A 72,089-nucleotide genomic window follows, 5' to 3' on the forward strand; every position below is an offset into this window, starting at 1 on the left:
TCATCTCGTGGGACCGTTTTTACCAGCGGGACCCAGTTTGGCAAAACAGGGTTTGAAACATTTTGGGAGTATTTTGAGGCATCAAATGATATTTTTTGGGGGTAAAACTTTGTTTCATGAATGCAACACAATTTCATGTTGTTCTACACATAGATATCTTTCCAACGGCGCAAGAAGCGCGTCAATTGGAGTCTATATGCAAAATTTATTCCACTCATAAGTTGACCTTCATGTTTTCACACCTATAATTCGTGAGGATGTCGCGCTAGCCCCCATTATTCATGGAAAATGGGCTTGCCACATGTCTGTGATGTAAAATAATCTATAAGAGTCTACATTGTAACTCTAGTTAAGAGTTGATGTAATCAAAATTAACCACTAGTAGGCTAACGAGTTGTGTTATAACCGGGCCACTAGGAGGAAGAGGCATTCCATTCTTTCAAGAGCATTTTGTTCCGTAGCTGAGAAAAGATAGATAGGAGAGGTAGGAGGTAGAGCACATAGAGAGGATTTGTGCACTATAGCATCCCACGGGCCATAGGCATTACTTCTTTGTACCTGCAGCCATATTTTCCAGATAGAGAAAGAGAGTGAAGCTGCCTCACCTTCTAGTTGGGTTTTATCCCGAAAGGGTTTGCTAGAGCATATTTTGTGTCTTATGTGTGCATGTGTGAACTTATTTTGTTGTTCTCTACTTTTGTACAAAGTTTCCATTTGCATGTATGCATTAATTACAGTAAAATATACAGATCTAGAAATTAAATAAAAATGTAATTGTGTAGAACTTCGTATTTTTAATATAATATTGTCAGATCTGTTGTGACGAACTATCCAGTGGAATATCCATGGCAGTTTACATATCAATATTTGGGGCAGATGGTGAGAGGAAAATACATTGTGACATAGAGGAAGAATTGGTAGGTTACTTTCAAGGTATTCTTACGGAACATTCTACTCCTCTGCAGTCAGCTATTCACTCTATTATCTCACCTATCCCAAAATTGGTCAACGGGGACCATAATAGGGCTCTTATCAAGCCTATCTATTTTCAGGAGGTACAAATGGTAATTTTCAACCTGTCGACAAATAAGGCCCTAGGCCCAGATGGTTTTATTTTTTTAACGCTGCCTGAAATTTCGTTGGTACGGAGATTTATGAAGTGGTGGAAGAATCTCGTCAAACTCAATCAATTCTCCCTACTCTAAATGTAATTTTTCTCACCTTAATCCCAAAAGAGGGACACTTTGATGAACCCAGTGGTTTTCTTCCAAAATCATTGTGCAATGTTATATATAAAATAATCTCCACAATCATTGTGCGTCGATTGAAACCATTACTTCCATGTTTAAAATCACAGGAACAAACAGGTTTTTTTGAAGGGTGTCTCATCACAGATGGTATCATCATCGTGGAGGAAATTATTCACTCCTTACAAAAACATAAGAGAAACTATCTTTTCCTCCCCATGGAATATGGAGAGTTGGCAAGTTGATGACTCATAAGCTTTTATTCTATACGCGCTTAATGTGAATCCTTCAATGGTGACGTCCATCTTATCCACCGTGCACATACTAGTGCATCCTATTGCTATAACATACACATCGCCTTTGTTGAGCTTTATTCAACTTAGTTTTAATGGTGCTTCAAAAGGAAACCCAGGAAACGTTGGGTACAAAGGAATTTTCCGAGCTGAGCACTCTAATCCATTTTGTCGATTTGCATGGTGAGGTGGTGTCACTATTAATAACTTATCAAAATTATCAGTAGTGGAGAAGGGTTTAAAAGAAGACATATGAAGTTTTAGACTGCTCCATATCCATGGAGACTCTCAATTAGTAATCCACTACATTCAAAAACTACTCAACGGTCTACCACCACATATAACGGTGAGTTGGCATTTGTAGGATGTAGTATCTAGTATGAAAGCTATCCTTGCTCGATTCCACTACATTATTCTTCATCATACCCGCAAGGTAGGGAATTTGATGGTAGATGAATTGGTGAATTAGGGGTGTAGGGAGCGCTAATTGACTCTAGATACCACGTGGTCATAGATATCAGCAAGCGACGACATATATGCAATTAAAGTTTTGATACAAAACAATGGGGCCATGTTTTCAATAGTCCACGATGGGGGTGCTACCACTAAGCCACAACCTAACAACAAGCATGATTAACATGTCGAAGAGAAGAATGGCGCAAGGCTTGGTGAAATTTAATATCGCTACAAAACTTGCCACATGTTTGATGGGAATCACTGCGTGGCTCCCACTGGATCCCACGCCTCCGAGCTACCTCACCAGTCATGTCACTATAAATGCGAGAGTTGGGTAGGTGTTACGCGGAAATGCGACAGTATAAGGATTCACACTCTCTTTCCGGGAGGAGTTATGGCAACCTTAATACCTTATTGATTGGAGCAATCTACTCGGATCTCTAACATCACATTCTTCACACTTATTCATGAGAGCATGATGTCTGAATGATTGAAATGAGTTGAAGAGTGTGTCGAGCTTGCCAAATGTTTATTGGTGACCCAGCATTCACCACAGGCATTCCTCTCATGCTCATCACTATATTCTTTTCTAACCTTTATAATTGCATGGACACCTGTCCTCGGTGGAAAATTAGTTACGACAATTCGGTTAGTGAAGCTCGTCTCACAAACTCAAGCAACCTTGGGTACTTCTGGTATACTTATCTTTCTTCAATCACTTGCCACCAATTTTATGATTACTCTTTGGTTATGGTTGATGATGTTTCAATTACATTAACCGTTGTCTGGAAATCTCTTGTTAGTATTGTCATATCGTCGCTAGGTCAATGTTCTTTGTCTTGTTCCTTCATAACACCAGCACGGGGTCGTCCTTCGAATTGGTAGCAACATTGTCACCCTCGTCGCTCCAGAGCTTTGAACCCGCTGGTGTATCCTTCCACTGCCCTATCTTGTTATGTGGGGTTTGGTATTTGGGCTCCTTCTCCATCTGGTTCTAAAAGTGTGAGTTGGGTGTGGTCTTCGGTTGTTTCACCTTTTCATGTCATTTGCCTTATGGTTAAGTGGTTTACTCTCGTGTCACTTTCTACCCAGGGTTTTTGGTTTGGGGCTCAGGTTCTCCTGGTCATCTACTCAATCTATATAACAGTGCTGCTACTCACACTTCCTCATTTCCTATCATGTCTAGGGTGAAACATTTTCTCCTTTTTCTCTAGCTCTCTCACCCTTTCTCACAAGTATTTGCAGTCAATGCTTGTTTTATGATTTTGGTCACTCAATTATTGTGGTTCCGTGGGGCATCTCTAGTTTCATGGCTCCACGACAATGTCAACTTAGTCAGAGGGGCGGACGGTCAAGCTCCTCTTCATCAACATGCAGGCTCTTCGGATGGGATTTAGTGGTGAACTTCTTTGACTCTATCCCTCTAGAAGTCAGAAGAGAAATCCTACTATTAGAGTCAAAAGAGTTTGGAGGGAGATCTTATTTCTCATATTCTAAAGTCTCTGGACATAGATGCAATTGGGTTTCGGACCCAGGGCAGTTTAGGAAATGTCGCCTCCATTTTCTTCACTGCATAAGTCTACACCAACAACTTGACATCCTTCTACACATGGTTATAAGGGACAAACAAGTTGATAATTATCGATTGTTTGCAGGATAGGAAGACATCAAAAGGATCCTAAGGAATCTTCGCTTCAGCCTCGATGATATTGACACCAGGTTGGCTAGAGTGGAGAAATACGTAGTCTCTACTTTGGATATTGAATCAATGGAGGATCATACAGAGGAACATGAAGCTCCAACAACAATAAATGATGTGCCTTTGGTTGTGGCACCCCCTATTGCTCCCTCTCCTCAACAACTTCCAACACCTTCTTCATCGGTTCTCATCTCTAACTAGTCTCCTTGCACCGGTCTCATCCTACAAATGATATGATGGCGTAGTTATGGTTGGCTACCTCCTCTTGAACTCTTAGTGTTTTTTCTCCTCAGTCGTTATGGCACTCCTGGCTCTCTTTCTGGTTGCACTCCTAGCATGGTTTTCTAGTGTTTCCATGATCGCATTAATTTTGTAGTCCCTTATCTTTCTTTTATAGATTAGTCACCTGGAATGTAACTCTTTAGGGTATATATGGTGACTCTAGATTTTTTGTTCAATAGAAATAGGAAGTGTTTACATGGTTTTTTGTTGATAAGTATGGATATTGTAACTCTATTTTCTCTAATGTTCCTTCACCCGAATAACACAACTATGCCTCTGAGAAAGAAACATAAAACTACAATCTAGTTTTGTCTTTACGTTTGGACTTATTTCGTTTGGCAAACCAAACCTTTTATTATAATACATATTAATATAATCTCTTTTCAGTGTAATAGAAATCATTTACCAAAATTTGGAAAAAATAAAATAATAATAATAATAATAAATAAATAAAAATTCAGTTAACAGTGTAATTGAAAAGAGAAATACGATGATTGAAATGTAACAAAGGGTAGGGTAAATAGGATTTAAAGACTAGGGAGGCCATTAATCGTTAAGGCAAGGGAAAACCTTAATATAGAGAACAATATATGTCAAAACGAAACAATATTTCAAATCCTTACAATGAAAATAAAAGACTTGCTTTAATTATTTCGGTATTGCATTACGTTTCTTTAACAATATTGACAAAACAAATTGGTTTTAAACTTGATGTTTATAACTTTAAAATTTCAATTTAAAATATACTCTCTTCCCCATAAAAATAAAAGGTGGGTCAACGTAAATAATCCTTTCCCAAAAAGATCTTGATCATGGGAAAAATCTATCTACCATGATTAAAATAAACATCCAATAAACTTGGACTTCTAAGTTCAAGTATTGGGCAATGCAACTTGAGACATCAACCAACAGGGCTGCGGGGAAGCAAGTCCCTGCCACCATATTTTAGAAGGCGATGCAGCGATGAACGGTATTGCATTCATAATAGAAGTCGCTTCAAACTTGGGTATGAACACATGGCATCCTCGTGCCATTACCAGGGCCAATCTTGAAGAGATTTCCTAAAATGGGGGAGTGGAGATGTGAGCTACATACAACACACTCACACTCGTTCATACTATTATAGTTTTTATTACTAAATAATGTGTATTTGAAATTCAATTTGACTATAGTCTAATTTCGACGAGAAAGTTGAATATAAACCGTGAAAGGCTTTTTTAGTCCCTGCCCTCCAGGCATGGACTATAGTAATCGTTCCCGACGGATATAGCATTAGTTGACCTGCTCTTAGTCCCCGGTCATCAGCAATTAACCAAAGTTTTATTCCCGATCCTGATTTTACATCTTATTTGGCCTCTTTCCAAAAAACCGAAGCTAGACGTCAAAAACCAAAGCTAATAACTATATATTATCTTGCATTTTCACCGGTCTTTCTCATTCATCCTTCACAGCTGCATGAAGTAATGCTATCTTTGCGTTAGCATTAATTTGCAACATTTAATGTTAAGAAAACTTATGATGCGGATTACACTAATTTATAAGTAGCTGAAGTTGCCACTTGTTGCGATCGGTTACTGCATGTTGCATGCTTCGGTGTCTGCATGTTGATTCGGTGTCTGCATGTTCTGTTCATGTGTTGCTCGTAGTATTTACGCTAGCTTCTCTGGCTTCTTTATGCAAGTAGGTCTGGATTCTTTCTGCAACTCGCATCATCAATGAGTGAGGAACTAAGAGCAGCGTGCAATGAAGCGCTGCAAATTCTCAATACTATTGACCAGTGTGACTCCTCTGTTTATACTTCTTTGTTGTACGGATGTGTCAAGGAGAAAGCCCTTGCAGATGGTAAACGCGTCCATGCCCACATGGCTCAGACGGGATTTCAGGCAGACTTCTTTATAGAAAACACGCTGCTCAATTACAAACACAGAACAGTGGTCAGAGAAACCAACAAATATCAGTCAGGTGAATTTTTTTGTTCATCTCCCTGTTCTTCTGATTTTGTTAAATTTTTGATATAAGATGAATTCCATAGTGGTAACGAAATATAACTCACCTCGGTGAGTGTTAGCTGCTTGCTTTCCACCTTCTTGCTGTGCAAACAGCTGCTCAGCAGCTCCCCGAGCCTTATCTTGAGCTTCTAATTGCTTCACTGGGCTACAAATGCCTCTTTTGTTGCCTCTTTTGTCTACAAGTGTCTCAAAAGAGAGAATGGTACCTATAAGGGACTAGAAAATCTGTTAATTTCCAGCGTTATAATCTTGCAAATACCTGAGACAGCATAAACAGGAACGAAATTTCAATGTATGAATGGGATATGTAAGTCTGTTTTCATTGCATTAACAGAATTTTGGACAGATCATTAATCTTATTTAGGAGCAGATTTAATGTTCTGCAATAGGAACTTCATATTAGTGGAAAGACTGCAATTATGTATTTTAGCTTGAAATTAAATCTCTACTTGTTTTATGCATTCCATGTTTATAAGTAGAGCACCTAATAAGGGACTAGAAAATCTGTTAATTTCCAGCTTTATAATCTTGCAAATACCTGAGACAGCAAACAAAAAATTACAAACCAATTTTCCTATTTGTTTGCTCTCGTCGTATGTACAGCGTAGTATATTTATCCCTGCGATTTGTTTACAGTGATTGGAGAACAGATATTTTTCTCGTCTTGCTCCTCATGCCCTCTGTATTTTATATCTATCTTTATTCGATAAACAAGTATAAAATTCGATAGGGAAGCATTAAACAATTTCTTCCGAAACACTGCACTGCTCAACTCTTAATTAGAATTTAAAATATCAAATCCATACAGTTCTCTCAGACCTGAAGAATTCAAAGATATGAAATAACAGTAAAATCATGATAACCTAGGGGTGATTTAACAGAGAAAAATAAAGAAAGGAGAACTTTTAACGAATCAAGCCAGGAATAATTGCTTACAGAGCGCCGGAAAACAGAAAATTATGCAAGCCGAGGTTATTTGGTGTTTTCTGTTTTTCGGACAGTGAATCTTATAAATAAGGAAATATAATCTTTATCTTATCCGCTGAGAAAAAATAAAAAATAGAAAACTAGGAAAGAAACCTACATGCAGTTGGGTTTCTTGATCTCTACCTGCAGTTGGGCTGAACCAGGTTTCCTGGGCCGTCGTGGTATAGCTATAATCACTGATGTCAAGGGAGCAGCAGCAGAAATCCAGAATAGCTTGGGATTCCTCTTGCTCTGCCATACAACAAAAAATAATGAGAAACTGGATCATTTCAGCACTTGCATGTTGCCTGATTCAAATTCAAAGTTTAACAATGTTATTAACAAACGTTAGAAGACAACGGCATTCTTGATTTGCTTAGGGGAATGAGAAGACACGGGCAGAATAAGGGGCACAAAATCTGGGAAATTGAAATGGGCGACAGGACCTTTCAGGTAATACACTGTGGCGTCATAAGCACGGGTTGCCTGTTCAGCGGTTTTGTATGATCCCAACCATAACTTCGCTCAACATTTGCGCATCCAAATTTCAAAGAAAGTTGCAGTGATCTGAGCATGGTTCCGAGAAGCAGAGAGCTTCTAAGTTTTTTCGCTCTGCTATCCAACATGCACTTGTCACGGTTGTCCTGCGGTTCAGCCACGTTTCTATCATGCATTATGCGTTATGTTCAAACAGGGGATGACATGTTTATGCCACATAGCTTTCTCATGTCATCCAGGTCAGGTAGCTTTCTCCGCGTGTCGGCCTATGCATCATAGATAAGCGTCCACGTCATCCTGTTAGAACAAGGTCCACTAAGCACGATCTTGCATGCGCCCAGACTTCTGACAAAGGCGATCCCGATCAAACAATTCTTTAGAACGATTGACGTTTCCTCCGGCACCGTCAAAACATTGCAGAGGTTGGGTCGTGGGATTGTAAACAATTATTGTGCGGCCCGGGGGATGCGGGGGCGGAACGGGTTTCGGTTCCCTGTGATCCTCGAAGCACAAAGATCCATCACTGGAAGCCAGGTACAACAGCGCTGGGCTGTGGAAAGGAGGTATCCACCAGGACGTGCCACGTGTGTCATCGTGTAAGAAGAAAATGGAATTGCCGAGTGATCTGGTAGATGATTGACATGAGTCGCCAATCAGATGGGAATGAAGAAGAACTTGGTTGCAAGGGGCTCATAAATTTTAAACAGGTTTCCGTGGCCGTAGGTTTGTCTCTGGTGGTGGGGCCGCCTTCTCTTAATAAAAAAATTATTATGAAACATGAATATTTAAACTATATCCCTGCTGGCGAGATATTGGTTATAGCGTATAAAATTGGAATATAATTTGTTGGTTATGGAGAAATTATTTAATATTTTGTTCATGCATCACATTCTCTTTCTCAGTGCACTCTTCCTTTACTATTTCGATTTCGATTTAACTGAGATTTTGAGGCATATTAATACAACGTTATTCCAGTCAAAGCAGCGCATATGGTATGGTATGCACCATTGCCAAAGTTTTGATAGACCCTGCCTCTTTTATATACTGTGCACGTTATACACCCAGGTCACTCGAATGCCAAGGTATTTTCGATGCTTCGTTGACTTCGTTTCGATCCCTATGTGGATTCTCATTGACTTACACGAACTAGTAGCAATCCTCCATGTCATACCTCTCAATTTAACATGTTCTAATTTTTATCAACATAAAGTTGTGTGTTATGATTTCGTTCATAAATTACTATAATTAACCCCAACTTTATATTTTGTCTTTTTAACAGATAACATTGCTCCAACCATTGGAAGATATCATGATCACTCAGGCTCGGTGCTTCCATATTCGAATTGGTTGTTGGAGCCTGCCCTTAAAAAAGACCCTGTTTCACTAGCAAATCTAGTTGGAGCCTGGATCCCATTGAGGAACCGCCTTATCACCGAGGAGACACGTATTAAGATCAACTGCTGCTCGTTCTAGCTACCTTTGCATCTACTGCCTGTGATTCTGCCTAAGCTGCTTTCTCTCCTGCCTATGCTGGTTATGAAGAATCTAAACCGACTGTTGTGATCGGGTAAACCGCCTTTTTTTCCTATGTCCTAGTGGGCTGTAGTTCCAATAGTCATTGTCCGAGCATCCAATGTGTTTCCCTTTGCTTAAGAGCTATATATTATGGCCTTTCGTTCTCCTTTAACTAAGTAGCACACGGTATCTATAAGCTTGTGTCAGGAGATAGTTTGGAATAAGCGGAACGGAACCAAGAGCGAATGATCCAGCAGTGAGATGAGCCGAAAGTAATCAGAGACAGCGACATTTATGCATGCAGGCCAATCAATTTCCACCAATAATTATGAATGTACTCGGGCGATAAGTCATTAGCTTATGAATCAAACGTAACCGAATCTGCCGCTGGGTCTCAATGTTGATATCAAAATGGATCTTAAATGGGCTATGGATATAAAGCTAAATCTATCACTGGTTTTGGAATGGATCTAACCCTTGCCTTGCTTCTGCTAGCTCTTGAACGGGCTATGCTTTGCCCTTAATGGATTAATTGCCCAAACTGGTGCTTTTGCTTGGGCAACCACATATGCATCTGGGACAGAAAGAACTGTAGATGGTACTGGAGAAATAGCAACTGAGTCCACGGGATGTATAAAAGGGCTGTCCTACTTCATTTGGAACGAATGCATTTTGCTCTGCCCCTAATACAATTCTCTGTACCTTGTGAGATCTGGGACCTTCTTGCGCTGCGCCAAACGAACGGCCCGAAGCAAAGAATATTCAAGGGTATCTTGAACTACCTTGCTCAGGTTTATGCTAAATCAACAAAAGATGGTCGTTCATGGCTATGGCAGGGACTAGCTGCCTCGCAGCCATTCTTGTTTAAAAATATAAATTAACATCTTAAAAGTTATTTGTTGGTTCGTCAATAATAGACATGAGATTACAACAATTTGAACACAGAAAAAGCATAACCCTCCTCTCATTAAACACCGGCAACCCTTATCCCGATTGCAGGTTCTCATAACCTACCTACGTGGCTGTCTGGGACCACTTTTCAATCTCCGTTTATAGAGATTATCGGAATTGCTAGAAGCGATCATGTCTAGGTGTAATAGTTCTGACATTTGTCATTGTCCTGAGCTGTCTAATGAAAAAATCGAAGCATAAAATTCAATTCAAGGTACCGGCTACAGCGCCCCCGCACGAAAAACGCAATTTAATTTTATGTAAAGCCCCTAATTATGCATGATGAAGGCTAGGGGTGTCCATCATAGCTTTACTTTAATGTAAATGGTTTTACTTAATTATGCCTTTCACAATCTGACTCACCGTAAACCAATTAAGCTTTTCTATTTATTTTTAATGGTAGAAATTTTCTTTAAAATTTAAAGAATGATTTGTATTAATTCATCTACAAATTATGTTTAAAAATAAAAGTTAGCTTTACTCATAAAGATATAATTATAAGCATAAACAAATTAAGATTTTCTATTTATTTTTAATGATAGAAATTTTGTTTAAAGTTTAAAGAATGATTAGTCCATATAGGCTTTTGGTCCATAGTATTAATTCATCTAACAATTATGTTTAAAAATAAAAGTTAAATTTAAATATAAATATAAGTGTTATTTATAAATAAAAGTTAGTTTTACTAATAAAGATATAATTATAAGTGTTATTTATAGATTTAGTTATTATTAATATTGTAATTGTTGTTATTAAGTATTTTATTAATTTTTTTATTTTTTTTTATTTTTTATTTTTTAATTTTATTTTATTTAATTTTATTTTATTATATATATATATATATATATATATATATATATTCTGCGTAAATACTAATTCTATTAAAAAAGAGAAAATTATATACATGGAGGTCGAGACCTCAGAGGGGGCAGAGGCCAGCCCTCAGCCAGAGATTCTGAGACATACATATCATACTATCTGCCATTTCCAGATTACAGACTTCAAAAAAAAATTTGTTAGACAGTGACCCACTAAAATAATTATGTTCTGAGTCTAACATGACATAGCTAACACCTTCAGAGGCTTTACTAAGACGCATGCTATCATGCCCGTCATGAACAAAAGAGGCAAAACAGAACCCATCAAACCCAGAGTTGTTGCTGCAAACTGAGAACAGGTTGGCTAGCGCCAAAAGCTTAAATAAGAACTGAAACCAGACACAGGACCAGAGACCTAGAAACAAAGACACATAGCAAAAAACAAACAGAGCGAAGGCAAGAATGCCACCCGTCAGTGACGAGACAGCCTTAATCTGCATGTTGCGGAGAGTCGGGCATGTCCTTATCCACCTGGCTGGACGAAGCAACCCAGATGATGAAACCATTGTCTTCAATTCCTTCAATGCCACCTTCTGGAGGAGTTACCAGGTTGAGAATGCTGCCTGCACAATGAGTCGGTCCACAGGCAAGAATCTAGTGCTGTGTTGCATCGGCCGGATGCAGAGGCGCTTCAGAAACAGGGGTGTCATCCTGCATGTTGTCAGCATTAAACACCACCCCAGCCATCTCCCCCTGAGTATTTTATAAATTTTATTTAAATAATATTTGTATTTTAAAATTTTATAAAAATTATTAATTCAAAAAAGTAATATTATTTTTTTATAAATTTAGAATTTTTTTCCTTATTGTTTTAAAAATTATTGCTTTATCTAAAGTGCATTTTACAACTCATTGTGAAGGAGATTTGTAATTCTTTCCATTCCCATCATCAAGTTGGCACAAGTCTTTTTTAAAATAAAATTGACATGTCTATTTGGCTAGTTTAATTAAACACAATATAAATATCAATAACGTCACTCTCATTGTGTTCTATTGTTCACATCACAACTCACAAGAGGTAGTATAAATATTTTATTCTCACTCTAAACGTAAATAAAATATTTCCCTGTTCATGTGAAATAACATAAATTTATGTCAACTTTAAAAATATAAAGGAACTAAAAGTGAAAAAAGATATTATTGCAGCGAGAGGCACATTCTATAGTCCAATATGAGCAAGATGTGTATCTAGTTGACACACATCCATCTGAATGAAAAAATAATATATATATATATATATATATATATATATAATAAAAATCAAACAAATAAATAAATAAATTTAAAAAAATAATAATTAAAAAAAAAATAAAAAATTTAAAAAAATAATTAAAATTAAAATTAAAATTAAAAAAAAAATAAATAAATAAATAAATAAAATAAAGGCGGAATCACGACGATGGAGGCAGCTCGCAAGGGTTTGGGTTAGGGTTTCAGGTTTCTCTGCAGGTCACAGTAACCATGCTGAGCTACCGTTAACCTGCACCTCCGTCGTTAGTTATCGTGCCCGTTCGTCACCTTACACCCTTGCTTCGAGCTGGTTGACCTGCTGGGATATCGAGGGGGTTTCGCTGTGCCGCTATCTCCCAGTTGACAACCCGCAAACGGTTCGCTTTACCTGCTGCACTCGGTCCGTTCCCTAGGCACTATTTTCTCTCCGATTTTTCCTGTTATCCGAGGTGTTTGCCGTTCCAAGAAGCAGTTGGTGTCATGGAGGAACTTGAAGTCGTTGATTATTCTGAAGACCCGCTGGAGGGGGTCTCCATCTGGCGCTCCTCTTTCTCCACATCAGAAGGTATGTACAACTCTGGCCTCACCGAGCATTACCCCTCAGATTCCTTGGCGGAACCGTCGTGGTTACATCCTGTGGTCCTCCCGGATGACCCTCCTACCTGGCCATCGCTTTCTACCCCCCCCCTCTCCCCAGAAACCCTTGGTTTCGTTTCCGGCTATTTGAACCCTAACCCTGGTTTGGACCTCCCGGGATCTAGAGCATTTACCCGGCCGTTTCTCCCCCCTTCGATTCCCATTGTTTCGGTCGGTATTACCTCTCAAGTCTCCTTCACCCCCCCGTCTGGAAGCTTCACCGTTGTTCCTCCGCTCGCCGGTTCCCTCCCTGTCACTGTGGGTATCGCTTACCCATCCTCGTCTAACCCTAACCCTCCCCCCCCGGTTATATCAACCCCTCCCCCGAACCAGTCTCACTACCAGCCTCCCCCTCTAGGACCAAAGAAGAAGTACAAGTGTTTCAAATCCAAGGTGGACGACATCTTCTCAGATTAGAGGAGGACATTCAGTGGGGAGAGACCATGGACTTCGCTGACAGGGTACTAGTTGGACGCATCAGAGGTCGGAATTACACAGCCACTCGCTTGAAGACCTAGGCAACGGAGGTATGGGGTCACCATCTGGTGGACATCCCCTTTGTGCAAACTTTCATGAGGGGATGGTTCGCCTTGAGATTCGCTCGTGCCGACCACACCAATTGGGTATTGTCCTCCTACTGGCACTTTGAACATGCCCCGGTGCTCCTCAAGCGATGGACGCCCCTCTTTGATCCCGAGACTGAGCAGATTGGCATTGGACCTGTTTGGATTCGACTCCCCGGACTTCCCCTGCAATACTGGTCAGAAGACATCTTTCGGCGGATTGGCAATGCGATAGGCTCCTACATGGACTACGACAAATCCTACCAGCACACAGGCATGATGGCTTATGCTCGGATTCTCATCAATCTGGACACCAGGGGCGGATTACAGGAATTCATTACTATTCAATGGAGGGACACATCACGCAAACAGATCATTGACTATGAAGGTATCCCATATTGTTGTCGCAGATGCCACAAAGTGGGGCACCTATTCAGGGATTGTCCTCTCCTCCAGAAAACCAGGGATAATGCACAGGGCTTGGAGACTGAACATCCCAAAGGAAATCCCTCTCGGCAACTTTCAGAAAAGAGTCAGGAGGAGTGAGTCAAGGATGCAGGGGAGTCCCACGGTACTCCTGATATTGAGGACACGGTAAAGGGCACCTCTGATACACACCCTCCATCGCCGCCTCCAGCAAGCACTGCTCCTAATCAGGAGGACTCCTCGACTCCGGGTATGTTTCTTTCATCCTCCTCACTCATTCCTCCTGTGTCTTGCATATCTGAAGTTAATGCATCTCATCCCATTAATTGCGCATCTTCCCTCCTATTGGCGCTCATGACCTCTGTGTGTTCCCTTAGTTTGCAAGGCCTTGCCCCTCCATTCTCCCTTACCTGCTCCCTCCCTCTCCCCGCTCCCGCCTCATCCCCCTGTGTTCCATCCTTGTCATCTACCTCCCTCCCATCCCACTCCATCCCCTCCCCCTCCGTATCTCCCCGGTACTCACTCCGCTCCAGATCGAAGGAAAGATGCTTTGATGCATTTGGTCTAGACCCCGAGGCTACCCCTGTTACCCATAAGAACTCAAGAGCCCGACCCTCACGCCTCACAAAAGCCAGACATACCGCAGGTGAAGAAGTTGCCCTCAGGCGACAACAAACCATTCTCAGGGACCTTAGAGCAAGGAATGGCTCGCAGTTTCACCCAACATGAAGATTCTATCTTTCAACTGCAGAGGGCTTGCTAGCATGCCCAAAAAACTAGCGCTTAGAAGACTGCTCACCTCGTCTTAGATGGACATTATTTTTTTACAAGAAACTCTCTGTTTAGCTGAACCTCTAATACATACACTTAATTCCTGGCTGCCTAATTGGCCCTTTCACGCATTGGATGCGTCTAGGAGATCTGGGGGTTCTGCTATTGGGATAAGCAACAAAGCTATGGAGACCAGGAATATTTGGGGAGGCAGAGGCTTCATAGGATTGGATATTTTCGCCCACTCTATGGAGTTGGAAATTCGCATTTTGAATGTTTATGGTCCTTGCGCCGACACTGGACTCTGACCTCCTATAGGCAGACAACATCATTCTTGGAGGGGACTTAAATTTTTCATTGGGCTTCTGCGAATCTTGGGGACACTCAGCCCAGGTAGACTGTTTATCTGATACTATCTCTAACCTACTTGAGGAACATCAGTGGGTGGACATTCCTTCAGCCAGGATTCAGTTTACTTGGACTAATAATCGCAGTGGAGATCACAGTCTGGCCAGAAGACTTGATAGATTTCTCATCAAGGAACCTCTTCTTAGCAGACCCCCCCGCATTTGTCAATCGGTTGGGACTGGAGGCATATCAGATCATCGACCAATATTCTTGGAAATGGCCGATGTAAATCAGAAGATCAGGAGCCCCTTTAAATTTAATGCCTCTTGGCTAAGAGACCCTTCGTATATACAGTTGGTAACCAACTTTTGGCAGACCAACCCCATCCTGGATGGAGAGGATCATACTGAAGGCTTTATAAGGAAATTATCTGAACTAAAGAGGATCTCTAAAATTTGGGCTCATCAGAAGCGTATGAATGATGACAACACTCTAAGGGAGGCAGAAAGGGTCATTTCTGCGTATGAGGACACATCTAATGGTACCTTCCCTACACCAGAAAGCAAAGAACTCTACTCCTCCTACATCATGAAGCGCTCACAAATTCTGAAGGAAAGGGAAGAAAGTTGGAGGCTCAGGAGTAGGGCAATATGGCTCACCGAAGGAGATGATAACACAAAGTTCTTTCATAAATTTTCCAACGGCCGCAAAGCCATCAACACTATTTGGGAATTGCGAGATGAACAAGGACACTCAGTATCATCTCAAAGGGAACTGGCTAGATTAGCTATAGAGCATTTCAGGAGCATATATAAAGCCCCCAGAGCTGTGAACATCTTGGAGATCATGAGGGTGGCTGAACATTTCCCCATATTCGTACAACAGGAAGACACGGAGGATCTGCTGATGGAAGTATCAATGGAAGAGCTGGAGGCAACCTTAAAATGGTTCAAAAAAGATAAGAGCCCTGGTCCAGATGGATGGACCATTGAGTTTTACATAGCTTTCTTTGAAATCCTTGGGAATGACCTGCTCAAGATCGTGGAGAACTGTAGAAGGAGTGGCAGAATATCTCCGGCCATCAAATCCACTTTCATAGCCCTCATACCAAAATCTGACAATCCCGCCTCATTCAATGATTTTCGTCCCATTTCCCTCTGTAATTGTCTGTATAAAATTATTGCAAAGATCATCGCTAATCGCCTAAAGCCTATCCTCTCTAGACATATTTCATCTGAACAGTTTGCTTTCCTACACCACAGACAGATACATGAAGCTATCGCTACAGCGCAGGAACTCCAGCACACCTTGCAAATTAAAAAACAGAAAGGTATGATACTTAAGGTGGACCTATCTAAGGCATTCGATAGAGCAAATTGGCTCTACATCAGACTACTGCTGACCCACCTTGGATTTCCTTTTGCATATATCAAATGGATAATGAGTTGCATAACAGATGTATCTTACAGTGTGCTACTTAATGGGGAAGCTACAACTTTCTTCAATTCGGAGAGAGGCCTCAGACAGGGATGTCCACTCTCGCCCTTACTATTCTTACTTATAATGGAAGGATTAAGTAGGACTATTACATCTGCTCACAATAGAAATCACCTGTCAGGCATCAAAATAGCTGAGAATTTTTTCCTCACTCATCTATTGTTTGTTGACGACATTCTCATTTTTTTAAATGGCAGTATTGGGGATACCACGGCCCTCCAGAACATCTTCAATCTATTTCAGCAAGCAACAGGGATGGTGATAAATGATAGTAAATCCACGATCACTACAGTTGGCTGCTCACAACATGAGATCACATACACATCTCAGCGCTTTCCTTTTACCTCTCTGAATCTGGCAGAGGGTATAAAATACCTGGGATTTAGATTAAAGCCTCTCGGATATAGGATAGCGGACTGGACATGGCTCGTTGCGAAAGTGGAAAAGAGACTCCAGATATGGTACCATAAATACCTATCTCGGGCAGGCAGACTGATCCTCATCAAGGCGGTGATTGAAGCAACTCCAGTCTACTGGATGACCCTGTCCTGGATACCAAAAGGTATTCTAAACAGATTACAGAGTATATGCTGCAGATTTTTATGGAAGGGTAATCAACCGGGCAAGCTTTTTGCCTGGGTCAAATGGGACACTATTGCAAAACCCAAGAGATGGGGAGGATGGGGCATCAAGAGGCTTGATCTTTTTTCCAGAGCCTTGGCGGCTAAGCTTGGTTGGCAGCTTATTACCACCAACAGTCTATGGTCCCGAGTTGCACATGTGAAGTATATCTGGCCTATGAACCTGATGGACTGGTTCAGACAGCAGCATGGAACGAGAAATAACATATCCAATATCTGGAAAGCGGTCATCGGTACACTACCTCTCCTGCGAGAAGGCATCACATGGCGTATCAAGGAGGGAAATGTTGTTCGAATCGGTTTGGATCCGTGGGTAGGCTGTGGCAATGCTCATAGACTATCTGCAGACTTAATAAGGTATCTACACAGCAGGGGTATCACCCACATCAAGCACATTGGCGACAACAACAACTCCTCTTTTCTTCATCAGGCATGGATATCGGCTCGTGAATTGGACATTCCGGTTCAGTGGCAGCATGAATGGCAGGACTATACGGATGCCCTTACCCAGGCACACATCCGTCTCACTGATGGACCAGATGAGATAATCTGGGCCTTTTCCAAACATGGTGTATACTCCCCGAAACAGGGTTATATAAGGCTAATGGAACCACATAAGCCTCAGAACATTCTTCCAATTTGGAAAATACTCTGGAAGCTTAAGGCAGCCCTCCGCTCTCGCTTACTGATGTGGAACATCCTATTTGACAAGATACCTACTGGGACTAACCTGATGAAGAGATCTTTTTATGGCCCTTTCTGGTGCCACCTGTGTCACAGAGATGAAGAAAGCACAGAGCACCTTTTTCTAAACTGCCCCATAGCAAAGGAATTTTGGAATTCCATCATTGCTCACTGTCCTACCTTAAAAAACTGGCATGGGCTTAATCTTATGGATTCCTGGAATATATGGTGTCAAAATCACAAAGGCAAAACCACAAATATGCCTCTTCTCATATGATGGGCACTATGGATCGCTTGCAACTAGACTATATTCAACCATAGAACCCCCCATTGGCCTGCCATCTTGCTCCATACCATCACTGATTTTGACTTGCTACCAGCCGAAGATTCCAGCACCCCTCCATGCACCATCAGACCTGAAACCATTGACAAATCTAAGCCCTGGGCTTACTTTGATGGCTCTGCACAGGAGGCGGGATGTGGGGGTGGGGCCATCCTTCATCTTAATGAAAATCATTGCTTCAAGATCCAAATTAATTTAGGCAGGGGAACCAATAACTTTGCTGAACTATGCACAGCAAAACATATTATCCACTTTGCACTGCAAAAACAATGCAGACACCTACAACTATTCGGCGATTCTAAAATCGTTTGCAACTGGTTGAATGATGCATCTCATTGCAATGCATTTTCATTGAGGCATATATTAGATGAAGCTAAAAGATTGATTACATCCTTTGACTCCTTTGTCTGTCAACACATTTACAGGGAACAAAATACAGGGGCAGATCAACTATCCAAAGAGGCAGCGCACAGACAAGGAAACGACTGGTTGATACAAGAAGAGATAGACGAGACCTTCTACCAGCATTACCACAGACCTTTTGATGATCTCACAGATAATGGGCTTAAGGCCCACACCTATTATAGACTATTTTTGTTTTTACTGTACATATTCTATAACTTGGTACTGGTTACAAACTCATATTTGGATGCTTAAAGTTTTAGTGCTCTCTGCGAAGAGCTGGATAGATTTTTGATCATACTTACTACAGCCGCAAACTAGTATAATCATAGTATAGTAGTCAACAGACTCCCTGCGTGGAGACATAACAGTTTTTCTTTTTGTCAAAAGCTTATGAACTCGTCAGGCATCTCTGCCTCCATATGAATATGCACTAGGCATCTGCAAAATGTAATTTCTTTATATCAATAGAAATTATGACTTTTTCCATGGGAAAAAAAATAAAAATAAAAATAAATAAAAATAAAAAATAAAATAAAAATAAAATAAAATAAATAATAAATAAATAAATAAATAAAATTAAAAAAATAAATAAAAAATAAATAAAAAATAAAATTAATTAATAAATTAATTAAAATTTCTAAATTAAAAAACAATGACGACCACAATGCACGCGATTGTGACAAAAGGGGAATGATAATAGGCTATAAGAGGGAGTAGAAGGGGAAACATCCCATTGATCAGAGTAGTAAAGGCTTCAAAATGAAGGTCCAATGTCTCCCTTACACTTGAGACTTTGCAAGTCCTCATGCAATATTGGGTGAATCACAAAAGCTAAACCCAAAGAGGTTCCTCAAAATGGATCAATGTTGCCAACACGTCCCTGATTATTATAAGACAAGGGTATATCTCACATATTTCACCTTGTCTCTTTAATTTAATTTATTACATTTATAATATTTGTAAATCTAATTTACATTTCAAATCTATGGGTTATAGAATATACACATAACAAGAGAAAAAGATAACTAAATCATAATAGAACAAAACTGGAACCCGTGGATGATAAACCCCACTCAAAATAATAATAGTAGTTCAAGAAAGTTACAACTTCTAGACAAGTTGGTCACCACTAAAATGCTCATCGATTAAACTTAGAAACTACTTGTGCAAACTACTCAGAAGCCATTTGGTTCCCCAATTAGTCATCTCCAACATTGTCTCAAATTGTTGTAACTCTCAACCCTATTGCTCTTTTGGCTTTGTTGTCTTGCCAAGTATTTAACTCTTCATACTTTTCTCCAATTCCATTTCCTCACATGTTGCTTATCCATGTCAATTCAAGAACCACTTTTCTTACTATACCTACTCAAGTTGATGTAATGTATTTTCTGTTAAATGAAATTCAATCATAGGATTGCAAACGGTTGCAGACAAGTGTAATCAGTAGACCTTCGATTTTGGGATAATTAAGAAAAATCCTATTTAATACTCCCATCACTCTTTTTATGTTATATGGATGTGAAGTTTGGGGATGAAGTATCTCTAAATAATATTGAAGAAGGATAAATCAAATCCAAATGAATTTGATAACTTATAATCTTAATATTAAAAGTGCACATCCTATTAGGTCCTGTTGTTGGGAAAAGTATCTATTCAGAATGCCCCTATCCCACTCTAAGGTGTGACAGTGCCTTAGCAACAAACAAGGAGAACTACTTGTGTATTCTTCTTTATGAAATGTAAACGAAGAGGAAGGATAAACTAACCTGTGTCTTGCGCTAGTTTGTTGATCCAATCGCTCCTCTCTTCAATAGCTTCCAGCTCCCTGCTCCCTTACTGGCCCAGCTTCACCAAATTCCTGCAAGATCACAGAAGAGAGAAACTACACGAAGATATAGATTTACATTCATAAAAAGCTCAGGATCAGATTAAGCTAAACATGCAAATATAACAAAACATCACTGATACACAAGCATGTAGAAGAAACTCAAATAGTTTTATTAATGCAATAAGAAGATCCAGGAGGAGATACAACCAAATGAGTCCCGATCCAGCATCTACCTCCCAGCAAAGGAATCCCTTCCTCACCTCCAACAAAGCATAAATCACCCAATGCACTAATCTCAATCTCAAACCAACAGCAATTCTCTGCAAAGTACAAAATTCCAGCCTCTGGATCTCTGGGATGAGGGATCCATATATAGATGTAAGCAGAGAGGATGAGTCAACTTATGTTTTGACTTGTGGCTTCTCTCTGTCAGTTCTTGCTTCCACTTGGAGACTGGGAGCCTCTTACTCATCACTGGTCGAATTCAGTGAGGCAAGTGTCATTGGAGAAGATTCTGGAAGCTTCCATTGTCTCTCCACCTCGTTGAATGACTCTGCCACTTGTCATTTTCTGCTCAACACACCTGGGTAGTGCATTCAAGTGCGTTGCAATGCACCTAGCCAGTGTATTTGGGTGCTTTGCAACGCAGGCAGCTAGTGGAGCATCTGAATTGATCCTGATTTGACTAGTTCTGAGTAGTTTTTGGTGGAGAACTTCTGGGAGAAGTTGTCATTGGTTGACCTTGTTTCTTTAGGAGCCAGAACAACATCTTTAGGGACTTAGGATCCCTTGGTTTATGGACATTTCATGCTTATAGTTGTAAGGCACAAAAATGTCTATAACAGTTGCCCCCTAAAGTATGAGGCCGTTTATCAGGTGAAATGCTTTATTAGGAGGATCTGAAGTTCTTTCAATGCTGGGAGGAGACCTGTAATAAGATACAATACAATACATTATTTTCATACTATTTTCATGATCTAGCTGAGGCGGGCATTCCCATGCTCAGCTTTATAAATTCTTTTTTATGTACACAGGACAGAAAATCGTCTGATGGAAGCCTGATGAGGGAGTTGATTTTTAACAGTGATCACCTTTGTGTTCCTTCAAGCGAGCGTGCCAAGATGATTTGGGAAGCACACTACAGTCGGGCTACTGGGCATTTCGGGGTCGAGAAAAAAGTGGCAGTACTGCAAAACTATTTCTATTGGCCGAATCTTCGACAGGATGTTGGGAAGTACATCCGATCATGTACTGCATGTGCCATTGCCAAACCGACCATTAAGAAGCAAGGCCTCTATACCCCGTTGCCTACCCCTAGTCGACCTTGGGAATCCATATCCATGGATTACATGTCAGGCCTTCCTTCCACTAAGCATGGAAATGACTGTGTTTTTGTGGTCGTCGACAGGTTCTCAAAGATGGCCATTATGATGGCCTGCAAGAAGAATATCACAGCAGAAACGACTGCTAAACTCTTCTTTGAACGAGTGTGGGTGCACTTTGGGATCCCACAGTCTATCATCTCAGATCGGGACAGTCGGTTTCTCAGCACCTTTTGGTCCAGTCTCTGGTCAATGCTGGACACCAAACTCACGAAGTCCACAGCCTTCCATCCTCAAACTGATGGCCAGACAGAGGTTGTCAATAGGATGATTATGCACATTCTGCGCATGTATAACTCAAAGCATCCACGCACATGGGACGAGAGCCTCCCCTACGTTCAGCACAGCTACAATCGAGCTCTTCACAGCTCCACTGGCCATAGCCCTTTTCAGGTGGGTTTGGGATTCCAGCCACTATGCCCCATTGATGTGGCCATGCCACTTGCAGCTACTCACATGAATTCAGCTCATGTCCAGTCCGAAACAGATAAGGTCACCAGCTTCATTGAGCGCATCCAACATATTCGCCAGCAGGTCCATGACATTCTTGAGAAATTAAATGCCAAGTACAAGCAGCGACATGATCAACATCGGGTGCCACACAAGTTTCAGGTGGGCGACAAAGTCTGGTTGCATTTGCAAAAGGAACGTCTTACTGGAGCCTATCAGAAATTGAGACCACTCTGATATGGTCCTTACACCATTACTAAGGCTATGGGAGACAATGCGTTTGAGCTCAGCATTCCCCCATTCCTTGGCCTGCACCCAGTATTCAATGTGGACCGCCTTCGGCCATACTTTCCACCATTGCTAGACACATCCGACATTGCAGAACAGCTCAAACCCACAGAATTAAATCCAGATTGCATGGAACAAGCTGCAACTGATCGGATCATGGACACACAGATCAAGAACACTCGCCAACAGAATATCCAACTGTATCGAGTTGTCAAAGCGGGCCAACTCCTTCAGCAGGGCAAGTGGCTCACCAGGGAACAAGTTCAGCAGAAGTTTCCTCATCTCATGGAGGAGCTCAACGCAATGGGGACCATTGCTTCCTAAGGGGGGAGGAATGATCCAGGTGGATATTGGTGGCCACCTGCCAAGTCCACCTGGACCCCCACCATTGTCTTTCTCAGCATTTTCAGTTTCCTTAATTGTAGCACAACTTACTATTTTTAGCAGTTTTTCGGGTCCTGAACTTCCGGAGCCGTTTTGAGGCCCTAAACGACGTTTTTTGGGGAATCCGGGGGCAACACGAGTCCTTGGAATGGACTGGTGTTGCCCGTTCCAACAATGATAGTGCTCGGATAGATCTTTCTAATGAGCTATTGTACGCGTCAAACGGAGATCATATGCCAAAGTTACGACCCCGGGAAGTTGATGTACCAACTTACCCCAAACGGGGCCCACAGTTTGGCGTTTCATCTCCTAGGGTTAGGTTTTGGAATGTTAAGGGTTTTTCCATTGTTTCTCAACAATAAATAGGCCTTCGAGCCTCATTGTAACACAGTTCAGAGGCATGTAGCCATCACATCTCTTCTCAGAGATAAGCTACCATCGCCCTAGCTAGTTTATTTCCATTTCTGTTTGTAAGCATATTTCAGTATTTTCCATTAATGAAATGAAGTATTATTTCCGCTGCATCTTTGTGTATATGGTTATCTCTGTAATTTGTTGCGTTCCTGTTTAAATCCGGATCAGTGGTATCAGAGCGGTCTGCTTTTTCTCTGTTTTTCTTTGCATGTCCCCAACAAGGTCGGGATATAAGGAGTTAGGGCTTGAACTGGTTGAACCTTTGCAAGACCAGCCTCGCAAATCCCGACGGCCTCCCATGGCGGACGAGAAGAAAGACGAGGGGGCAGGAGATCCCATCAAAATCTTGCTCGAAGAAGCGCTCGAGCGACAACGGAACGCGATGATGGACAGCTTTGCGCAGATCCTTCAGCGGCTACCCAGAAGCGGCGCATCGGCTTCCAGCAGCTCCTCTGGAAACGCCACACCCTTTAAGGTACAAGTTAATTTTGAAATCCCCATATTCGAGGGTCAGATAGACGCCGATGCCGTAGATAAATGGTTAAATCTGCTAGAGGGTTATTTTTCTGTTCATGAATTTTCGAGTCGGGAAAAGATTGTTTTTGCTCTTCTCAAAGCAGCCCCCCACGTCAAGGACTGGTGGGAAACCTACTGCGAGCAGAAGGATGAAAGTACTGGCTCACTATTTTCAGCCGCACCCACCTGGGATTCGTTCCGGGATGCCATCAAGGAGCAGTACTACCCTGTCGGAAGCTATGAGGATGAATACATAAAGTGGACCACGCTGCGGCAGGGAAGGGACCAAGACGTGCCGGAGTTCACCAATCTTTTCCATACCCTTCGCACAAAGTTGGGTATCAAGGATTCGGAGCAACATTTGATACTCAAATACCGTGGCTGCCTGCACAAGTACATCCAGGAAGAAATACAGTTCCTAAACATCCCCTCGCTCGGCGCAGCATACCGGTATGCCGTCAAGGTCGAGCAGAAGTTTAAACAAAAGAAGCGAGACTTTGGATCTGCGAATCCAAAGCAGGGGAAAGGTGCCCCTAAACCACAGAACAAAGGACAAAGCCAAGGCGGGACAGCCCAAGACAACCAGCCGAAGCTGCAAGCAAAGAGCAACGCCGCGAAGCCGAGAAAGGACACTGGAAAATGGTGCGAGTTCCATAAGAGCTCCACTCACAACACAAGTGAGTGTCGGGCCAAGCAGTCACTGGTGGCTGAGCTAAAGGTTTCAGAATCAGATGCATGTTCCGACTCTGAGTCAGAACCCGATAAGGGGTATGAAAAAGGGAAGCAGATCATTGATGCGGATCCCAGCGCCACTGTTGCTACCGCAAAGATCCAGAAAAATGAACCCGAAGATCCAGAGGAGGAGGAGCGTCTCTTCCACTCCCAGATGTGGGTAAAGGGCTCCCCGATACAGTTCATTGTTGATAGCGGGAGTCAAAAGAACCTCATTTCGGCAGAGGTCGTGAAGCGGTTGGGCTTACCGACCACAGCACATCCACAACCATACACCATTGGGTGGCTTCACCAAGGGCGAGATCTTCGCGTGAGCCAGCAGTGTCGCCTTCCATACAACATCAAGCCCTTCACGGATGAGGTATTGTGTGACATTGCTCCCCTTGAAGTTTGTGATGTATTACTAGGACAACCATACTTGTGGAAGCGACATGCTGTGTATGAATCAAGGCCCCGTGCTGTTATTATTACATTGGGAAATAAGTTGTTCAGGATACCAGAGGTAGCACCACCTGCCGCCATCTCTTTGATTACTGCAAAACAATGCAGTAAGATCATTTCCAAAACCAGGAAATTTGTTTTCCTGATGATACGCCCTCAAGGGAAGAAGAAGACAGTGGCCGCGGCCTCCAAACGGGGTCCCTCTGCACGGCAGCTACAGATGGACAAGATTGTGGAGGAGTACGAAGACATCTTCACCTCCCCGGCAGGGGTTCCTCTGCACTGTCAAGTCAAGCACTCCATCGATCTGACCCCAGGTGCGCCGCTACCCAATGGACCAATTTATCGGCGCTCCGTTCTGGAGAACAATGAAATCAAGAGGCAGATTCAGGAGCTCCTGCAGAAAGGTCACATCCGTCCGAGTTCTTCGCCCTGTGGGAGCCCGATAGTGTTGGTACAGAAGAAGGATGGGACGTGGAGACTCTGTATTGACTATCGGGCGCTGAACAAGATCACTGTCCGTAATAGGTACCCGATCCCGCGGATTGATGACCTCCTAGACCAACTAAAGGGGGCGAAATATTTCAGCAAGATCGATCTGAAGTCAGGATATCACCAGGTACCAATTGAACCCTCAGATGTGTGGAAGACTGCCTTCAAATCCAAGGAGGGCCTCTTCGAATGGTTGGTCATGCCTTTCGGATTGACGAATGCTCCTGCAACCTTTATGAGGCTAATGGATGACATCTTGCGGCCATTCACCAACTCCTTTGTAGTAGTATACTTGGATGACATTCTGATCTTCAGCCAGAGTTGGGAAGAGCACCTCCACCACATCCGACAGGTTCTCCAAACACTGCGGCAACACAAGCTATGTGCCAATTTGGAGAAATGCACTTTTGGCATGACCGAGGTTCAGTATCTGGGATACATCATTGATGAACAGGGGGTGCATGTCGATCCAGCCAAGGTCCAAGTCATTCGGGATTGGCCCTCTCCAACCACTCTAACAGAGCTCCGCAGCTTTCTAGGTCTTGCCAACTTCTACCGCAGGTTTGTGTTGGGATTTTCTCATATTTCTTGGCCCTTGAGTCAAGTCACCAAGGGCGGGGCGAAAGCAAAATTCTTTTGGTCTGAATCTCAACAGAAGGCATTCAGGGAGTTGAAGGATCGCCTCTGCACGGCACCAGTGCTCGCGTTACCAGATTTACAACAACCATTTGAGGTCGAGACAGATGCCTCTGACTATGCTATTGGGGCAGTCCTTACTCAACATGGACATCCAGTGGCATATCACAGTGAAACACTTTCAGACACAGTCCGGAAGTACCCCACTTATGATAAAGAGATGTATTCCATTGTACAGGCCTGCCGACAATGGAAGCATTACATTTTGGGGAAGGAAACGGTCATCCACACAGACCACCGACCTCTGCAGTTCATACAGACCCAAGGGAAATTGCAGAATGATCGCCATCAGAAGTGGTCTACATACCTGCAACAGTTTCACTTGAATATCAAGTATAAAAAGGGCAGCACCAATAATGTTGCAGATTGCCTCAGTCGACCACCGATCATGGCGCTAACCACCGTGCTCAACTCTTGCGGGCACGAGACTTCTGATTGGCCACTTCTCTACAAAAGCGACCCAGAATTCGGCCACACATACCAGACACTCTTGGAGGGTCGGCAGGTTGCAGATTTTCACCTCCAGGATGCCCTATTATGCCACCTCGGTCACCTTTGTGTTCCTTCAAGCGAGCGTGCCAAGATGATTTGGGAAGCACACTACAGTCGGGCTGCTGGGCATTTCGGGGTCGAGAAAACAGTGGCAGTACTGCAAAACTATTTCTATTGGCCGAATCTTCGACAGGATGTTGGGAAGTACATCCGATCATGTACTGCCTGTGCCATTGCCAAACCGACCATTAAGAAGCAAGGCCTCTATACCCCGTTGCCTACCCCTAGTCGACCTTGGGAATCCATCTCCATGGATTACATGTCAGGCCTTCCTTCCACTAAGCATGGAAATGACTGTGTTTTTGTGGTCGTCGACAGGTTCTCAAAGATGGCCATTATGATGGCCTGCAAGAAGAATATCACAGCAGAAGCCACTGCTAAACTCTTCTTTGAACGAGTGTGGGTGCACTTTGGGATCCCACAGTCTATCATCTCAGATCGGGACAGTCGGTTTCTCAGCACCTTTTGGTCCAGTCTCTGGTCAATGCTGGACACCAAACTCACGAAGTCCACAGCCTTCCATCCTCAAACTGATGGCCAGACAGAGGTTGTCAATAGGATGATTGTGCACATTCTGCGCATGTATAACTCAAAGCATCCACGCACATGGGACGAGAGCCTCCCCTATGTTCAGCACAGCTACAACCGAGCTCTTCACAGCTCCACTGGCCATAGCCCTTTTCAGGTGGGTTTGGGATTCCAGCCACTATGCCCCATTGATGTGGCCATGCCACTTGCAGCTACTCACATGAATTCAGCTCATGTCCAGTCCGAAACAGATAAGGCCACCAGCTTCATTGAGCGCATCCAACATATTCGCCAGCAGGTCCATGACATTCTTGAGAAATCAAATGCCAAGTACAAGCAGCGACATGATCAACATCGGGTGCCACACAAGTTTCAGGTGGGCGACAAAGTCTGGTTGCATTTGCAAAAGGAACGCCTTACTGGAGCCTATCGGAAATTGAGACCACTCCGATATGGTCCTTACACCATTACTAAGGCTATGGGAGACAATGCATTTGAGCTCAGCATTCCCCCATTCCTTGGCCTGCACCCAGTATTCAATGTGGACCGCCTTCGGCCATACTTTCCACCATTGCTAGACACATCCGACATTGCAGAACAGCTCAAACCCACAGAATTAAATCCAGATTGCATGGAACAAGCTGCAACTGATCGGATCATGGACACACAGATCAAGAACACTCGCCAACAGAATATCCAACTGTATCGAGTTGTCAAAGCGGGCCAACTCCTTCAGCAGGGCAAGTGGCTCACCAGGGAACAAGTTCAGCAGAAGTTTCCTCATCTCATGGAGGAGCTCAACGCAATGGGGACCATTGCTTCCTAAGGGGGGAGGAATGATCCAGGTGGATATTGGTTGCCACCTGCCAAGTCCACCTGGACCCCCACCATTGTCTTTCTCAGCATTTTCAGTTTCCTTAATTGTAGCACAACTTACTATTTTTAGCAGTTTTTCGGGTCCTGAACTTCCGGAGCCGTTTTGAGGCCCTAAACGACGTTTTTTGGGGAATCCGGGGGCAACACGAGTCCATGGAATGGACTGGTGTTGCCTGTTCCAACAATGATAGTGCTCGGATAGATCTTTCTAATGAGCTATTGTACGCGTCAAACGGAGATCATATGCCAAAGTTACGACCCCGGGAAGTTGATGTACCAACTTACCCCAAACGGGGCCCATAGTTTGGCGTTTCATCTCCTAGGGTTAGGTTTTGGAATGTTAAGGGTTTTTCCATTGTTTCTCAACAATAAATAGGCCTTCGAGCCTCATTGTAACACAGTTCAGAGGCATGTAGCCATCACATCTCTTCTCAGAGATAAGCTACCATCGCCCTAGCTAGTTTATTTCCATTTCTGTTTGTAAGCACATTTTCAGTATTTTCCATTAATGAAATGAAGTATTATTTCCGCTGCATCTTTGTGTATATGGTTATCTCTGTAATTTGTTGCGTTCCTGTTTAAACCCGGATCAGTCCCCTGCCGGGGAGGTGAAGATGTCTTCGTACTCCTCCACAATCTTGTCCATCTGTAGCTGCCGTGCAGAGGGACCCCGTTTGGAGGCCGCGGCCACTGTCTTCTTCTTCCCTTGAGGGCGTATCATTAGGAAAACAAATTTCCTGGTTTTGGAAATGATCTTACTGCATTGTTTTGCAGTAATCAAAGAGATGGCGGCAGGTGGTGCTACCTCTGGTATCCTGAACAACTTATTTCCCAATGTAATGATAACAGCACTGTCGATCCAGCCAAGGTCCAAGTCATTCGGGATTGGCCCTCTCCAACCACTCTAACAGAGCTCCGCAGCTTTCTAGGTCTTGCCAACTTCTACCGCAGGTTTGTGTTGGGATTTTCTCATATTTCTTGGCCCTTGAGTCAAGTCACCAAGGGCGGGGCGAAAGCAAAATTCTTTTGGTCTGAATCAGATGCATGTTTCGACTCTGAGTCAGAACCCGACAAGGGGAATGACAAAGGGAAGCAGATTATTGATGCGGATCCCAGCGCCACTGTTGCTACTACCAAGATCCAGAAAAATGAGCCCGAAGATCCAGAGGAGGGGGAACGTCTTTTCCACTCACAGATGTGGGTGAAGGGTTCGCCGATGCAATTCATTGTCGACAGTGGCAGCCAAAAGAACCTCATTTCAGCAGAGGTCGTGAAGCGGTTGGGCCTACCAACTACACCACACCCACAGCCGTATAGTATCGGTTGGCTTCACGAAGGACGAGATCTCAAAGTTCGCCAGCAGTGTCGCCTTCCCTACAGCATCAAGCCCTTCACAGACGAGGTATTGTGTGATGTTACACCTCTGGATGTTTGTGATGTACTATTAGGCCAGCCATACTTGTGGAGGAGACATGCTGTGTATGAGTCAAGGCCTCGCGCTGTCATCATTTCTTTGGATAATTCATTATACAGGATACCAGAGGTAGCCCCACCTACCGCCACCTCTTTGATCACTGCTAAGAAAGGCAGCAAGCTCATCTCACATACTAGGAAATTTATTTTTTGTCTGGTTCGTTCCCAAAGTAAGGGGAAGATCGTTGCTACATACATGACCCCCGCGAAGGGTTCCTCCACACAGCAGCAGCAACAGAGGGATACAGTCATGACAGAACACAGGAACAACTTCTCGTTACCTGGAGGGGTACCACACAAGTTTCAGGTGGGCGACAAAGTTTGGTTACATCTGCAGAGGGAGCACCTTACCAGAACCCATCAGAAACTCAAACCAATTCGACATGGTCCTTACACCATTACCAAAGCTATGGGAGACAATGCATTTGAGCTCAGCATTTCCCCATTCCTTGGCCTGCACCCGGTGTTCAATGTCGACCGCCTTCGGCCATACTTTCCACCATTACTAGACACGTCCGACATTGCAGAACAACTCACACCCACAGAGTTAAATCCAGCTTGCATGGAACAAGTTGCAACTGATCGGATCATGGACACACAGATCAAGCACACTCGCCAACAGAATATCCAACTGTATCAAGTTGTCAAAGCAGGACAACTCCTTCACCAGGGCAAGTGGCTCACCAGGGACCAAGTACAGCAGAAGTTCCCTCATGTCATGGAGGAACTCAACGCAATGGGGACCATTGCTTCCTAAGGGGGGAGGAATGATCCAGGTGGATATCGGTGGCCACCCGCTAATTCCACTTGGATCCCCTCTAGTGCTTCTTACAGTTTTTATCAGTTTCCTTAATTATAGCACAGTTTACTATTTTTAGCAGTTTTTCGGGTCCTAAACTTCCGGAGCCGTTTTGAGGCCCTAAACGACGTTTTTTGGGAAATCCACCGCCAGCGATTTTTCTGATAAAAATCGTCTTTTTCATCGTAGTCCTCGGAGAGATCTTTCCAACGGGCTATCATGCACGTCAAACGGAGATAGTATGACCAATTCGCGACCCCGGGAAGTTGATGTACCAACTTACCCGAAAACGAGGCCCACAATTTGGCGTTTCATCTTCTAGGGTTAGGTTTTGGAATGTGAAGGGTTTTCCATTGTTTCTCAACAATAAATAGGCCCTCGAGCCTCATTGTAACACAGTTCAAAACAGTTCAGAGGCATGTAGCCGACACATCTCTTCTCAGAGATAAGCTACCATCGCCCTAGCTGGGTTATTTCTATTTGTAAGCATATTTCAGTATTCTCCATTAATGAAATGAAGCATTATTTCCGCGGAATCTCTGTTTTTATGGTTATCGCATATTATTATTTCTGTTGCATCTCTGTTTTTATGGTTATCGCATCTCTGTATTTATGGTTATCTCTGTAATCTATTGCGTTCCTGCTTAAATCCGGATCAGTGCTAATGATCCAGGTGGATATCGGTGGCCACCCGCTAATTCCACTTGGATCCCCTCTAGTGCTTCTTACAGTTTTTATCAGTTTCCTTAATTATAGCATAGTTTACTATTTTTAGCAGTTTTTCGGGTCCTAAACTTCCGGAGCCGTTTTGAGGCCCTAAACGACGTTTTTTGGGAAATCCACCGCCAGCGATTTTTCTGATAAAAATCGTCTTTTCCGTCGTAGTCCTCGGAGAGATCTTTCCAACGGGCTATCATGCACGTCAAACGGAGATAGTATGACCAATTCGCGACCCCGGGAAGTTGATGTACCAACTTACCCGAAAACGGGGCCCACAATTTGGCGTTTCATCTTCTAGGGTTAGGTTTTGGAATGTGAAGGGTTTTCCATTGTTTCTCAACAATAAATAGGCCCTCGAGCCTCATTGTAACACAGTTCAAAACAGTTCAGAGGCATGTAGCCGACACATCTCTTCTCAGAGATAAGCTACCATCGCCCTAGCTGGGTTATTTCTATTTGTAAGCATATTTCAGTATTCTCCATTAATGAAATGAAGCATTATTTCCGCGGAATCTCTGTTTTTATGGTTATCGCATATTATTATTTCTGTTGCATCTCTATTTTTATGGTTATCGCATCTCTGTATTTATGGTTATCTCTGTAATCTATTGCGTTCCTACTTACATCCGGATCAGTGGTATCAGAGCGGTCTGCTTTTTCTCTGTTTTTCTTTGCATGTCCCCAACGAGGTCGGGATATAAGGAGTTAGGGCTTGAACTGGTCGAACCTTTGCAAGACCAGCGTCGCAAATCTCGACGTCCTCCCATGGCAGATGAGAAGAAAGACGAGGGGGCAGGAGATCCTATCAAAATCTTGCTCGAAGAAGCGCTCGAGCGGCAAAGGAACGCGATGATGGATAGCTTTGCGCAGATCCTTCAGCGGCTACCCAGAGGCGACGCATCGGCTTCCAACAGCTACTCTGGAAACGCCACACCATTTAAGGTACAAGTTAATTTTGAAATCCCCATCTTCGAGGGTCAAATAGACGCAGATGCCGTAGATAAATGGTTAAATCTGCTAGATGGGTATTTTTCTGTTCACGAATTTTCAAGTCGGGAGAAGATTGTTTTCGCTCTTCTCAAAGCAGCCCCCCACGTCAAGGACTGGTGGGAAACCTATTGCGAGCAGAAGGATGAAAGTACAGGCTCACTATTTTCAACCGCACCCACTTGGAATGACTTCCGGGATGCCATCAAGGAGCAGTACTACCCCGTCGGAAGCTATGAGGACAAATACATCAAATGGACCACACTGCGGCAGGGACGAGACCAAGATGTGCCGGAGTTCACAAACATTTTTCATACCCTTCGCACACAGTTGGGTATCAAAGATTTTGAGCTGCATCTGGTACTCAAATACCGCGGCTGCCTACACAGATACATCCAGGAAGAGATGGAGTTCTTGAACATCTCCTCACTCGGCACAGCATACCGATACGCTGTCAAAATCGAGCAAATGTTCAAACAGAAGAAGCGAGACTTTGGATCTGCAAATCCAAAGCCCAAAGGACAAAGCCAAGGCGGGGTGACCCAAGACAACCCGTTGAAGCTGCAAGAAAAGAACAACACCACGAAGCCGAAGAAGGACACAGGAAAGTGGTGTGAGTTCCACAAGAGTCCCACTCATAACACAAGTGAGTGCCGGACCAAGCAGTCGCTGGTGGCCGAGTTGAAGGCTTCCGAATCAGATGCATGTTTCGACTCTGAGTCAGAACCCGACAAGGGGAATGACAAAGGGAAGCAGATTATTGATGCAGATCCCAGCGCCACTGTTGCTACTGCCAAGATCCAGAAAAATGAGCCCGAAGATCCAGAGGAGGGGGAACGTCTTTTCCACTCACAGATGTGGGTGAAGGGTTCACCGCTGCAATTCATTGTCGACAGTGGCAGCCAAAAGAACCTCATTTCAGTAGAGGTCATGAAGCGGTTGGGCCTACCAACTACACCACACCCACAGCCGTACAGTATCGGTTGGCTTCACGAAGGACGAGATCTCAAAGTTCGCCAGCAGTGCCGCCTTCCCTACAGCATCAAGCCCTTCACAGACGAGGTATTGTGTGATGTTACACCTCTGGATGTTTGTGATGTACTATTAGGCCAGCCATACTTGTGGAGGAGACATGCTGTGTATGAGTCAAGGCCTCGCGCTGTCATCATTTCTTTGGATAATTCATTATACAGGATACCAGAGGTAGCCCCACCTACCGCCACCTCTTTGATCACTGCTAAGAAAGGCAGCAAGCTCATCTCACAGACTAGGAAATTTATTTTCTGTCTGGTTCGTTCCCAAAGTAAGGGGAAGATCGTTGCTACATACATGACCCCCGCGAAGGGTTCCTCCACACAGCAGTGGCAACAGAGGGATACAGTCATGACAGAACACAGGAACAACTTCTCGTTACCTGGAGGGGTACCACACAAGTTTCAGGTGGGCGACAAAGTTTGGTTACATCTGCAGAGGGAGCACCTTACCAGAACCCATCAGAAACTCAGACCACTTCGACATGGTCCTTACACCATTACCAAAGCTATGGGAGACAATGCATTTGAGCTCAGCATTTCCCCATTCCTTGGCCTGCACCCGGTGTTCAATGTCGACCGCCTTCGACCATACTTTCCACCATTACTAGACACGTCCGACATTGCAGAACAACTCACACCCACAGAGTTAAATCCAGCTTGCATGGAACAAGTTGCAACTGATCAGATCATGGACACACAGATCAAGCACACTCGCCAGCAGAATATCCAACTGTATCAAGTTGTCAAAGCAGGACAACTCCTTCACCAGGGCAAGTGGCTCACCAGGGACCAAGTACAGCAGAAGTTCCCTCATCTCATGGAGGAACTCAACGCAATGGGGACCATTGCTTCCTAAGGGGGGAGGAATGATCCAGGTGGATATCGGTGGCCACCCGCTAATTCCACTTGGATCCCCTCTAGTGCTTCTTACAGTTTTTATCAGTTTCCTTAATTATAGCACAGTTTACTATTTTTAGCAGTTTTTCGGGTCCTAAACTTCCGGAGCCGTTTTGAGGTCCTAAACGACGTTTTTTGGGAAATCCACCGCCAGCGATTTTTCTGATAAAAATCGTCTTTTCCGTCGTAGTCCTCGGAGAGATCTTTCCAACAGGCTATCATGCACGTCAAACGGAGATAGTATGACCAATTCGCGACCCCGGGAAGTTGATGTACCAACTTACCCGAAAACGGGGCCCACAATTTGGCGTTTCATCTTCTAGGGTTAGGTTTTGGAATGTGAAGGGTTTTCCATTGTTTCTCAACAATAAATAGGCCCTCGAGCCTCATTGTAACACAGTTCAAAACAGTTCAGAGGCATGTAGCCGACACATCTCTTCTCAGAGATAAGCTACCATCGCCCTAGCTGGGTTATTTCTATTTGTAAGCATATTTCAGTATTCTCCATTAATGAAATGAAGCATTATTTCCGCGGAATCTCTGTTTTTATGGTTATCGCATATTATTATTGATCCGGGTTTAAACAGGAACGCAACAAATTACAGATATAACCATATAAACAAAGATGCTGCGGAAATAATACTTCATTTCATTAATGGAAAATACTGAAAATGTGCTTACAAACAGAAATGGAAATAAACTAGCTAGGGCGATGGTAGCTTATCTCTGAGAAGAGATGTGATGGCTACATGCCTCTGAACTGTGTTACAATGAGGCTCGAAGGCCTATTTATTGTTGAGAAACAATGGAAAAACCCTTAACATTCCAAAACCTAACCCTAGGAGATGAAACGCCAAATTGTGGGCCCCGTTTGGGGGTAAGTTGGTACATCAACTTCCCGGGGTCGTAACTTTGGCATATGATCTCCGTTTGACGCGTACAATAGCTCATTAGAAAGATCTATCCGAGCACTATCATTGTTGAAACAGGCAACACCAGTCCATTCCATGGACTCGTGTTGCCCCCGGATTCCCCAAAAAACGTCGTTTAGGGCCTCAAAACGGCTCCGGAAGTTCAGGACCCGAAAAACTGCTAAAAATAGTAAGTTGTGCTACAATTAAGGAAACTGAAAATGCTGAGAAAGACAATGGTGGGGGTCCAGGTGGACTTGGCAGGTGGCCACCAATATCCACCTGGATCATTCCTCCCCCCTTAGGAAGCAATGGTCCCCATTGCGTTGAGCTCCTCCATGAGATGAGGAAACTTCTGCTGAACTTGTTCCCTGGTGAGCCACTTGCCCTGCTGAAGGAGTTGGCCCGCTTTGACAACTCGATATAGTTGGATATTCTGTTGGCGAGTGTTCTTGATCTGTGTGTCCATGATCCGATCAGTTGCAGCTTGTTCCATGCAATCTGGATTTAATTCTGTGGGTTTGAGCTGTTCTGCAATGTCGGATGTGTCTAGCAATGGTGGAAAGTATGGCCGAAGGCGGTCCACATTGAATACTGGGTGCAGGCCAAGGAATGGGGGAATGCTGAGCTCAAATGCATTGTCTCCCATAGCCTTAGTAATGGTGTAAGGACCATATCGGAGTGGTCTCAATTTCCGATAGGCTCCAGTAAGGCGTTCCTTTTGCAAATGCAACCAGACTTTGTCGCCCACCTGAAACTTGTGTGGCACCCGATGTTGATCATGTCGCTGCTTGTACTTGGCATTTGATTTCTCAAGAATGTCATGGACCTGCTGGCGAATATGTTGGATGCGCTCAATGAAGCTGGTGGCCTTATCTGTTTCGGACTGGACATGAGCTGAATTCATGTGAGTAGCTGCAAGTGGCATGGCCACATCAATGGGGCATAGTGGCTGGAATCCCAAACCCACCTGAAAAGGGCTATGGCCAGTGGAGCTGTGAAGAGCTCGGTTGTAGCTGTGCTGAACGTAGGGGAGGCTCTCGTCCCATGTGCGTGGATGCTTTGAGTTATACATGCGCAGAATGTGCACAATCATCCTATTGACAACCTCTGTCTGGCCATCAGTTTGAGGATGGAAGGCTGTGGACTTCGTGAGTTTGGTGTCCAGCATTGACCAGAGACTGGACCAAAAGGTGCTGAGAAACCGACTGTCCCGATCTGAGATGATAGACTGTGGGATCCCAAAGTGCACCCACACTCGTTCAAAGAAGAGTTTAGCAGTGGCTTCTGCTGTGATATTCTTCTTGCAGGCCATCATAATGGCCATCTTTGAGAACCTGTCGACGACCACAAAAACACAGTCATTTCCATGCTTAGTGGAAGGAAGGCCTGACATGTAATCCATGGAGATGGATTCCCAAGGTCGACTAGGGGTAGGCAACGGGGTATAGAGGCCTTGCTTCTTAATGGTCGGTTTGGCAATGGCACAGGCAGTACATGATCGGATGTACTTCCCAACATCCTGTCGAAGATTCGGCCAATAGAAATAGTTTTGCAGTACTGCCACTGTTTTCTCGACCCCGAAATGCCCAGCAGCCCGACTGTAGTGTGCTTCCCAAATCATCTTGGCACGCTCGCTTGAAGGAACACAAAGGTGACCGAGGTGGCATAATAGGGCATCCTGGAGGTGAAAATCTGCAACCTGCCGACCCTCCAAGAGTGTCTGGTATGTGTGGCCGAATTCTGGGTCGCTTTTGTAGAGAAGTGGCCAATCAGAAGTCTCGTGCCCGCAAGAGTTGAGCACGGTGGTTAGCGCCATGATCGGTGGTCGACTGAGGCAATCTGCAACATTATTGGTGCTGCCCTTTTTATACTTGATATTCAAGTGAAACTGTTGCAGGTATGTAGACCACTTCTGATGGCGATCATTCTGCAATTTCCCTTGGGTCTGTATGAACTGCAGAGGTCGGTGGTCTGTGTGGATGACCGTTTCCTTCCCCAAAATGTAATGCTTCCATTGTCGGCAGGCCTGTACAATGGAATACATCTCTTTATCATAAGTGGGGTACTTCCGGACTGTGTCTGAAAGTGTTTCACTGTGATATGCCACTGGATGTCCATGTTGAGTAAGGACTGCCCCAATAGCATAGTCAGAGGCATCTGTCTCGACCTCAAATGGTTGTTGTAAATCTGGTAACGCGAGCACTGGTGCCGTGCAGAGGCGATCCTTCAACTCCCTGAATGCCTTCTGTTGAGATTCAGACCAAAAGAATTTTGCTTTCGCCCCGCCCTTGGTGACTTGACTCAAGGGCCAAGAAATATGAGAAAATCCCAACACAAACCTGCGGTAGAAGTTGGCAAGACCTAGAAAGCTGCGGAGCTCTGTTAGAGTGGTTGGAGAGGGCCAATCCCGAATGACTTGGACCTTGGCTGGATCGACATGCACCCCCTGTTCATCAATGATGTATCCCAGATACTGAACCTCGGTCATGCCAAAAGTGCATTTCTCCAAATTGGCACATAGCTTGTGTTGCCGCAGTGTTTGGAGAACCTGTCGGATGTGGTGGAGGTGCTCTTCCCAACTCTGGCTGAAGATCAGAATGTCATCCAAGTATACTACTACAAAGGAGTTGGTGAATGGCCGCAAGATGTCATCCATTAGCCTCATAAAGGTTGCAGGAGCATTCGTCAATCCGAAAGGCATGACCAACCATTCGAAGAGGCCCTCCTTGGATTTGAAGGCAGTCTTCCACACATCTGAGGGTTCAATTGGTACCTGGTGATATCCTGACTTCAGATCGATCTTGCTGAAATATTTCGCCCCCTTTAGTTGGTCTAGGAGGTCATCAATCCGCGGGATCGGGTACCTATTACGGACAGTGATCTTGTTCAGCGCCCGATAGTCAATACAGAGTCTCCACGTCCCATCCTTCTTCTGTACCAACACTATCGGGCTCCCACAGGGCGAAGAACTCGGACGGATGTGACCTTTCTGCAGGAGCTCCTGAATCTGCCTCTTGATTTCATTGTTCTCCAGAACGGAGCGCCGATAAATTGGTCCATTGGGTAGCGGCGCACCTGGGGTCAGATCGATGGAGTGCTTGACTTGACAGTGCAGAGGAACCCCTGTCGGGGAGGTGAAGATGTCTTCGTACTCCTCCACAATCTTGTCCATCTGTAGCTGCCGTGCAGAGGGACCCCGTTTGGAGGCCGCGGCCACTGTCTTCTTCTTCCCTTGAGGGCGTATCATCAGGAAAACAAATTTCCTGGTTTTGGAAATGATCTTACTGCATTGTTTTGCAGTAATCAAAGAGATGGCGGCAGGTGGTGCTACCTCTGGTATCCTGAACAACTTATTTCCCAATGTAATAATAACAGCACGGGGCCTTGATTCATACACAACATGTCGCTTCCACAAGTATGGTTGTCCTAGTAATACATCACAAACTTCAAGGGGAGCAATGTCACACAATACCTCATCCGTGAAGGGCTTGATGTTGTATGGAAGGCGACACTGCTGGCTCACGCGAAGATCTCGCCCTTGGTGAAGCCACCCAATGGTGTATGGTTGTGGATGTGCTGTGGTTGGTAAGCCCAACCGCTTCACGACCTCTGCCAAAATGAGGTTCTTTTGACTCCCGCTATCAACAATGAACTGTATCGGGGAGCCCTTTACCCACATCTGGGAGTGGAAGAGACGCTCCTCCTCCTCTGGATCTTCGGGTTCATTTTTCTGGATCTTTGCGGTAGCAACAGTGGCGCTGGGATCCGCATCAATGATATGCTTCCCTTTTTCATACCCCTTATCAGGTTCTGACTCAGAGTCGGAACATGCATCTGATTCTGAAACCTTTAGCTCAGCCACCAGTGACTGCTTGGCCCGACACTCACTTGTGTTGTGAGTGGAGCTCTTATGGAACTCGCACCATTTTCCAGTGTCCTTTCTCGGCTTCGCGGCGTTGCTCTTTGCTTGCAGCTTCGGCTGGTTGTCTTGGGCTGTCCCGCCTTGGCTTTGTCCTTTGTTCTGTGGTTTAGGGGCACCTTTCCCCTGCTTTGGATTCGCAGATCCAAAGTCTCGCTTCTTTTGTTTAAACTTCTGCTCGACCTTGACGGCATACCGGTATGCTCCGGCGAGCGAGGGGATGTTTAGGAACTGTATTTCTTCCTGGATGTACTTGTGCAGGCAACCACGGTATTTGAGTATCAAATGTTGCTCCGAATCCTTGATACCCAACTTTGTGCGAAGGGTATGGAAAAGATTGGTGAACTCCGGCACGTCTTGGTCCCTTCCCTGCCGCAGCGTGGTCCACTTTATGTATTCATCCTCATAGCTTCCGACAGGGTAGTACTGCTCCTTGATGGCATCCCGGAACGAATCCCAGGTGGGTGCGGCTGAAAATAGTGAGCCAGTACTTTCATCCTTCTGCTCGCAGTAGGTTTCCCACCAGTCCTTGACGTGGGGGGCTGCTTTGAGAAGAGCAAAAACAATCTTTTCCCGACTCGAAAATTCATGAACAGAAAAATAACCCTCTAGCAGATTTAACCATTTATCTACGGCATCGGCGTCTATCTGACCCTCGAATATGGGGATTTCAAAATTAACTTGTACCTTAAAGGGTGTGGCGTTTCCAGAGGAGCTGCTGGAAGCCGATGCGCCGCTTCTGGGTAGCCGCTGAAGGATCTGCGCAAAGCTGTCCATCATCGCGTTCCATTGTCGCTCGAGCGCTTCTTCGAGCAAGATTTTGATGGGATCTCCTGCCCCCTCGTCTTTCTTCTCGTCCGCCATGGGAGGCCGTCGGGATTTGCGAGGCTGGTCTTGCAAAGGTTCAACCAATTCAAGCCCTAACTCCTTATATCCCGACCTTGTTGGGGACATGCAAAGAAAAACAGAGAAAAAGCAGACCGCTCTGATACCACTGATCCGGGTTTAAACAGGAACGCAACAAATTACAGAGATAACCATATACACAAAGATGCAGCGGAAATAATACTTCATTTCATTAATGGAAAATACTGAAAATGTGCTTACAAACAGAAATGGAAATAAACTAGCTAGGGCGATGGTAGCTTATCTCTGAGAAGAGATGTGATGGCTACATGCCTCTGAACTGTGTTACAATGAGGCTCGAAGGCCTATTTATTGTTGAGAAACAATGGAAAAACCCTTAACATTCCAAAACCTAACCCTAGGAGATGAAACGCCAAACTGTGGGCCCCGTTTGGGGGTAAGTTGGTACATCAACTTCCCGGGGTCGTAACTTTGGCATATGATCTCTGTTTGACGCGTACAATAGCTCATTAGAAAGATCTATCCGAGCCCTATCATTGTTGGAATGGGCAAAACCAGTCCATTCCATGGACTCGTGTTGCCCCCGGATTCCCCAAAAAACGTCGTTTAGGGCCTCAAAACGGCTCCGGAAGTTCAGGACCCTAAAACCTGCTAAAAATAGTAAGTTGTGCTACAATTAAGGAAACTGAAAATGCTGAGAAAGACAATGGTGGGGGTCCAGGTGGACTTGGCAGGTGGCCACCAATATCCACCTGGATCATTTTTATGTACACAGGACAGAAAATCGTCTGATGGAAGACTGATGATTTTGATGAAGTCTTCATCCTTTTGGTAGGATGATCATCTGTGCTGCAATGCCGTACATGTCAATGTCTTTATTTTTCCTGAATATATATCGTAGCCCGGATGGATGAAACTAGATCCGGGGTCTTCAATCTCTTCCGATCTTCACTCGAAGTACAAGTCGATCCATGTGAAAAATGTTTTGAAGTCGAACATGGAAAGACATCGCTTGATTACCAGTCGATGATGTAAACTGTTAACAAGCGCGAGAGGAATCACCGATAAGGATGATGACCCTCAAGGTACTGCAGTACAATTCACGTGGTGTGAATAAAGGACTTGGCATCGAACACCACGCAAAATCTTTCGGTCGAAGGTCATTGATGTATACCTGTCGCCGGAAGTGAGAAACTTGCCATTGAGGCATGCAAGCTTCAAAGTACTAAATGGGGTGTTCCTAGATCAACTTCTTGGATAATGAGCTGATGTCGACAAGAAGCGATCCATCAAAGGAGGGCCTTCATGAATCCCACATCAATGACACGAAACGGAGCAAATGATTTTGATGGAGGTGAAAACAATCTGATGATATATGGTTCAGAGTGGCGGTCATGAAAGAATGAAGTATAATGTATGGCAGTGGATGGGACACGGTTGACTTCTCTGGATGACTTCTCTTGAACATGTCGGCGACATTTATGTGATGGATCGGTAGCATTTACCCCAAATGTGGATGGTATGGCGAGACCATAGTGATGTGACCGGTGAATGAAACAACCCAACCCGACTTAGGCACGGAGTGGAAGTGTCATGTTCAAGAGCGACTTGCTACCAATAAAGGTTCTTTGAGTTTCTTCCCAATTTTTCCCCAGTCATTGCTAACCAGTACCTCTTTATTTTTGTCAAGCTTGAGGAGGATAACATATGCTTGTTTTATAATTTGCCCTTCGGGCAAACCCATCGCTATGTTTTAACGAGCCTAGCGATAGTGAAACTCATTCTCATCTAAAGACAAGTTTGTCGCTATTAATGTTTTTAACGAGTTTAACGACAAGGATAACTCGGTCCTTTTCATTTTTAGAGAGTCTGAAACGGTACGTAAAGTTAACTCCGGAATTCCTTTTTCGTCATCTAATCCCTTAAGCCCGAAAAAGTATAAAACAATACAGAAGGGATGAATTTTCGATAGTTTTAACGCGCCGAACAAAACAAGCGCTCGATCTTTTTGTGCAATAATCCCTCAGGTCCAAAAAGATTAAAATATAGAGGAGGGATAGCGCTTCCGGTCGCTTTAACGAGCTGGAAGGCCAAAACTCGACAATCTTTTCATATTTTACGAGTCAGATGAAAAGAGCTTAAAGAAGACTCGTCTTTTGAGGAACGAGTGATAAAATGGGTAGCAGCTGATTCCAGGTAAGTTTTGGAATTTTCCAATCACGGCAGTGTCACAAGGATGGCTAGTGATATCACTCTTCGCAGCTGTTCCTCAAAATGGGTAAACAATCAAATGGAGGTGAACGATCGGCCAAATGAAAAGTGGAGGTGACGGTGCAAACACGACCAAGGCTTTAATGGCTGAAAATGCTTCATTCACGGTGGTTATTTACCGGAGGATATTTCATTTTTTAACGAGCTTAAACACGGGTTGAAACATTTGCTTGATCTTATGTTTATTTTTTAACGAGCTTGAACTATGCTCTAAAACTGCTCGATAAATATGGTCTAGTTCTGATTTTTTACCGTAAATAGCTTCGTCTTTTCAAAGATAGTACTGTACTTTCAATTGCTTCATCAAACTAGTTAGAAATGAACAACATTTGCTTGAGAATGAGATTAAAAACGCTAATATTTTACTTTGAACTACGTAAAAAGCAATTAAAAAGTGTTTTTACCTCTCATTTTACCATTTCATTTGAACTTGGTTTGTTGGAGCTTCGGAGGTGCCTCTTCCCCCTTGATTTTCATCAGCTGATTTCGGGAGATTCTGTGGACGATTCTCGGCGCCGTCTGGACCAGGTAGGAGCTATACCTGAGCTCTTTCATTTCATGGTTTCCTTTCTGCATTCTGTGCTTCATTCTCTACTTTTCTGAGCCCCTGGGTTTTGATGGGTTCGTTCTGCCATCAACGCACCTTGTTCATATCGAAACCTACGCTGAATGTTAACCAGTATGAAGGTAGTTTGACATTCAACGCAGGTGGAACACTGTGCAGGTGCGTTGGGCGCAGAAAAGGGATTTGTTGTACAGTTTTTTGATGAAATTTTTTTCATGTTTCTCATCAAAATCAGGATCTAACTCCTCTCATGTTTGTTTTTCAGAGATCTCGGAGCAAAATGACCCTTACATAGCAAGAACGAGAACATGAAGAAGAGGACATGATTGCCCTACATGATCCGGTTACAATGAACGTGCTGCGGAACTGTGGCTTGCTGAAGTTCTTCCGCATCTCTAGCATGAGACAGCAGATCAACCTACTACAGTATTTGCTCGATGCTTGGGATCCTATAAATCAAGTTTTCCAGATTAGGGGCAAATCTATCCCCTTGACTGCAGTAGACATTTACTTCTTGACTGGCTTGTCGAGGCGGGGTGCCCACATCTCTTTGTCAGGTTCGGCCCGAGGGAGTGACTCTGTGAGAGATTATGTCCGCCAGTATTGCAGGGAAGAATCTCAGCCAAGTAAAGACGGCAAGATCATCATCCGTGATGTCACTGACAGGTCCCTTAGGTCTATCCTGTTTACTTTTGGTAGGATGGCCGGTAGTGCGTCTCTTCATGTAGCCAACAGATCCTATATGCAACATGCCTTGGAATGCCTCCAACCGAAAATATTCAACTGGTGTGATGCAGTACTTCTTGTGATGAAAAATCAGTTGACCAAGATAAAGGACTGGAGGTTGAAGAACTTTGGGTTCGGTTCTATTTTGACCGCCTTTGCCTTGGAGAAGATACCACTGATGCAGCCGTAGTACATTGCACTCGACTTACCTTCTCCTACTGAACCATGCATGCAGAGATGGGTTGACCATATGTCTAGTCATGCTGGTCAATCTCAAATTTCTTTTTCTGATACCTTCTTCAGGTGGTTTGAGCGTCAGGAGATGGTCTATTCCGAGTATCCATATGCCGGCATGGACTTCCAGGGTGATCCGGATTTAGTACTGCCGGATGGCGAGCAGTGGGGCGCTATTGGTAAAATCTTTGACCATATCATTGTTTACTGTTTTTATTTATAATGTCCTTGTGCTTTATTCTATCAAGACTTTAATCAAACTCATGTGTGCATGCAGATGTTGGTCCTGTTCGTCCAGTGGTTCGCCTGAGGGTGCCAGCCGCTGCCCCAGCAGGAGAGGCTGCCGGGAGGGTTATCCTTCGTGACCTTGATGTGGTCGAGACTCTCACAGCTGTGCAGGAGCAGGTTGAGAGCCTTACTCTCGGTATTCCAGATGTGAGGATCGACGAGCTACCTTTGCAGTTACAGCGGCATTCTACTGGTGTGCCTAGACGATGGACTCGTCTCTTACGCATGATCGCACAGGCTGTGACTTGCTATCACGAGCATCATTAGACTAGGGTGCCCCCTAACATTTTGAGTTTTCGGGTCATGTGACCGATTTTGTCTTGGTTACAGAACATTATATGTAAACCATAAACAGCTATATATGTATTTTTGATTTTCGGAGTTTTATTCTGATTGAGTTATGTGATCCACATGTAGAACATTGATGATGTGTCTCTTTTTATAAATGTTGCAAATGTCTATCTAACACATAGTTCGCTAATGAGTCGGTTAATGTGTTTAAGTTTCTATGCTGGTATTGAATAAGATCAAATTGTCTTTCCAAAATCTTAACCCTTAGGAACATGCGATAAATAGTTGGGTTTCGGACGGAATATATACCATTGAGTTGTAGTATTACGAGCTGTGAGTCTAGCCTGACGATTAGCCGGCGTATACAATGAGTTATGGCATCAGAGAGAAGTTCTATCAATGCACTATATTTAGCGATATTAATTGTTGATTGACCAATACATACACCTCTGAAACTTACTAACTCGCCGCTTGGATCAAAAATGGCCAAGGCTGCGGAGGACAGGTTCCGCGAACTACGACTCGCTCCGTCGGCATATCCAACACATGGTTCCAATGGGTTTGACATCTGCAATAAATGTAAAAAAGGTGGATTACTCGACCAAAACAAACACTCTTAGTGAAAACAAAAATATAACAAAAGCATACTGGTCACTACTAGGCGTAGTAACGCTTGAGGTACAACCCATTACGAGGTTGCGCCAGTGGAATTCCGTCGTAATCCATCAACTCGTAGGCTCCTTTTGCTAACACTCATTTAACAATGTAGGGGCCCATCCATAAAGAGTTAAATTTACCCGCTCCCAATTTGTCGGATTCTTGGTCGTAAAGTAGGACCAAGTCACCTTCCGAGAAGACACGGGGTTTGACATTTTTGTCGAACTGCGCCTTGACTCGTTTCTTATGGGCTTCGTTAGCCAAAGCGGCATCATGATGGGTTTCATCCAATTGGATTAATTCCAAGAAACGAGCCTCTTCTTCCGAAGTTCCGGGGAGGAGATCGATTGCGAGTTTAAGAGACGAGATTTCGCACTGGACTATTAAGACTGCTTCCAGGCCATATACCAGTTGGAAGGGTGTGAACCCGGTCGCATTCCTTACTGATGTTCGGTAAGCCCACAAGGCTGAGTACAGGATTAGGTGCCACCTTCTTTTGTGAACTCCGATCATCCTTTGCAACATACGCTTCAGGACCTTGTTGATCGCTTCAACTTGTCCGTTGGCTTGCGGATAATACGGAGTAGAGCTGTCGTGAGACAATCCTAGCTTGGCAGTTAATTCGAGCATCATGTGATTGCGAAAATGCGATCCATGATCCGTGACTATAGCCTGTGGTACGCCGAATCTGGCGACTACATGATTGAAAAAGAAAAGGGCAGCTGTTTCACCAGTGTTATCTAATGTAGGCATTGCCTCGGCCCATTTGGTAAAATAGTCAACTGCGACTATGATATACCCATGCCCCCCGGTCGAGGTGGGGTTACATGTCATGAAATCGATGCCCCATTTGGCGAATGGCCCAACAACAACTATTGGCTGTAACGGTGCAGGTGGTCTTCTGGTTTTGCTATCAAAAATTTGACAAGCATGGCAACTTCTGACTGCGGTTATGCAATCTTTGAACATTGTTGGCCAGAAGTATCCTGCTCGTAAGATTTTTTGTGTTGTAGCATATCCAGATTGATGCCCCCCATAGGCCCCTAAATGACACTCATTCAGGGCTTTTTCGGCCTCCTCATGGGTGAGGCACCTTCTCAGAACTGATTCAATACCACGACGGTAAAGCGTATCACCGATGATCATGTAGTCTTTTGCTTGGTATCAAATACGTTTTTGTTCAGAGTGAGAGGTGTTAGGCCTAAACTTTTGGGTTTGGAGATAAATTATTATATCTCCATACCACTCATTGCTTGTAGATATCAGAAACAAACTCTCATCCACGATTGATTCTTCGGATGTTTCATCGTTGGACGACGATGGGAGATCGCATAATAATTCTGCAAAAACTAGAGCTTTCTTTGATTTGGATTTTACGAATTCCAGATCAAACTCTTGAAGGATTGCTATCCATTTTGAATATTTTCACCCCAACAACTGTCGCGACAATATATAAGTCATGGGGTTGCAATCTGACAGAATGGTAGTTTTCCGGAAGAGGACATAGTGTCGAAATCTTTGTATTGCTTGAACCGCTGCAAGCGCTAGTTTTTCAACATAAGAATATTTGCTTTCTGTATCATTTAAGTTTCTACTTAAATAATATATAGGGTGTTCAATTCCATCGACTTCTTGAACTAAAACCATTGCAATGGTTGTATCTGTTGCAGCCAGATACAAGTTAAAATCTCTTTTATAATCGGGGGCGTACATTAATGATGCTTTCATTAAGGAATCACTAAAAGCATCAAAGGAAGCTTGCGCAACCTGATCCCATACAAAGGGTACCTCCTTTTTCAAAAGACGTGTATAACCTTTAGCAATTTCGGCGTAATTTGGAATGAACCTCCTCAGAAAGTTTGCTTTCCCTTGGAGTTTCTGAATCTGAAGCAAATTTGAAGGTGGAGGCAAATTTATGATTGCCTGGACCTTACACGGGTCGAGACGAATCCCATCCTTGGAGACTACAAAGCCAAGTAAATGACCAGAACCGACGCAAAATACACATTTATGCGGATTGAGTCGTATCTTGTAGTGTCGGCAACGTATAAATATCGCTCTTAAATGCTGCGGATGATCAGTCCGCTTTCGCGAATGAGCCGGAAGGTCGTCGAGGTATGGTTGAATGATGTTCTTGATGTCATGGAAGGCATAATTCATTGCCCTCTGAAATGTCGCCCCTGCGTTCTTTAAACCAAAGGGTAATTTTCGATATGCGAATGTGCCCCACGGACAAATGAATGCAGTCTTTGACTGGTCCTGTGGGCGGATATTTATTTGATTATACCCGGAAAATCCATCCATGAATGAAAAGATTTCACATCTGGCGCATTCATCAATTATCTGGTCGATGAAGGGTGTAGGGTAGTTGTCTTTCGGACAAGCTTGATTTACATCCCTATAATCGACACACACTCTAATTGTCCCCTGTTTCTTCATAATAGGGACAATATTCGATACCCAATCGGTTAGAGGAACCGGGTAGATGAAACCAGCATGGAAAAGTTTTTCGACTTCTGCTTTAATGGCAGCGGCTTTCTTGTGCACCTGCCTGAGCCGTTGTCTTACCGGTTTGACATCTGGATACATCTTAATTTCGTGTTCAACGATACTCGAGTCGATGCCTGGCATTTCACTGTATGACCAAGCAAAGACATCTCTGAATTCACGAAAAAGAGCGTTATATATTTCCAGTTCTGAAGGAGAACAACATTTGCCAACATAAATATTCTCTACAACATCTGTTTTAGTCAAGATATTTATGGCTATAGTCTCTTCAATGATGGATAAGTTTCGCTCGGAATCCACCGTATTTACAGTATTTGAAAGGAATTCAAAAACTGAAGGATGATAAAGGTCATCTTGAGTATCTTCTTCATAATCCGGAAGAAGGGAACGATGGTGGAAATCATTCCATGGTGCCCCTTCAATCAACATTGATTGTACAATTCCTTCGTCGGTTCCATGCACTCGCGACCAAGGATCTGAAGGGGTACCATATTCTCTAGACCTATCTACACAAACGCTTGATGAGCGTTGATTTGGGTTTGCCTCCCATGCTAGAAACATTGATTGCTATAATACTTCTATTGGGTTTGGGGGCAAAACCATTGCATGATCCATGTTGATATCGTTTTCTGAAATCTTTGTGGAAGATATCATATTGCAGGTTCCTATCGATGCTACTTCCGCCAAATTGATTGGAGGTGGAAGAGCGAAAGTTCCCATTAGTATAGGATCTTTTAATAGGCCTACTCCGATATTCTGAAGCGAATGGGGGCTTCCATGGATCATGGGAATGCTTCCTGTAACTTGAGAACCATTAGGGAGGAAGTTTTGTTGATCGACGATTGTAATCCCTCCTTGGAAGGGGAATGCAATTTTTCTAAAATAGGTCGACACAACAGCTGCCATGGCGTATATCCATGGTCTTCCAAGTAGGATGTTGTAATCAAGATTCCCATCGATGACTTCAACATCTATTTCTATTGTTTTTCCCCCTAGTTCAACTTTCAAGTTATTTAGGATACCATATGGGGTATATGTCCTTCCGTCGAATGCTTTTAACGTCGTCGAAGATCACGACAAGGTTGGAGATCCTAAAGTTTTCCAGCAACTCATCGACATAATACATGTAGATGCCCCCTCATCAATAATTGTTCGATGAACAGTTTTGTTGAGGGCTTTCACTTGAACAAGGAAAGCTAATTGAGCTAGTAACTGAGGATCGTACCCTTTGTGGTCAAAGGATACAAGATTGGAATCCTTTGGATCAACCCCACCAATGGCTGATAACAAAGCCTGCCTTTGGGATGGACAATTTTGTAGTACTTCAAGAGTCGACATAGCGGATGGCGATTGGGCCAAATCTTCCACTATGTTATAATGCTGCGCCGCTCTAGCGCGAGGATTAAATGTCGACTTGTGTACTACTCCCTTTGGTGGTTTTATTGTTAATTCAGGAATGATGGGTGGTACAACTTCTGCCGAAGTTGTTGTCCAACTACTTGGTCGATCTTTATCCTTGTCGTTCGACAGCTGCGGATTCCCGTAATCTTTGTTCCTTGTCGAAATCAAAGCATCATTTTGCTGTTTCGAAATCGACAACATTAGCACTTGAGACGGGGAAGCATTTCCACTATCAACCAGATTTGTTCCTGGATTTGGAAACGGATCAGTTAACACTGCTGAGGGTTTCGAACTTTTAAAGATTTTCTTAAGCTCAGCTTTGTATGGACAATCGGCTGTCCAATGATCCTCATCGCATATATAACATGGATTTTTTGGTTTCCTATTTCCAGGAGGGTTTGAAGAATATTTTTCAGGAGATGACTCATCATGTTTCTTCATCTTCCCTTTGCCTGTTTCTTCTTGCTTCCTGGTTGTTTGGTTTCTTTGCCCTTATCTGTTGATACGACATTTACTTCCGAAGCAAGAATTTCGTCTTTTGCATTTTGATCTGAAATCTTACGGGCTTTCTTGGATGTAGCCTTTGTCGATTTCGCGTTTGTCGTGCCAATCACGCCATCGCCGACGTGAGAGTCATTGTTTGATTTAGGAGGAGGAGGAATTGAGAATTTCAGTCTAGGGGCGTCAGGTATTTTGTCGTAGAGCGTGCAGGACTGAGTATAGATCAAGTCTAGATATTGTGCACGAGCTATAACTTGCTCTTCCGTTACGACTCCCCCCTTTGCCACATCTTCCGTGATGGAAGGTAGTAAAGACTTGATAAACCATTCAGCTAATAGCTGATCGGGAACGTACGTTTTTACCATCCTACGACGACGTCGCCACTCATGTATATGATCAGATATGTGAGTGGCCGTTGTCTGTTTGAAGTTGGTGAGGAGTTCCGTTCCCGTTTCATACCTTATCGGTAATTGAAAATGGGTTAAAAAAGTCGTGGCTAAGGTACTGAAGTTGTCGAACGAAGCTCTAGGAAATTCAATATACCATTTTGCCGCTGGACCCGTTAACGTCCTCTGAAAAAGGCGAAGCCTTATCGAATCATCGTTTAGGGTGTTTGATGAACACCATAGATGAAATGTCATCACGTGATTCGATGGATCTTCACCCGGATTTCCATTAAATTTAGGAATATCTGATGGAAGTTTATGCGGAATCGCTGGCCACCAAGGGGCGTAAGCAATTGGATCGTTTGTTAACCGGTGTAAATCAGGTAACTCTAAAGTTGCCACGAATGGTAACTGTTGATTCAGGTTAGGTGAAGCATACCCAGGATACGATGGAATCGCCTGAGCAGTTGGCCTTTGCATACCAGCATAATGCAGTTGATGCTGGTATGACTGATACGGTTGGTGGACATGACCATTGTAAAATGGTTGATTTTGACCGTTTTGAATGTACGGCTGTCCACTATTCGCAAAGATCTGCTGCTCAGAACCTTGGTATACTTGCTGGAATTGTGGTTGTTGGTATTGCACCAGCCACGGTTGTGAAGCCATGTTCTGTTGCGCTATACTAACCGTTGGACCAAGGTGTGGGGTAATTGTACCCGTTTGGACCTGTGTCGCCCCACCAGTTGGCGATTGTGGTTGAGTCACAAGGTCAAGGGGTTGTTGCATTACAACCTGAGAAATTTGAGGTTGATATACAACAGGCAGCGTTTGAACTTGTGACACAGTCACAATAGCCGATGTGGTCGGGATGTTCGACATAGGTACACATTGTTGCATTGAATACACAACCCTTGGTTGTTGGGGTAGTATAGGTACCCAACCACTTGATGTAACTCCAGTATAACCTGAATACTGTTGTGAACTCCCGTATGGATATCCTCCCGGAGGGGGTAATGAAAGGGCATACTGCCCTCCATACGGTGGTAATCTGGAACTCAAGGGGATTGTCTGCCCTTGGGGACTGGATTGCCCAAATTGACCTCCAAATGGATCAATTTGTCGAGACTCAACATAAGAGTTGCCGGATATTATTCCGGAGGAACAAACAGGAACGGACCATACTGTCGAAATAGCCCCTGGATGGACTCCTTCTAGCGGTTGTGAGCTAGTCGGGACAGATGGTACGCCGGCAAACATTGTCGGAGTGACGGCAGGGAGTTCTGTTGTCGCTGTGTCAGTCGACACAGTCCTAGATGTTGACGGTTGTTCAGACATTTGGAGTCTATCCAAAAGATTGCCTAGTGATTCCACAGGAACTTCCGCTGGTGGTAGACCAACTTCTGACGAAGAAGGAAATAGAGTGACCCCGACTCCAAAGTGTGTTGGAGTACTTGCTTGCGGATCTTCTACAATTTCCTCTATCGCAATCAAACCAGGTGGAAGGGGAAGACCGTCAGGTCCGTAAAATATTTCTGGTGCCGAAGAAGGGGTTGAATTGACAGCGACAGATGTTTGAAGAATAAGACTCTCCGAACCGGTTGCAGATGGAACTGGTTCAGTAACACAAGTGTTTACTCTCAAACTAGGATCAGTATCACTGTCCCTCTGTGGCTGTTAAACTTCTTCTGTAGAGGCAGGGTTTCCAGAAATGTTTGGAGTAACCGGAATCTCGGATGTTGTTGGAACACTTGTTCTAACTTTAATAGGAGATTTCGAACCGGTTAAACGAGTTCGCTTTGTCCATACTGTTTTCGATTCCGGAGACAAAGACGGTTGACTCGTAAGCCTCCGCGAATGACGGGGTTTCAATTGACTTTCTTCCACGATTGCGGATTACTCGATCAACTAAAATACAAAAGGGGAAATATGTTTCCGAATTAAATGAATTTTAGACGCTTTAGACACAACTTGTTTTTTCAGTTTTTAAGAGTCGAGAAAAAACAAAAGATGACTCTAGTCTCCTTCGATTTTTAATGAGCCTGAAGTGACAAGTGCTCAGATGGACCTTTTCTGTTAAGGAGTCTGAAAAGGAACGAAAGGGACTGCTCTGGAGATCTAGGTAGAGGGTGTGCCAAACCAATCGCAAAACCGCAGAATACTTTTTAAGGTACGGGCGGTCAATCTTCCCGAATGCTGTGTTCAGTGCATTGCGATCAGTAGGGCGGCCGACACGGCTTCCTATGGATAAAGGTTTTATGCCTATAGGGGTCTCCCAATATATACTCGATGGTACGTGGGAGCACAATCCGTACTGGCACTTATCGTCTCACAGTGGAGGAATCACCCAACCAACAGTGAGGACAACAGTTACCAGGCTTTACGACGCCGGAACACGTCTCTAGCCTAGACCTCTATGTTGTGCGTTAAGTTACAAAGCGTTGTTAAGTTCATTCAATTTATTTTAGGTTGATGTTTCTTAGAAGTTTGCCTTTTTGGATCACCACGAGATGTAGATGTAATTCCTAAATGCAGTCTAAATATGATAAGCAAGCTTTTATCTCTTTTCAACAATGAAAATCCTAGCTACAAGGGGAAAAGAAAGACACAATCTTTTCTCTAAGAGCAAAGAGCACACTGTAAATGCACTTTTCCTAAATCAAGCCATACAAACTGTCAATATGCAAATGCACTTGTGCATGTATTTGTTTTTCACTTTCTTAATATTGATGCCTAAAAAGAAAGTTGTTGTACAAATTTGAATTTGATTTCAAGTGAAAAACACAAACAAGCTTCTTTTCGAAATCAAAAAGGTAGAGACGATTACGACACTTTATGATTTTGAAGTAAACACTTGTTTCGACACTAGAAATTCACAAATTCAAACCAAAAGGCAAAAGTAAAAGCACAATCAACTGTCAACAGCAAATAAACTTTCTCCTAAGATCAAAACGATACTTACGACAGATCTAGATCTAAGGGCGATAGTATGATCAGTTTACTTTTGCAATGGGAAACTATAAATGACGTAACAAATATACAAAAACAAATACAGTTTCTTTTATACAACTGAGGCGGAATTAAGGCAAAGAAAAGGGGTTTTCAGATAGGTACACACACTGATAACAGGCTGCAAAAATCAGAGGCAAAACTGAAAAAGTGAGCAAAGAACCTCAGCTAGGCAGGGCTAGGTTGATCAACGCACCTGCTACACAGAGAAACTGAATTGCAGCGCAGGTAGCCCTCTCGGGACCTACATTGAAATGCAGAGTCTCTTCACAGAGCCTGCGCTGAAGAAGAAACGAGAATTTTCTCTGGGTTTTGGGTCACGGTTTGCAGTTTAATCTATGGTTTTTGGTCGGATAAAAGCTATCAGTAAGGTACAATCAGAGGGATGATTTAAAGGAGGACTAAGAGCTATCACAAAGGGCAATTAGAGCATTTGTGGATCAATTGTTCAGATCATAAACAGGCCCAGTGAATGGACTAGAGTAGCAGATCTCTACTTTGCATTTGTAAATGGCAAATGCAGTTCGATTCGCCACTCCTGAGTTTATGAGATGAACAACAATAGAAACACAAATAAACTAACTAGACACGATCCCCAGTGGAGTCGCCATTTTGTTGTTGGGAAAAGTATCTATTCAGAACGCCCCTATCCCACTCTAAGGTGTGACAGTGCCTTAGCAACAAACAAGGAAAACTACTTGTGTATTCTTCTTTATGAAATGTAAACGAAGAGGAAGGATAAACTAACCTGTGTCTTGCGCTAGTTTGTTGATCCAATCGCTCCTCTCTTCAATAGCTTCCAGCTCCCTGCTCCCTTACTGGCCCAGCTTCACCAAATTCCTGCAAGATCATAGAAGAGAGAAACTACACGAAGATATAGATTTACATTCATAAAAAGCTCAGGATCAGATTAAGCTAAACATGCAAATATAACAAAACATCACTGATACACAAGCATGTAGAAGAAACTCAAATAGTTTTATTAATGCAATAAGAAGATCCAGGAGGAGATACAACCAAATGAGTCCTGATCCAGCATCTACCTCCCAGCAAAGGAATCCCTTCCTCACCTCCAACAAAGCATAAATCACCCAATGCACTAATATCAATCTCAAACCAACAACAATTCTCTGCAAAGTACAAAATTCCAGCCTCTGGATCTCTGGGATGAGGGATCCATATATAGATGTAAGCAGAGAGGATGATTCAGCTTATGTTTTGACTTGTGGCTTCTCTCTGTCAGTTCTTGCTTCCACTTGGAGACTGGGAGCCTCTTACTCATCACTGGTCGAATTCAGTGAGGCAAGTGTCATTGGAGAAGATTCTGGAAGCTTCCATTGTCTCTCCACCTCGTTGAATGACTCTGCCACTTGTCACTTTCCGCTCAACGCACCTGGGTAGTGAATTCAAGTGCGTTGCAACGCACCTAGCCAGTGTACTTGGGTGCTTTGCAACGCAGGCAGCTAGTGGAGCATCTGAATTGATCCTGATTTGACTAGTTCTGAGTAGTTTTTGGTGGAGAACTTCTGGGAGAAGCTGTCATTGGCTGACCTTGTTTCTTTAGGAGCCAGAACAACATCTTTAGGGACTTAGGATCCCTTGGTTTATGGACATTTCATGCTTATAGCTGTAAGGCACAAAAATGTCTATAACAGGTCCCCGAGGAAAACTCAATTAACAATGGTTGTGAACGTGAATTATCATGTTACAAGATGTTCCAGGTTCAAATCCCCCGAGTTTACCTGTGGCCAACATGCTGGGGGAAGCGTGGCTCACATAGAGGTTATAGTGTTAGTGGTTGGAATCGATCCCATGTCACGCGAGTACGAGACTAACCCAGTTGCCAACTACTCTAGATAAAAGAAGAAGAAGAAAGAAAGTGTACACCTTATCTTGTCCTCCTCATAGAAGTAAGCCTCTCCCTCATTAAGTGCAAGGCTTTATATGATTAACTTGATTATTTGAGATACCACTCTTGCCACTGTTACATCTTTAAAGAAAAATTAAAATGTATATGGTAATATTATAAAAGTAGTGTTACATCTTTTATTAGTTTACGACAATGAAATTGTAAAATTTATAGGTCTTTAAAATATACATAAAATTAGTTATCCACCCCTCGTTAAAGAGCGAATGGTAGGGTTTTTCCCTAGCTGGCCAATCTATGCCTAGATCATGTGGATCTTTTTACAGATCTATATTGCATCAAGAAAAATGGTGAATCTTAGTGATCCAATGAAGAAGATGGTTTCTTTTGCAAGAATGGTTGTCGGTCAAGCAAGCTCTTCTTCGGTTTCGTATAGTGCCATTCTGAACTCTGGATCTATTCTTTTGGTAGTTCAAGAAGTTAATTCCCTTATTGTTCTAATAGAGGAGGAAGACCTTATTTGTAAAAAATATTTTTTGGAACAAGGTCAATTCTGTAGGTTTAATGGTTTTTGGCTGTGGTTTACTAATATTCACAAATGGATCTGCGAGTCATGGAAACCTCTCTTGATGGATGATATGAATATGTACCCTATGGCATGGGGTTTTTCTATTGTTTCTTTTGACAATACTGAGGACAAGAAGGTTTTTGTGAATCTGGGTCGTGGTTTTGGAGTAGTGTTGGTCTCTTCATGCATCTTTGGTATCCCACCTTTGATCCAATGATGACATTAATATCCATGGCTCAAGCTTGGGTAAGGCTTTTGAACCTTCCCCTACATCATTAGAATCTACTATCGGTATCCTCTATTGCGAATGAATTAAGAAAGTTTTATTGCTGCAACCCAAAAATAAAAATTATTTTAAGATTACTTATGTTGGAATGTGTGTGGACATGGACTTCAATAAGGGTTTTCCTGTTGATATTAATCTAAGGGATACAAACGATGTCTAGGTTCAAAAGATCGATTATGAAAATGTGTCATTTCGGTGTAGAGTGTGTTAAGAAATTGGGCATGTAATAAAAAATTTCCCCAAGAGTTTGTAGAAAAAAAACCTAGAAAAATAACCAAAGGCTCAAATGGTGGCAAATATCTTACAATGAAAATTATTTGGTTTACAAAGAAGAAGAGCCCTAGGATAATAAAAGAGTAGAATATAGATAGTAAGAAGACATTGTCAAAGAAAATGCATTGGAGACAACATAAAGTAGTTAGGTAAAAATGCAAGCCAATGAGGACCCTTCATACTCAATCACGGTGGAAAAACAACAAACCCTCTTGAAAAAATGGATCGTCTCCTCAAACGACAAGAAATAAAGTTGGAGAAGGAACTTCTTGGGAAAATTAGTAAAATGAGGAAGAATTCAAAAATAGCAACAATCATCCATCAAAAAGTGACCAATTGAAATAAGCAAAAAACACAAGTTGGATTCAAGTTGGTAAGAAGGGAAAAAAATATTTCACCAAGGAAAACAAGAAGTTAGTAAAAATCACATCAAAAGTAATGAAAAGTGGAATGTAATTGTATTTGGATACTGGGAGTTTTTTGGAAATTTTTTGACTGGAAAGGGACTAAAATTTGTGTACCATGGGGTTCTCGCTTGAGGGTCTGGATTGAGTCTTCATGCTCAACCTCAAACCTTCAAGGAATATTGGAAGATGCAAAGGTGTTGTCCTTGTAACCATATTAATTTTTAATACAAATCTTTACCTGTTTCTTATGTGTGTGTGTGTGTGTTAATTTTTAAAATATGTGTTCCATTTCTTTATTAGTTTTTGGTAATGAAAATTGTAAAATTTATATCCTTTTAAAATATAGAAAATCAAGTATAAGGTGTTATGGATGCGTGGGAAGATAGTAGACAATTGGAAAGGCAAGTATGTGCATGTATATAGGAAAGAGAGGAGAGGGTATGAGGATACAAACCATCTTAGTTTCATCCCAACATATAATGACTCTCCATCACTTAATTCCCAAGCTATTATTATTGCAAGAAGTGAAGACTCGCACATTAAATTAGGCAATTATGAAAGTAATTAAGTTCAAAGTTTGCTTTATTATATATCAAGGTAGAATGGAGCTTTGAATTTTTAATGGCAATTTCGTAAGCATTGGCTATTTAAATGGATCATAATAGTTACAACCAACTATGAAGGTATGCCAAAGAGGAGAGTGGTTACAGTTGTTATTGATAATATAAAGTTTCATCTAACTTTGTAATCTCTAGGTGGAAAATTGGAAGAACTGGTTTGCAAGCCTCATTTTAAGGGTGGGTCCTAATTTGATAATTTATGATTAAAAACTTTTGAGGCTAATTTTAGGCATATAATGACACCTTTTATAATAAAAAAATCCAACAATAGGTCTTAACTCCTCAAAGTTGTTCTACAGACTAAAATCATTCCAACACTAAGGAAATCACCTCAATCAAAGTTCATATGTAGAATTTATGCCCCTTATAAGTTGACTTATTTTATTAGAAGTCATCCCCCCTACAGTTGACCTATCTTATTAGCCATCATGGCATTGAGCAACCTATTTCACACACATAGTGGTAGTTTTGTGTTAGACTTCCAAGAATATTGTAGAGAATCCAAAACCATAATATTGATTAAGAATTGATGCATGTGAAAAGACTAACCCTAGCTATAGATGGATATGAAGCTATGTTAAATAATGGGCCACTTAATGATAGTACATTGCATAGATATTGAGATAGACCCTATGATGCACAAACCCACACACTACTCTTTCATTTAGAGTAATGTCTAGAATAAATAAAATCTTCATGGTTTCAAAAGTTTCGTTGCTCGATAAAATAAGCTAGTGAGGAACTCTCTGAAGATCATTTGAAGTTGAGAATGAAGCCTAATGTGTGTGTGTGTGTTGATATATAAAATACTATTACCAGTATAATACTAGTATATACATTATATCAACATATACTAACATAATATATACATGTATACATCCTAGGATATATACTAACATATTATGTTGACAAATACATGCATACATATATACATACATACATATGTTGACATTCCAAACTTACTATAATATGCTCTTATCCTTAATTTTTGCAATATGTGTATGCAACAAAATTCTATTATATAAAAACAACTCAGCGATTCTAGAAACTATACATATTTTTAGGCCGATAGGCCTTCCTTTGAAAGGGACTTTCGTCGTCCTTTTGATTCTCACGCTGACACCTGGCGGACTGGGCAATTTGCTTAGTATTTGTTCAGGCTTGATTCTCATGCTGACACCTGGCGGAGTGGGCAATTTTTTTCGTATTTGTTCAGGGAAACGACTTAGCGGGTATAGAGCGAGCAATTTGTTTGCGTATTTGTTCAGGAACTGACTTTTTACGACACCTCATTACCTGCGTATTACGGGAATTCATGCTGCACGACCTAGCCATCGCAGAATAAGGGCAAGTGCGGTTACAGATCAGATCGAGGCCGAAAACCAGGAGGGCATGCTTCATCCTTTCTCCTTCATGGTCCTATGAAAATATTTTACGCGGCCTCGCCATGAGCTCTGTTCTTTCCGGTCCCTCAGACCTTTGATGCCTATCCCCGAAATCTCAAAAATTTTGCACGCCAAGTTTTGTGCTCTGAAAATCCCATAAAAATAGTCGTTCTCCCTCAGAATTCAGCGAGGGTTTACGCGAAGTATATTTATTTCACCCATTTGAGGCAGGGCTAATCTTGTGGGTGCTTTGTAGATGGCCACGGAATGTGTTGCAGAAATGGAGAAACGGCCGAGGAAACGCGCCATATTGACGTGGGACGTTGCCCCCCATGACGAAGAAGAGGTTGGTCTGTGTGTTGTGGTGTCTTTGTGGTTTTCTCCAGATATTGGGTCAAGGGTTCGAGCCTCTTAGAGACCGGGAAACCCCCAACTCAACTGAACTGCTCTCACTCACTCTGTGTATGTTGTTTGGATTGGATTGGATTGCTAGTGGGTCAAATTTGACTGTGGGAAACGGGTCGCTGGCTGTGTGTAGGCTCAGCCAACGCTACTCTATAATGGTGGCGCCCATGATGCCCAGCACCAGGTTCGAATCCTTTGTTTGCTGGTGAGTTTTCCACAAATGCTTGGTGCAGACATTTAATCAAATGCTTGCGTGGTGGTTTATGTACATTGCAAACACAGCCGGTATTTAGCCATCTCCATTCCCTCTTAGGGTTTTATTGCACATCTCACGCTCTGTATCTCTGTGTTTTCTTGAATAGATGAATATATAATAAAGAAATAAGAGAATCACAAGTCTGATTGTTGACATTTTTTATTATTACCAAATCTTACATTAGTATTTTGCGTTAAACATAGATGTTTGTGTGAGGTCCTGGGCCTCAAATATACTTGACGAAGATGACACAGGCTGGGTTTTTAACTTTTGTTTCCTCTACAGTGCAAGATATTCAAGAGGGCAGTCTTTAATCAAATGGCTTGTCATTTGCTACAATTGCAAACACAGTTGGTATTTAGCCATAGGAATTCTCACTGAGGGTGTTGTTGCACATGTCATGTACTGTACATCTTTGTGTTTTGAACTTGTTATCAGCCATTAGTAGTTATATTCACAAATTGATGAATGTAAAGTGTTGAAAAGTGTGCAACAAGAAATTCTTGTTGAGATTGCAACAAGATGATGGAGCTTAGTGAAAAGAGTCGCCTTCACTAAGTGGGCCCGCAGGCTATTTTTGGCGCAAGTCTATTTTTAGACTATGTCTATTTTTAGACATATGGATCATGTCTATGTTTATGGATGATTGATCAAGTTGGGAAAAATAGATGGACTTCTATTTTTGATGAAAGTGTGAGTGATCAAAGTCCATTTTTAGACTGGCTGTCAAAAATAGAAAAGTCAAATATTATTATCTCACAATAATATTTGGACTATAAACTTGATCTTATTCTCTTGGAGCACTTCAGTTTGAGCTACAGAGGTGGCACATGCAGCTGTCAGAAGGAAATACGCTTTTCTTATGAGTCAGTTGAGTTGTTGCATGCATGACTTCAGTTAGAACTCAAGTGAGTTGAGTTTAGTGGACTGGAGGTACAGTTGATGGAGTTGTGTTCAGTTTGACTTAGTTAAACTAGTTGTAGTTAGTCTAACTGCAGATAGACTAATGATGAGTTGTTAAACTAATTATTAACTCATAATACAACTAAAGAATACATCAGTTAACTCAATTGCATGTCAGTGCATGTTCAGTTCAACAGGGACAAGTGGTAGAGAATCAGATTGCTATCAGTTGTGACTATAGTTGTGCATCAGATCTTGCACAATCAAAGGATTGAGTATGCCAATGAGTTTTCTCACGTATTTGGCCCACATTTTAGCCTTTGCTCACGTCCACAAAGAGTGAGTGACTATTTTGCAGGTGAAAAACGAGTTTGGGAAGAAATTCTCATCAGTTCTTGAGCAGGTATTGAGCTGGAGAGGCAGGCAAGCAGTGGAATAGATTTGGAGATCAAATCTGAGCTGTATTGTGTGTAACAGGTGGAGATACTTGTGAGAAGTATTATGCTTTGTATTGTTACATGATTCAATCAATATAATATACAGATAGTGTGGGGTTTTTAGCGAGATGCTTTCCCCGGGATACATACTGTGTTTATGAGTTTGATTGATGCTTCTATGTGCGCCTGTGAATGTTTCTGCTTCTGTAAATTGATGATCAACGTAGAGGAGATTATGTATTATACATGTTCCGCTTATAATTGTATGATCAGGATAATCTCTGTGAATATGTGTCATATTATTCAAAATTTCTACATGGTATCGGAGCAGCTTGATTTGTAGAAGAGATTTTTACAGGATATCAAGCGAGGATTGATCATCAGATCTACTATTCAGGAAGTGTTTACATTCTATTTCTCTAGGCAGAGCCTGTAATCGGGCCAGGTAGCCTCTGGATTCATCCTTCCTTTGGAAGGTGAAATATCCGGTGAAAGCCCATACAGTCAATCTCTGTACGAGAAATATTTTGTACTCGCGAATTCTAGATCGGAAGCAGTTGAGTTGGTTGCTGGTGGAATTCGAATTTAATTCCAAAGCAAGAGATAAAACTCAGAAACATTCAGTTCGAGAATGGAGATAGTATGCCCCAGTATCTCACGAGGTTCACTCAGTGTCGAGATGAGCTGGGAAGTGTGGGGGTTACTGTTGATGATGAGGATGGTGAGTCTAGGACTCCTTGACCTTCCTAAGAGTTGGCATAGCTACCAGGACTCGGTGAATGGAAGGGAGAAACTGCCAAATTGGGAACGACCATGGTCGGATTTGATGCAGGAGGAGATTAGACGGAGCACCAGAGATGGTTCTTCATCCATGCAGGATGAGGAGAACTGTGCCTTAGCGAGTAAGGCGAGGAAGGGGAAGGGGAAGGTTTCTCTTTTCGAATCCTGTTCTTCCAATGATGGGAAGAAGGTTGACAAGGCGAAGGTGAGATGCTTTCGTTGTCATGATTTGGGTCATTATGCTACTAATTTCCCAAAGAAGAAGTCCAAGAAGGGATCCGGGGAAGGATCTGAAGGTGAGGCAGCCTCACTTGCTTCACAGTTTGAGTTGGACTTCACACTCTTCGCATGCATGGTTTCATCCATGATGGGAAGTGGTTGGTTTCTTGACAGTGGAGCTTCTTTCCACATGACCGGTGACAAAAGTTTGTTCAGTACTTTGGAGGAGAAAGATCTCCAGATACTCATCGGGATGGGTAATGATGAGAAGTATAGTGTCTCAGGTGTAGGCACGGTTATTTTTCAGAGGGAGCATGGAGCTCGCCTTACCTTGACCGATGTCAAGTATGTACCAGGACTGAAGAGAAACTTGGTGTCGATCGCGATGTTGGAAGACAGAGGATATGATGTGGTCTTTAGTAAGGGAAAGCTTTTCCTTAGACACATCATCACTAGACAGGTGAAGCAGATTGGTTCACGAGTCAAGAACTTGTATGCTCTTGAGGTTCAAGATGCATGGAAAGCCTTGAGCAGCAAGGCAACTGATGGAGACTTGGTGGTTGAGAGGGAGCGTATATTACCTCTCAACATGCAGAGCCAGAAGAAGTCTCAGACGATTGTGGAGGAGCCACGATTGGTGCAGCAGCTTCAGGAGATTGTGGAGGAGCCACAACAGGGGAAGCTGAGAGGAGATCGAGTAGAGACATCTACTCATCCAGAGACCTCCAGTAGGGGGAAACTTCGAGCCAGGTGGGCTGAGGGATCGCATGTAGCCATACCTCTAGGTAGGAGGTGGGGTGATGTGGATTGATCATCCCAAGGAGGAGGGGCAAGATCCTTGAGGTACCCAACCTCTTGGATGAGACCTTGCTACAGGAGCCCCGATGTGTAGTTGCAGGAACTGACTGATTGGGTAGAGACAGATGCGGATGGAGTGGCAGAGAGAGCGACAGTGCAGGGAATCCCAGGACAGCGCATAGCTAGCAGGCTGTAGCAATGCGAGAGGCACAAGTGTTTTGCACCGTGCTAGGTGGCACAGAGAAGTGTGCAATGGTGCGAGATGCATGGAGATGTTGCAGTAGCGCAGATGTCAGAGAGGGAGCACTTGTCAGTAGCAGGTAGAGCTTCAGCATCAGAGGATGTTACTATCCCAACAGGGAGGTCAGTTGGGAGGTGCAGTGCAGATGCAATGCTGGGAGATAGAACCAGCAGCAGTCAGATACTGAAGAGCACAGAGATGCAGAGTTTCAGTCGACAGAGGCAATAGCAGTCAGAGACTTTGATGACAGAGCAAGTGGACCGGCCAGATGTGTTGCATGGAGAACATTCGAGAGTTACAGGATCGGGTTTGAGAGGAAGCCTTTCTTGTTGAGAGGGAGTGTTGAAAAGTGTGCAACAAGAAATTCTTGTTGAGATTGCAACAAGATGATGGAGCTTAGTGAAAAGAGTCGCCTTCACTAAGTGGGCCCGCAGGCTATTTTTGGCGCAAGTCTATTTTTAGACTATGTCTATTTTTAGACATATGGATCATGTCTATGTTTATGGATGATTGATCAAGTTGGGAAAAATAGATGGACTTCTATTTTTGATGAAAGTGTGAGTGATCACAGTGTGAGTGATCAAAGTCTATTTTTAGACTGGCTATCAAAAATAGAAAAGTCAAATATTATTATCTCACAATAATATTTGGACTATAAACTTGATCTTATTCTCTTGGAGCACTTCAGTTTGAGCTACAGAGGTGGCACATGCAACTGTCAGAAGGAAATACGCTTTTCTTATGAGTCAGTTGAGTTGTTGCATGCATGACTTCAGTTAGAACTCAAGTGAGTTGAGTTTAGTGGACTGGAGGTACAGTTGATGGAGTTGTGTTCAGTTTGACTTAGTTAAACTAGTTGTAGTTAGTCTAACTGCAGATAGACTAATGATGAGTTGTTAAACTAATTATTAACTCATAATACAACTAAAGAATACATCAGTTAACTCAGTTGCATGTCAGTGCATGTTCAGTTCAACAGGGACAAGTGGTAGAGAATCAGATTGCTATTAGTTGTGACTATAGTTGTGCATCAGATCTTGCACAATCAAAGGATTGAGTATTCCAATGAGTTTGCTCACGTATTTGGCCCACATTTTAGCCTTTTCTCACGTCCACAAAGAGTGAGTGACTATTTTGCAGGTGAAAAACGAGTTTGGGAAGAAATTCTCATCAGTTCTTGAGCAGGTATTGAGCTGGAGAGGCAGGCAAGCAGTGGAATAGATTTGGAGATCAAATCTGAGTTGTATTGTGTGTAACAGGTGGAGATACTTGTGAGAAGTATTATGCTTTGTATTGTTACATGATTCAATCAATATAATATACAGATAGTGTGGGGTTTTTAGCGAGATGCTTTCCCCGGGATACATACTGTGTTTATGAGTTTGATTGATGCTTCTATGTGCGCCTGTGAATGTTTCTGCTTCTGTAAATTGATGATCAACGTAGAGGAGATTATGTATTATACATGTTCCGCTTATAATTGTATGATCAGGATAATCTCTGTGAATATGTGTCATATTATTCAAAATTTCTACATAAAGAAATACAAGAAACACGACTCTGGTTGTTGACTTTTCTTTCTTTATACACCAAGCCATAGATTTGTATTGAATATAATGTATGTCTAAATGGATGCTTTCATGGGTTGCATATAGGTACAAGATGGCAGAGGATTGCGCAGATGATAAATCATCAATCAGTGAGCTATGAAAAGTGACTGAGGAGGAGCTCAATCTGCACAATTCCTTGGCTGAGGTACAATTACATACTATGTTTTGCTGAGTTGTGCTTTTCTCTAAGATCAAATCATTATGTGTAGTTTCTGTTACATAAGCTTCCATATATCTAGTGTGATGTCTTGTATCTGAAGTTAAATGTGACTTTATGAGTTAATTGGTATTTGGATTCTGTGCTAGCTCAATGTGGTTTCCAACAGACAAAACGTTTTTAAACTAATTCCCTCTCTTTAGGGTCGGTAGTCAGCTAGAAAAAATAATCTGAATTGTATTCCATGCTTAAGACTACTTCAAGAACAGAGATTTGTGTTTTATTTTCGTGTCAACCCTTTCTTTAATATATATCTATATGTGCCCTCTTCCAGGAAGCAATGTTTTAACTTTTGCCCAATTATTAGTAATGAAATTAGTTTTGTGAGTTTAAAAAAAATTATGTTCTAGACTTGCATGTTTTGTAATGTTATGTTGTTTGAAAGATGGAATTTTCCCTGAAGCTTAGAGTCTTCATGCTTTGGCTTGATAAACGTGACAAAAATTGTTCGCAAAATCTTTTTAGATTATTGTCTGTGATTATTGTCTGAAACTTACACTCTTCATGTTTTGGCACGATGAAAGTGACAACAAGTTTTTCTAGATTGCAGCATGCAAAAGCACATCTGAATGAAAGGGTTCTGCTAGAAGGAAAAAACAAAATTTCATTGAGAGTTTAAGAAAAACTTGATTCCCTTGAGTGTAGTTGGCAACCTTTATTGGATGTTGAGAGTTTTCCCACAGAAACTGGGATCACAGGGAAATTGGGAAAGAGACCACAGCTTCTTCAGCAATCTCCCATCCACCAACCCTCTGATAAATCCAGTGCTCTCATATATATGTGTGTGTGTGTTGTGCCATACATGAACTCTTAAGAAATTTCAAAAGCCTTCACCTAATGCAATCCTCCAGGTTTTTCAAGACACCAAAGAAAACTACTTACGATCAGTTTCTTAAACATGGAAATTTTACAACACACTGCTTCCAAAACAGCCATCCAAAAGGTCATTACTATAATAGCTTGATTAGAAATAGATTGAATGAGAAGGTCCAGATGGGGTATTCAATCATCTCCATCCATCTGTTCTGCATCCTCGGTGCTTACTTGGACAATATATCGGCCTTCATATTTATCCCTTGCAGACATGCTGAAAAGATAATGAGATGGAATTTTTCCTTGCTTCTCTGATTCCGTCCAATGATGGGCCAGCTGCAAATTTTCCTGATTGAAATTTCCATTTGACCTCTCTGCAATGTGTTTGGAATCTCTTATCACCTGTAGACAATTTAAACCTTTCTCTATTGCTATTTTCAGAATCTACCAAAAAACATAAAGTTTTGCTCTGTTGTTTGATCCATCTCCTACAGCTCTGCTTTGAAACTGATCTCGTAATTGTCTCTTAAAGTAATGCCTCATGATCCACAATAGATGGGATTACCTTGACAAGCCTCGTTGAAATAAATCCACACTATTGTTATATATATATCTGGGGATCTTAGTATTATTTGTTTCTTTTCCTTTAAAGGTGGCTGTGTCCCTTAATATGCATATCTATTCTTGTGTCAAACTTGATTAGTAATAACATCTTTGTTTTGAATTCTTTTCATTTCTTGCTAGCCAAATAGCTTAAGTCACTATACAAGGACAGTCTGATGCCCACATGCAGTTAATACAGAATGTATTTTGAAAACTAGGATTTAGCTTTGTAGTGCTTGAATCATCATTTCATGTTGGTTTTCATTTGTTAGTAGCCAGATCATTTCTCTTACAACATGATTGTAATATCTTTTGTTTCTCTTCTGTGGGAAATTTTGTACAGGAGTTCAAACAATGTATATAAATAGAAAGATGCAGAAAATGACAGCCAAATTTTGTACTCAGAATTATGACAAGAAAGCCCCTGCTGGGTTTGTGAGGAAAGAGAGCTTCAACACCAGTTTTGTCTCCAACCGCCAAGATGATCAGTACACTACTAACATGTTTAGTGAAGAATTTCTGCTATTCTCTTGTAATCTATAGGCCCCCAAAGCTCCTCATAGATGAGAATATTTCCAGGATGTTAATATTGTTGTAAGTTTGTAGTAGTTGTGGAATGACTTACTTTTGTGCTGCTTCTCATCTTCAACAACAAGAGTTTCTGTGGTGAATAAGAAGAATCCATGTCCTGCCTTGTGAAGCAGCTCTCCACTGTGATAGTGTTCTTTGTAATGTCTCTGATAAATCCTTTAGACTTCTATTTCATTCTGTAATATGATGGGATTCACTCTACAAGATTAGGGGATTCACTCTACAGAGTCCATGTCATACCTTCTGAATCAGCTCTCCACTTATGCTAATTTTCTCTGTAATGACCCTAATAAATCCTATATAATGAGATTTCATTTTGTAATATGATGGGATTTCACTCTACAAGATTGGTTTCAGTTTTACTTGTATTATGGTATATGAAATTTCTCAGTTTTACTTGTAATAGGATGGGATTTCATTCTGTAATATCATGGGATTTCCCTCTGCAATATTTGCTACTAAATTTTACAATTCCAAATTAATAATCCTATCGGCCTCTCTTTGTACCTTTTGGGACAATTGCTAGTTTCTACTCTTTAAGGCCACTAGTCGTCTTCTTTTGATTTCTCAACATTTTTGTTTCTAAAGTGAAAATTCTAGGCAGATAAATAAATTATCCACAGTATCATGTTCATTCTGTCGACGTTTCAAACCCCAAAGGGGGTCCATCATTAGGACTAATTTTTAGAATATGATTGATAGTTCCTTGAGAGAAGAATCTTGCGACCAGAGTATAAATAAACCTAAATCTTGATAAATTTTATATTGAAGCCGACTCTTGAATATTATAATAATTTTAGTTTAATTATTTCAATTTTGATTATTATTTTAATTGTTTTACTTAATTGATTTTAATATGTAGATTATTAATCCTATTTATTTCCTTTGATTATAGGTTAGTTTTTATTGTTTCAATTAGTTTTTATTTTTATTTTTATTTTATTTAACCTAAGAATCTAAAAATATCTTTTAATTAATATAATTAATTAGTTTACAATTCTTTCTATTGTTTTTATTTTTATTTTAGTTAATTTTCTTTCTGTTGTTTTTATTTTTATTTTATTTTAGTTAATTTTCTTATTTATATTTTTATTTTATTTAACCTAAGAACCTAAAAATATTTTTTTTAATTAATTTAATTAATTAATTAATAATTCTTTCTATTGTTTTTATTTTTATTTTAGTTAATTAATCCTCAAGAAAGAAACATTATTGTTTAATTAATTCAATTAATTAGTTAATTAATTTTATTTTATTCGATTAATTAATTAATTTTATTTAGTTAATTTAGTTCATAATTTTGTTTTATTTTATTATTATTATTTTCAATTTTTCATTGTTAAATTTATTTAATCCTAATTGTTTAATTGATAAATAAGTAAATTATTTTAATTAATGTGATCAATTAATCAATTAATTTATAATTTATAATTTTTATAATTTTATTTTATTTTATCAAAGGTTAATTTTTATTTAATTTTCAGTTTTAATTTTTAATTTTTAATTTTATTTAAAATTAATTTAATTAGTTAAAATTAAATTAATTAAATTAGTTAAATTAAATTAATTAAATTAATTAAAAATAAAAATAATTAATTTAATTGATTAATTTAATTAATTAGCTTAATTTAATTAAAATTAAATTTATTAATTTTATTAATCATATAAATATCGAAAACCTATGATACTATGCTTCTAAAGGTTTCGAGGGATTTATTTGTCTAATCAGGGGAAGCCAATTTCCACTGATCTCACTCCCATTGTCCCTGTTGAGGTTCTGAGGAAATTTCATAATTTCGATGGCCTCTCTAATTTTTCTCTTTTGATAATTATCCTCTCTTGCAATTATTTTAGCGTCTTCTAGACACACATGATGTTTGGTTTTGGATGAGTTCCGCAAGGGCTGATGTACGAGATCTCCCATTCTTTATATCAGCTCTGTGCTTTTTAAGTCTTATTCTTAGAGACCGGCCTGTTTCCCCAATATAACTCTTACCACAAGAGCAATCAATCTTCTACACACCCTTGAGTTGTTGATGATCGATGTTATCCTTGACTAACCTCATCATTTGCCTTATTGTTCCACATGTTGTAAATTGAGTGTTTATGTTATTCTTTTTTAAAAAATTTGCAATCTTTTCCGTAATCCCTTGGATGAATGGAAGGTATACTTTCCCACAATTTTCTTTTTCTTTGTTTTCAGGAGGACTCTTAGAGAGGACCTTATCCTGAGCTCTTCTTATAGCTTTTCTAATACTAAACTCTTTGTATCCTAGGTTTTTGAAGACCAAGGTTAAATGTTCAATTTCCTCATTTAGGTGATCAGGGTCAGAAATCCTGAGAGCCCTAACAGCTAGAGTGTTTAAGATGCCAGATTTTTGGGATGGATGATGGTATGAGTCAACATGAAGATAGCTATCAGTATGAGTTTTCTTCCTATAGACCTGGTGTCCCAAAGTTCCATCCTCTTTTCTACTGATCAGTACATCAAGAAAAAATTGTGGGAAAGTATACCTTCCATTCATCCAAGGGATTACGAATAAGATTGCAAAATTTTTAAAAAAGAATAACATAAACACTCAATTTACAACATGTGGAACAATAAGGCAAATGATGAGGTCAGTCAAGGATAACATCGATCATCAACAACTCAAGGGTGTGTACAAGATTGATTGCTCTTGTGGCAAGAGTTATATTGGGGAAACAGGTCGGTCTCTAAGAATAAGACTTAAAGAGCATGGAGCTGATATAAAGAATGGGAGATCCTGTACATCAACCCTTGCGGAACACTCATCGAAAACCAAACATCATGTGTGTTTAGAAGACGCTAAAATAATTGCAAGAGAGGATAATTATCAAAAAAGAAAAATCAGAGAGGCCATCGAAATTATGAAATTTCCTCAGAACCTCAACATGGACAATGGGAGTGAGATTAGTGGAAATTGGCTTCTCCTGATTAGACAAATAAATCCCTCGAAACCTTTAGAAGCATAGTATCATAGGTTTTCGATATTTATATGATTAATAAAATTAATTAATTAATTAATTTAATTTTAATTAAATTAAGCTAATTAATTAAATTAATCAACTAAATTAAATAATTAAATTAATTATTTTTATTTTTATTAATTAAATTAAATTAATTTAACTGATTTAATTAATTAAATTAATTTTAACTAAAATTAAAAATTAAAAATAAAGACGGAAAATTAAATAAAAATTAACATTTGATAAAATAAAATAAAATTATAAAAATTATAAATTATAAATTAATTAATTAATTGATCACATTAATTAAAATAATTTACTTATTTATCAATTAAACAATTAGGCTTAAATAAATTTAACAATTAAAAATTGAAAATAATAATAATAAAATAAAACAAAATTATGAAATAAATTAATTAAATAAAATTAATTAATTAATCGAATAAAATAAAATTAATTAACTAATTAATTGAATTAATTAAACAATAATGTTTCTTTCTTGAGGATTAATTAACTAAAATAAAAATAAAAACAATAGAAAGAATTATAAATTAATTATATTAATTATATTAATTAAATAAATATTTTTAGATTCTTACGTTAAATAAAATAAAAATAAAAATAAGAAAATTAATAAAACGAAAAATAAAAACTAATAAAAACTTAAAAGAAAAATAAAAACTAATTAAAACAATAAAAACTAACCTATAATCAAAGGAAATAAATAGGATTAATAATCTACATATTAAAATCAATTAAGTAAAACAATTAAAATAATAGTCAAAATTGAAATAATTAAACTAAAATTATTATAATATTCATATGTCGGCTTCAATATAAAATTTATCAAGATTTAGGTTTATTTATACTCTGGTCACAAGATTCTTCTCTCAAGGAACTATCAATCATATTCTAAAAATTAGTCTTAATGATGGACCCCCTTTGGGGTTTGAAACGTTGACAGAATGAACATGATACTGTGGATAATCCGGATCATGCTACTCCAAAAACAACCATAGAAGCTTAAAATCTAACAAATAAATTATACTGTTCAATATTCCCAATCAGTATTCTCTTTCTTAACTCCTAGTTCTAAGTAGAGAGTTATAGTCTCTTGAATTTGTCCAATTTACCCCTTTTCTATATTTCTATCCCTTATACAACTATATTGAGGTCAACTTCTATTGCTTGTAGAGGAGAATCTAAAAATACATAAAAAAAAAATGTAGGAAACATTGATAATAATGATGATGTTGTACTAACAACAACTCTCATATTTATGATATAATGTTCCAGTCAAAATCCACAACAATTTGGAAATTACATCTTTGCACGTTTTTTAGACATGTAATTTTTAACCAAATTGGTTGTTATATCACAAAGTGAGTAGTTCTAGAAAAACTTAATTAAATCAAAGTTATATAGCTTGATGAGTAGATAAAATGTTGAGTAAATACTTTTTTTTAGTTTTGTCATCTAAAATATCTTTTATTCATCTAAAAACCCTCGAAAATCCCACAAAAGTGGCCTTTATAAGTGGATGGAATTACTTTGTTCTAACCTCTTGTGCAAACTATTTGGAAAATGGCCAAATCCCTCGCTCCCACTGTTTAGGTGGTCCAGGCCTCACTCGATGAAGCTTTGAAGTTTTCCGAAATTGCCCTAATCTGTCGGTTCAATGGTTTTTGGCCACGGCTGACAGCTCTCCACAATTGGATCTCGGAGGTATGGAAGCCTGTCATTTATGATGAAATTAATATCTACCCCTGTGCTAGGGGTTTCTTTATAGTAGATTTTGAAAATCCTGAAAGCAGACAATATATTCTAGATTCTAGCCCTTGGTTTTGGGAAAAATCAGGGCTATTCATGAAGCCATGGAACCCATCATTCGATCCCTCTACAGCAGTCATAACCTCAGCACCAGTTTGGGTGATATTGCCAAGCCTACCCTTGCATCTCTGGAATCTCTCCTCGCTAAAAGCCATTGGAAATACAATTGGGAAATTTTACTGCAGGTGCCCAGAAACAGAGGAATATGCCAGAACCACCTATGCATGCATCTGTGTGGAAATGGACTTCAGCGCCGGATTCCCAGCTGAAATAAACCTAATAAGTAAAGACTATGTGTGGAACCAGAAACTCGATTATGAAAGTGCCATCTTCAGATGTCGATCCTGCTTTGAGACAGGCCATCTAGCCAAAAATTGCCCAAAAGCCTCCCAGAAAAATTCTGCTAGAAAAAACCACCATAGATCTACATGGTGGGAAGGAGCACAAAAAGAACACTACACTGTCATCAAAGAAGAATACTCTAGAGAAAACTCTGAATCACAAGAAATCGAACAAGAAATAAACAACTCTCAAGACATGAAGGGAGAAAGCCCCGCCCAACAAATCAACAGTTATGAGGATCCAAATACTGCATCAAATAAATCTTTATTTAATAGCAACGCAGATCTCCTAGACCAAACTTCTTCTCCGACTATCTTCAAAAGGACGAACACAATAGATTGTGAAGCTAAGACACCAATGTCCCAAGAACCAAAAGAGATGAAGGAGATGCAAGATAAAGGAAGTTGGAAGACCGTAGAGAAAAAAAAGAAAGCTACAACACCAATCTCGCCAAGAAAGACGAGGAGCCAGATAATTAAAAACTAAGAAAATTGTAGGTCCGATAGACCAATTTGGTCTCAGTGGACGTTAAGCACCACCATCATCATCATCATCAATATCATCTATGATATTTTCCTTCTTTATTTTGCAAGTTCATGTGCATGAATCAATAGGGGTTAGTAAGTTGATAGCTACTAGTATCTATCATATGCCAATGGGCATGCTTGTGAGATAGACTCTCAAGTCATAAGGGATAAATCCAAGAAAACAAAAATGGAAACTCCATTAGAGAGTGAATTTGTTAAGATTTAGCTATTTATTATATTGTTTTACTCTTTCCTTCATTGTATTGTTGACATGTATGTAAATATCACAAGTGATCTTATTGGATTTAAATATTAGAAACTTTGTTTTGTGAGTATTAACAATCATACTCTTATTAGAGCAAAAGTCCTCAAGGATTCTTTATGAGGATCATAAAAACACCTCACCATAAGAACAATATCATCATTGTAAAGAAGAAGATTCATGGCTATACCATCCAAAATTAGGTTGAGAAAACATGTTCCTTGCAAACAATCTTCTAACTTGTTAATACATATGCAAAACTCATTAGGGACAAGAGACAACCTTGCTTAATTACTCTATTGCAGTTAATCTCTCTCTACTAATCTTCATTATTTTTAAACTTGACAATAAATTTGTAATGTATCATTTCCATACTACTCCTCAACTCGAAAGAAACTTTTACCTCTTTCAACCTAGTCCAAAGATTTGTCCAAACTACTCCATCAAAAACGTTTTAAAAACAAAATAACAAAAGAAATTAGTTTTTATTATTGAAT

The sequence above is a fragment of the Pinus tabuliformis genome, chromosome 5_2, assembly GCF_031772625.1.
Source record: "Pinus tabuliformis cultivar Carrire ecotype Pingquan chromosome 5_2, CPIR1, whole genome shotgun sequence".
NCBI lineage: Eukaryota > Viridiplantae > Streptophyta > Pinopsida > Pinales > Pinaceae > Pinus > Pinus tabuliformis.